General features: G+C 44.8%; 1 protein-coding gene across 6 annotated transcripts; it reads right to left on the reverse strand.

Annotated features, from left to right (window-relative positions):
* Positions 1-28,514: 28,514 nt before the first annotated feature.
* Positions 28,515-35,764, reverse strand: LOC127294496 (putative ribonuclease H protein At1g65750). Of its 6 annotated transcripts, none has more exons than XM_071818946.1 (4): positions 35,525-35,764; positions 32,915-34,143; positions 32,824-32,838; positions 28,515-32,171 (listed from the first exon to the last, which is right to left on the reverse strand). In XM_071818946.1, the coding sequence occupies exon 4, from the start codon at positions 30,637-30,639 to the stop codon at positions 28,888-28,890; it is 1,752 nt and encodes a 583-aa protein (XP_071675047.1). In that variant the 5' UTR covers positions 30,640-32,171; positions 32,824-32,838; positions 32,915-34,143; positions 35,525-35,764; the 3' UTR covers positions 28,515-28,887. The 6 variants fall into 6 exon arrangements, with proteins under 6 accessions (XP_071675047.1, XP_071675046.1, XP_071675045.1 ...); XM_071818945.1 differs by having other exon boundaries at positions 28,515-32,156; positions 32,783-32,838; XM_071818944.1 differs by having other exon boundaries at positions 32,783-32,838.
* Between the last annotated feature and the right edge of the window lie 36,325 nt (positions 35,765-72,089).

Genomic DNA, 72,089 nt, shown 5'->3' on the forward strand with positions numbered 1-72,089 from the left:
GCTCCCAAATCACATAGAGCAGTTCTAACATAGTTATTCTTAATAGAACAAGGAATAGTTGGTATACCTGGGTCGCCCAACTTCTTTGGAACTTTGCCATTGAAAGAGTAGTTAGCAAGCATAGTGGAAATCTCCTCATTAGGAATTTTCCTTTTGTTAGAGACAATATCTTTCATATACTTTGAATAAGGAGGCAATTTAATAGCATCAGTCAAAGGGATTTGCAAGAATAAAGGTTTCATCCAATCGCAAAATTTATTATAGTGTTCTTCTTCCTTTGATTTTAGTTTCTTAGCAGGAAAAGGCATTTTCTTTTGAACCCAAGGTTCCCTTTCATTACCATGTTTCTTAGCAATAAAATCTTCTTTAGTATACTTTTTATTTTTAGCATGCTTCTCAGGTTCATCTTCAACTTATTCTTTATCAGAAGCATCATTATTATCATTATCATTATCATGTTCATTACCACTTTTAGTTTCAACATCAGAAATAGAAATACTATTAGGATCATTAACAGGTTCAGAGGATTCTACAACATTTTTATGTTTCTTCTTCTTTTTCTTAGAAGGAGCACTAGTTTCAATTCGTTGAGAATCTTGTTCAACTCTTTTGGAGTGCCCTTCAGGATATAGAGGATCCTGGGTAGAAACACCGCCTCTAGTTGTTACTTCATAAGCATGTTTCTCTTTAGAATTATTTTTTAACAAGTCATTTTGCACTTTAGTGAGTTGATCAATTTGAGTTTGAACCATTTGAAAATGTTTAACAAGCATCTTAACATCATTGGAGGTTCTCTCCACAATATCATGCAAATTGCTAATAGCTTGAGAATTTTCCATTAGATGATTCTCTACTCTCATATTAAAATTTTCTTGATTAACAATATAATTATCAAACTCATCTAAGCATTGACCAGGGGGTTTTGAATATGGAATATCTTCCCTAGTAAAGCGTTGAAGAGAGTTTACCTCAATCATGGATGAAGGGGGAATTATCTTGCATAAATCTTCTATGGGAGGTAAATTCTTCACATCTTCAGATTTAATACCTTTCTCCTTAAGAGATTTCTTGGCTTCCCTCATATCTTCATCATTTAATTTAATTAAACCCCTCTTCTTCAATATCGGCGTCGGAGTTGGTTCAGGTGTAGTCCAATCATCATGATTCCGGCCTATTTTAGCCAATAATTCTTCAGCTTCGTCTGGAGTTCTTTTCCTGAAAACACAACCAGCACAACTATCCAAATATGCTCTAGACTCAACGGTTAGTCCACTATAAAATATATCAAGTAAATCATGCTTTTCCAAATCATGTCCAGGTCGAGCTCTGATAAGAGAGCAAAATCTTGCCCAAGCTTCAGGCAATTTCTCTCCATCTTCCTGGTCGAAGCTATAAATTTTCTGTAAAGCAGCATGTTGAGCACTAGCAGGAAAGTATTTCCGAAAGAAAACATCAAGCAAATCACCTGGACTATTAATAGAACCAGGAGGCAAACTATTATACCAAGTTTTAGCATCGTCCTTTAATGAGAAAGGAAAATTTTTAGCAACAAAATAAGTGCGCAACTTGACATCATCAGAAAACAAGCTACTCATAGAAGAAAGTTCATTCATGTGTTCTACAACACTTTCTTTTTCAGTACCACAAAAGGGTGTTTTCTCAACAATAGCTATATGAGATAGATCAAGAGAAAAATCATAATCTTTATCCTTAATGTTTATAGGAGATGTGGCAAATTTAGGATCAGGAGACAACTTATATCTAATAGTATGTTGTGTGAGAAACTTTTTAATTTTTCTTGCATCAGTAATAGCATTGCATTTATCAATAAAATCATCATCAAGCTCCACATAATCCTCATCAGGATCATCACTAGAGTATTCAAGCTCAGGTGAATTAACAGGTGTAGCAGCATCTTCATTAGGAGTTTCAGTATTTTCAATTTGTCTAGACCTAGCAATTGTAGCATCTAGATGTAGGATAACATTGCATAGAAAACAAAAAATTTCCTACCGCGAACACGCAATCCAAGCCAAGATGCAATCTAGAAGACGGTAGCAACGAGGGGTTTATTGAGTCTCACCCTTGAAGAGATTCCAAAGCCTACAAGATGAGGCTCTTGTTGCTGCGGTAGACGTTCACTTGCCGCTTGCAAAAGCGCGTAGAAGATCTTGATCACGATCCCTCCGGCGCCACGAACGGGCAACACCTCCGTACTCGGTCACACGTTCGGTTGTTGATGAAGACGACGTCCACCTCCCGTTCCAGCGGGCAGCGGAAGTAGTAGCTCCTCTTGAATCCGACAGCACGACGGCGTGGTGTCGGTGGCGGTGGAGAACTCCGGCGGAGCTTCGCTAAAGCTACGCGGGAGATACGGAGGAGAGGGGGGTGGCTAGGGTTTGGGAGGGGGTGGCCGGCCACTTCAATGGGGCGGCCAGCTTGTGGTCTTGGGGTGGCCGGCCCCCTCCCTTGGCCCCTCATTATATAGGTGGAACCCCAAGTGTTGGACTCCAAGTCTTCGAATAAGACCCGAACCCAAAACCTTCCATAGAATAGGGAAACCTACCCAAGCTATGACTCCCACTTGAGGTGGGAGTTCCACCTTCCATGGAGGGGGTGGCCGGCCCCCTATGGGGGAGTCCACTTGGGACTCCTCCCCCACTAGGGTTGGCCGGCCATGGTGGTGGAGTCCCACCGGGACTCCACCTTCCTTGGTGGTTTCTTCCAGACTTTTCTAGAACCTTCTAGAACCTTCCATAGAACCTTCTGCATCATTTTAATTCACATAAAATGACATCCTATATATGAATCTTATTCTCCGGACCATTCCGGAACTCCTCGTGATGTCCGGGATCTCATCCGGGACTCCGAACAAATATTCGAACTCCATTCCATATTCAAGTTCTACCATTTCAACATCCAACTTTAAGTGTGTCACCCTACGGTTCGTGAACTATGTGGACATGGTTGAGTACTCACTCCGACCAATAACCAATAGCGGGATCTGGAGATCCATAATGGCTCCCACATATTCAACGATGACTTTAGTGATCGAATGAACCATTCACATACGATACCAATTCCCTTTGTCACACGATATTTTACTTGTCTGAGGTTTGATCTTCGGTATCACTCTATACCTTGTTCAACCTCGTTTCCCGACAAGTACTCTTTACTCGTACCGTGGTATGTGGTCTCTTATGAACTCATTCATATGCTTGCAAGACATTAGACGACATTCCACCGAGAGGGCCTAGAGTATATCTATCCGTCATCGGGATGGACAAATCCCACTGTTGATCAATATGCCTCAACTCATACTTTCCGGATACTTAATCCCACCTTTATAACCACCCATTTACGCAGTGGCGTTTGGTGTAATCAAAGTACCTTTCCGGTATAAGTGATTTACATGATCTCATGGTCATAAGGACTAGGTAACTATGTATCGAAAGCTTATAGCAAATAACTTAATGACGAGATCTTATGCTACGCTTAATTGGGTGTGTCCATTACATCATTCATACAATGATATAACCTTGTTATTAATAACATCCAATGTTCATGATTATGAAACTAATCATCCATTAATCAACAAGCTAGTGAAGAGGCATACTAGGGACTTCTTTGTTTGTCTACATATCACACATGTACTAATGTTTCGGTTAATACAATTATAGCATGATATATAAACATTTATCATAAACATAAAGATATAAATAATAACCACTTTATTATTGCCTCTAGGGCATATCTCCTTCAGTCTCCCACTTGCACTAGAGTCAATAATCTAGATTACATTTGTAAAGATATAACACCTTGGCCTTCCGGTGCTTTATCATGTTTTGCTTACGGGAGAGGTTTTAGTCAACGGATCTGACATGCTTAGAACCGTATGTATTTTGTAATTCATTTGCGTCTCAACGCATCACTCATTTCCAAATGAGTCGGCATTAAATATGTTTGGTCTTCTGGTGGAACCTTAATTCCGCGGTCTGAAATATGTCACTAATATTGTCACACACAATATAGCTTCAAAGTTCTGACTCTGTCAGAACTACACCAAGTTCTAAAAGAACCTCTTGACTTAACATCCTTTGTCATTTTCAAAACAATGACATACTCTGCCTTCTTTTGTAGAATCCGTCACAATATTTAGAACTCTTCTAAATCTAGCATAGAAAACTTCTAGCTCATTGTGCTACCTTTTAAACAACACTTAGTCTAATTTGAAATTGAAATTTTATTTTCATATGTGACAAAACAAATATCGGTGCAACACTTTACAGCGATTTGTTTGTCATTTCTTCATACAAAAACTATATATATATTCTTGGTTCTTCTTAAGTACTCAAGAATATTCTTACTGTTTTTCAATGATCATCACATGAATCATTCTGGTATATGCTCCTAACCTTTTAGAGTACAAGATATCTGATTATGTACATATTATTCATGATCTAAAATCACTCACGTGTTTTTACTCATCGAGTGTCAGATACACTCAAATCTTGTTAAACCTTCACATGACAAGAACATTTTCTTAATATTTCTATATTGAACTACTTCAATATCCATTCTATGTACTTTGACTTAAACTTATTATGTGTTTCAATCTATCTTCATAGATCTTGACACTAAATTTGTTTCAGTCCATATCCTTTCATTGAAGTTAATTTCTCAATGAAACCTTTTTAATCAAGTATATAATTACATCATTTATAACCAACTATATGTCATCTACATAAAGTATTATAAATATGTCTCAGCGCTCCCACTTAATTTCTTGCAAATGCAAGCCTCTTCATCGTTTCTGATGAAATCAAAAACTCTTTGATTATTTCATCTGGTGAAGATTCCAACTCCGCGATACTCACTTCATCCAATTGAAGTTATGTATACCTATCTAGTATTCCAGGGACCAGCAAAACTCTTGGTTGTATCTTGTATACACCTTTAATACATACTTCTGATAAGTAATGTATTTTGCTATCCTACTAGCATATCTCATAAAAGAAATATGTAGTGATTACTAGAATAATCCACATAGACTATAAGCATTGCTACGTAAGATCTAATCTTATCGTAGTCAACTCTTTGAACTTTGTCGTAAACAACTTTTCGACAAGTCAAGCTTCTTCAATGATATTTCATCCAAGTCCATCAATTTTATAGATCCATTTTACTTTCAGAAAGTATTCATCTATCTTGGATTTTATGGCGTATAGCCATTTTAACGGAGTCAGGGCCCATCATAAGTTCTTTTGTTTGTAGTTGGTTTATCATTGTTCAAAATCAATCCTTTGTCCACAAATCATTTATTTGATCACAAAGTAAACCATACCTACAAGGTTCAATATGTACTTCGATCTCCATGGCTAAAACACTTTGTAGTCATGGGAGCCATGATCGTCTTGGCCGCTTCCGAAACCAATTCCGATGCTGCGCTATTCTGATCATTATGCTCAGGTTCATAAACCTTATCAAATTATATTGTCCTCCCACTCAAATACTTCACTAGAAACAATTTCTCGGAAATAAGAAACATTGACAAACACTTTTGTCTTTGTCTCGTGGGAAAAATTCCCAATTAAATCTCTGGGATAACCAACAAAGACATTCATCCGATTTTGGTTGTAAACTTTTAGACCAAAATTTAAAGAAAGGACTATTAGGGTTTATACCCATGCCATAACTCGTATGGTGTCATTTCTACGGATCTTGATGATGCTCTATTTAGTGTAAAAGCGATAGTCACTAAAACATAATCTACAAAAATATAATGGCGTCATAATATTTTATCTCATCATTAATCCAACAAGGTTTGGATACATCTCTCGGATACTATATCATCATTATGATACTCCAAGAAATGTGAGTTGTAGAACAATTTCATGACTCTCTTAGATGTTTGCTAAAACTCGTAATTCAAATATTTCCACCATGATCGAATCATAGATATTTGATTTTTCTATTACGATGATTTCCACTTCATATTGAAATTTATTTGAATCCATTCAAAAATTTCAAACTTCTTCCTTATCGAATATATCCACATATACTCAATTCATTGTAGAAAGTTTTCATGAAGTAGAAGAATCTCCCGCACACAACTATGTCTAGTGAACCACATACATCATCATGTATTTTTCCACTAAGTTAGTTGCCCGTTCAACTCTTGGCCTATGAACGGTATTTTAATCATTCTCTTTAGAAAAGATTTGCAAGCGCCAAATGATTCAAAAATCAAGTGACTCCAAAAATCCATTTACATGGAGTTTCTTCATGTGTTCCTTTCTAACATGACCTAAATAGCGGTTCCACAAATAAGTGGAATTCAAATCATTTGCCTTATGGCATTTTAGCGTCAATGTTATGTATGTGTGTTTCACCATTAAGATTTATAATAACTTATCCATCATACATGGAGTAATGTCATAATTTGAACAACTCATTGTTTTCATTTGACCAGAGCAAAATAACAATTATTAAGTTCTTTATTATAAATTCTAAGGGCTAGATAGAATTCTAACGACGAACATAATAACACTTTATTTTGTTCCAGACGTGCATTCCTATCATATTCCTTGTCAGTCACTTAGGCCATTGTATTCTTGTATTGCGTTGTTTTGTATGACACTTCATACCAACCAATATAGTACTAATACCCAAGAATTTCATAGTGTGACTTAACTAGGAATACAACCATAACATGTATATCATTTATATACACCTGAGCTAGACTTTCTAGTCTTTTCTTTTCTTTTTGCCAAAATATCTTTTGTAGTTTCTCTTTTAGCTTTCCTCATTATTCAGAAAAACACTTCAACATCAATATATTCTAGGTTTGTTGGTCAAATACCAATAACCTTGAGGTTCTTCCTTTGATCATCATATGACAAGTGTTCCGGATTTCACTATTAGTAACTTTGTAATATAATGAACAATTTCACTCATAATTATATCCATTGTATCATGATGACTTTCTGAGACCATGTCTGTACATGCTAGGCTCATAAAGTTTAATATTAGTATTCGCATGTGCAAATCTGGCTTGCACCCGTTGTATGCACACGTAGAATCTATAACACCCGATCATCACGTGATGCTTCGAAACGACGAGTCTTAGCAACGGTGCATACTAAGGATGATAACTTCATGGATATGCGAATATTATTAGTGCCCCAATAGTTGGAGGATTGTGACGCCTGGCGTCTTCAACCTTCATACATTCCCATAAAACTTATGAGTTTATGTATTCTCACCAAATTTATATTCTATCATCTTGCAATAAGGTCTTAGATATCACATATATCTCATACCTTGATTATTTCTGAAAACTAAATTTTCAGCTCCTTACTTTTCAAACAGATTTGAACTTCAAGTTTCACGGAGACAAGATAACTTTAGGTACTAATTGAAACCATAGCTCTTTGAATCAACAATGTGAGGTTTACTAAAAGTTTGCAATAGGACTTAATCAATTCTTGATTCTTTAACAGTACGGTACCAATCCGTAAAGTTTCTTATCAGATTTTAACAGAATTTCTATCTCAATTACAAGACTAGCGCATAGTAGTAAACGGATGCCAATACTACAAAATTAATTCAAAATACTACCCAGACTATGTTTATGATAATTAGTTCATATTTTAATCTAATTATTAATGAACTCCCACTTAATACAACATCCCTCATAGTTGTTAAGTGGTACACGATCCAAATCCACTACACCAAAAAAGATCATCACGTGAGATGATGTAGCTTCAATAGTGAACATCAACATGTTGATCATATCATCCATATGACTCGTGTTCAACCTTTCGGTTTCCGTTGTCCCGAGACCATGTCTGTACATGCTAGGCTCGTCAAGCAAACCCAAGTATTCCGCGTGTGCAACATGGCTTACACCCGTTGTATGTGAACGTTGAGTCTATTACATCCAATCATCACGAGATGCTTCGAAACGACGAACTGTACAACGGTGCATACGAGGGGAGAACACTTTATTATCTTGATATTAATGTGAGGGATCATCTTATAATGCTACCGTCGTGATCTAAGCAAAATAAGATGCATAAAAGGATTAACATCACATGCAAATCATATGTGATATGATATGGCCCTTTTGTCTTTTCGCCTTTGATCTTCATCTCCAAAGCACAGACATGATCTCCATCATCAACGGGCATGATCTCCATCATTGTCGGCGTAGCGTCAAGGTTCATGGCGCCGTCTTCATGGTTGTTCACCTCATGTAGCAACTATTACAACTACTTTGAAATACTACTCAACATGAAAATTAAAGACAACCATAAGGCTCCTGCCGGTTGCCACAATACAATAATGATCATCTCATACATATTCATCATCACATTATGGCCATATCACATCACCAAACCCTGCAAAAACAAGTTAGACGTCTCTAATTTGGTTTGCATATTTTACGTGGTTTAGGGTTTTCGAGAGAGATCTAATCTACCTACGAACATGAACCACAACGGTGATACTAGTGTTGTCAATAGAAGAGTAAATTGAATCTTCACTATAGTAGGAGAGACAGACACCCGCAAAGCCTCTTATGCAATACAAGTTGCATGTCGAACGAGGAACAAGTCTCATGAACGCGGTCATGTAAAGTTAGTCCGAGCCGCTTCATCCCACTATGCCACAAAGATGCAAAGTACTCAAACTAAAGACAACAAGAGCATCAACGCCCACAAAACCATTGTGTTCTACTCGTGCAACCATCTATGCATAGACACGGCTCTGATACCACTGTAGGATAACGTTGCATAGAAAACAAAAATTTTCCTACCGCGAACACGCAATCCAAGCCAAGATGCAATCTAGAAGACGGTAGCAACGAGGGGTTTATCGAGTCTCACCCTTGAAGAGATTCCAAAGCCTAAAAGATGAGGCTCTTGTTGCTGCGGTAGACGTTCACTTGCCGCTTGCAAAAGCGCGTAGAAGATCTTGATCATGATCCCTCCGGAGCCACGAACGGGCAGCACCTCCGTACTCGGTCACACGTTCGGTTGTTGATGAAGACGATGTCCACCTCCCGTTCCAGCGGGCAGCGGAAGTAGTAGCTCCTCTTGAATCCGACAACACGACGGCATGGTGTCGGTGGCGGTGGAGAACTCCGGCGGAGCTTCGCTAAAGCTACGCGGGAGATACGGAGGAGAGGGGGGCGGCTAGGGTTTGGGAGGGGGTGGCCGGCCACTTCAATGGGGCGGCCAGCTTGTGGTCTTGGGGTGGCCGGCCCCCTCCCTTGGCCCCTCATTATATAGGTGGAACCCCAAGTGTTGGACTCCAAGTCTTTGAATAAGACCCGAACCCAAAACCTTCCTTAGAATAGGGAAACCTACCCAAGCTATGACTCCCACTTGAGGTGGGAGTTCCACCTTCCATGGAGGGGGTGGCCGGCCCCCTATGGGGGAGTCCACTTGGGACTCCTCCCCCACTAGGGTTGGCCGGCCATGGTGGTGGAGTCCCACCGGGACTCCACCTTCCTTGGTGGTTTCTTCCGGACTTTTCTAGAACCTTCTAGAACCTTCCATAGAACCTTCCGCATCATTTTAATTCACATAAAATGACATCCTATATATGAATCTTATTCTCCGGACCATTCCGGAACTCCTCGTGATGTCCGGGATCTCATCCGGGACTCCGAACAAATATTCGAACTCCATTCCATATTCAAGTTCTACCATTTCAACATCCAACTTTAAGTGTGTCACCCTACGGTTCGTGAACTATGTGGACATGGTTGAGTACTCACTCCGACCAATAACCAATAGCGGGATCTGGAGATCCATAATGGCTCCCACATATTCAACGATGACTTTAGTGATCGAATGAACCATTACACAAATAGAGTACTATACATGGCCATTCTCTGTTCTTACAGCAAAAATGCAGAGTCAGGGGCACACTTTCATCACAAAAATCTGAATGAATATGTCAAACGAACACAAAAAGAAAGTTTAATCTCATATATATCATATCAAGATTTTCACTAGGAATAGTTCTCAACTTTTCATTTGCTTCGGAAGTTAGTGCATATTTGTCTATTTGACAAAGTCCCATTCAAATTGCCTGACAAAAAGTATCTTCGTTGCCAAAACAATTCAAGTTGCTTGACAAAAATAGCATTGTTCAATATTATCTGTGGATAGATGCATTACTTACATTGATATTGACATACTACTACATTTGGATGCAGAAAAGGGAGTAAGAGACCACGACAACGCACCTTAAAGTTGAAAGTAAACTCCAAATCAAAGAGGCCATCGCGTGTGGTGCCGTCAGCGGCGGCTCCACGCACGCAGATTTGAAGAAAGGGGTTTCAGCGGTGTCACACAACGTCAGCGAACGAGGCATCCGGTATGGAAGAGGCGGCGTCGCGCTCGTCGTCTAGCATCGACGGAGGCGACGTGCGCAGTGGATCTGGCGACGGAGTGCCCTGGCATGTGGGCGATGGTCGACGGAGGTGACGAGAGCGGTGGAGGCGGCGTGCTCTGGCGTGTGCCGAGTGGCGGCGTGTGAGGAGGATGCGGCAGTTTCGCTGCTGGAGGCGGCGGCGTGGATGGTGGATGTGGCGGCGGCGTGCTCGTGTTGTGTGGGTGCTTGCCGCGTGCAAGGTGAGGCGGCGGGCCAGCGGCGTGGTGAACTGCTTTTTCTTAGGGGACTGTGGTGAACTACTGGGCCTGTCGCGTTGATAACTGTTGGGCCTGATACTGTTTGTTTCAATATTTTCCCAATAATTACGTTTTTTGGGCCTTGCGGGCCTAATCTCTGCCGCTTGATCTCAGCCGTTCACTTAAATCATACCTCTCCCTATCCCAGAGGAGTAAAAGGTACTGTAAAACTTGCCTTATGTTTCGGTGGAGTAACACAACTTGGCTTTATTTGGCTTACAACAAAACAAAATCAGTGATCGTTAAAAGTTGAGCCACACAGCTTGCCAAACTTATATTTGTATTCAACCTTGCGAACGATAGAAGTGTGACCACTTCAGTAAGCTTCTCATATATATACTCATTCACTACTTGAAGATAAGAAAGGGCAAGGTATTTATTCTGCTGTAATCATATAGTGTTATAAAATGTATTTTGGCAAAATGTTTCTTATGTATTTTGTTGTCCAAGGCATAATTTCTGCATTTGTCCTGAAGATGTTTTAACTGTTTTCAGGAGTAAAAGGAATATTACTAGAAATTCCATGCTGAGAAAATAACCCATAGATGATGATGACAAAGTTAGAACGACACACATCTAAAAGTTAAGTACTGTAGAATCCTTAGCTCCATATATACCATTCAGTGAACTATAGAAAATATGGTTAACAATTCAAAATAGGCCTCCTAAAATAAGTTTTTATAGATGGAATAAAATCATTGTTGTTTTATAAACTATCTCATCGTTGAACGTGAATATGCTTGACAGGAGGTTATGGTAGCACAACCAAAAATTGCAAAATTTTAGAACTAAATAGTTTCATCATATCCATGTGTAGAAATAAACAGTGCAGCCCGTGCGACTAGTGAAGTTGAATTGTAACTCGGATGAGATGTTCCAAAAGGCAAATGTGTGCGTCTCGAAGAGACTAACGACTCCTTTGTTGATCCGTTTCCATATTTTTTTATAAATGGAATATATTAATATTAAAAAATACTAATTACATTCAGCTTCTGCAACAACGCATCACTCTAATGACACTACGGATGCACACAACCAAAAAATAGAAAAGAAAACTAAAAAACAAAAGTCCCGCTACAGTATCTCGAGCCTAACAACAGCAATACATCCACCACCAGGACAACACCTCAAATAATACTCTAAAAAAACGACGCCTTCAAGAAGGAAACAATGGTCTAACACCGTCATCGCCCGATCAAAGATCTTAGGTTTCACCCTGGAGAGATAGTCCCCGTTCTCAAAACAATGTCTCCAATAAGGACATTGACAGGAGTTAAGGCTAGACCTTGAGTTTTCACCCTGGAAGGTAGGACTCTGAACTTCACATGTGTTATCGCCCCCACTTTCATACCGCTGCTGTGAAGCCTGGAACACCAAGCAAGTACCTCAACAGAGCGGATACTTGAACTTCCTTTAGCTAGTCCTCCCATCCGGCCTTCATGAATTTGTCTTCTTCCGACTTTCATCATGGATCCATAGTCACTTGATGTCAACACAGAAAAAGAGCTTCGCGCCGCTCCCTTCAGAACCAAACGGTCGGAATAAAAGCATGGGTGTCCGACCGAATACCACCCAATCCAGCAAACTACATGCAAAAGATGCGCTGATGCATTTGCCGGTGGAGCCTTCCGGAACTCAACACTCCGACTAGATGAAAAGGATCAGCATCCGGTAGGTCTTCATCTTCGCGGAAGAAGAACCCTAGGACCACCACCTTCAAACCCGAAGCAGACAAACAAGCCCCCACACCGCCATCCGCTGACCAACGATGACAAAGGAGAATTCGGTGGCCGGCGGAAGCCGCAACCACACCATCCTCACCCTGCACATCGCCGCCCCCTTCCTCGTGCCACCAGCAGAAGCCGACGATGGATCTCAGCGGGCACAAAATCCAACAGCCGCCACTACCATCCATCGCCGGAGGCCGTGGAGTAGGAGCCACCGCCGCACATCCAGGGACGCCGCCCTAGACGCGGATCACGCCGAAGCCGGAGGTCGCCGCCAGCCGCCACCGTCGGTTGCCACCTCCAACAACCCCCGGGCACTTTGGCGCCGGGGCCCGCCACCACCGTGGCCAGCGCCGACGGCAGCGGCGGAGGGAGAGAAACGGAGGGAGGGAGCGGGGGAAGGAGGGAGATCGCCCCCCCCCCCCCCCCCGGCGGCGCCCTGGGGAGCGCCACGGGAGGGGTTACGGGAGGTTTTTTTTTTCCCAATCCACACACTCATCTTTAGCTTCAGCTTGGAATCCTTCAGGCAGTAGGATGGGCTACCCGAACCTTGTCATGAGTCTCGAGGTCACGCGCTAACTCGAATCAAGATGACTCCAAAAGCAGAGTTGTAGGCCGTGAATGCGAGCAACTTCCATGTTGAGCAATTTTCCATTTGAGATCGTCATAAGGGCGTTTTGGTGCAGGTCTTTGGATGCTTAGCTAACCTTACACAACTGGCTAACAAGCCCGATTATGGCACAACCCGGGCGCTAGGTATGCATAGCGTAGCGGCTAGCCGACTAGGATGATGGCTTGTCGAGTAAGATATACCGGGACCGGGTGACAGCCTAAGTTATAAGAGTTGGCTTGCCAAGTGGAATATGGCTACTTAGGGCTAGGGGTGGAAACGGATCGGATGCGGATCGGATAGTGCCCTTCCCATATCCGTTTCCATATTTCCAAAACGAATACGGATGCGGATACGGATGTTGTCGAATACGAATTCGGAGCGGATGTTACTCGAATACGAATACGGATCGGATGTTTTCTCAATTCGGAGCGGATACGAATATAAGAAAATAATAGATTCATGTCTTCTAATGAGACAACTATAGAATGATAGAGAGATAAATATATTGATATAGTGCATAGTAGTTTCAAATAAAATGACATAAAAGAACATTTGGCCCATTTGTTAGTTTCTCTAGGTTAGATAATTGGCATATTGGGGCCGAATTACTAAAATTGGCTGACATAATCTTTTTCGGATACGGATATATTCATTTCCATATCCACATTTGCTTCAAAATTCAATACCATATTTGTATTTGCTTTTTGTTAAACGGATCCGGATATTTACAATATCCATTTCTACAGACGTCCGGATTCGGATATTACCACTTCCATTTTTAATTTTGCGAATACGAATGTCGGATAATATGGACTATCCACTACCAGTTTCCACCCCTACTTAGGGCATCTCCACCGGGCACGATGCAAACGGACGCTGAGCGATCGTTTGTGTCCATCGTGACCGAAAATGTGTCTGTCACTACCTCCAGCGACGCGACGCATAGTGATCGGGCCATCCACGGAGACGCAAACCTGGTCCATATTTGGGCCAGGTTTGCGTCTCTACGGAGCGGACGCGCAAAGTATCCGCTCGGTCCTCGCACGGGCCTGCCTGGCAGGGACACAACTGATTCGTCTTCCGCGGCATTACTTGCGGGCGGCGCGCTGCAGCCTTTGCAGGGCCACGTTAATGGCGCGCCTCGGCTTCCGCGAGCGTGCGCAGCTAGGCGGCGTTGCAGTGGCAGGCCATTGAAGGCGAGATGGCGTCCGAGCCTCTTAAAGGGACGCTGCTGGCGGCCATTTTCCCGACCAAACCATTGCCACATCCCACACTATCCACCCCACCGACGCCATGGGGAAGAAATGCTGGCCGTTCGGCAAGACCAAGAACAACTACGAGTCTAGCGGCTCGCGGTCCGGCAAGAAGGCACGGGTCGGCCGGTACGTCCGCGTCGACTTCGTGTGACAACTATGGGAGGAAAACCGGCCGGTACAATGGCCGGACGCGAACTTGCCGGGAGGGGGCTGGTACCTCAACTCGAGGCGCGTGTCGGTCCCCCATGCCGCGCGAGGGCCGAGAGCGGCGGGACGAGGTGCGCCGCCGTCGAGCGATCTAGCCGCCGGATCTGCGGGAGGATCTGGCATACGCGCTGAACTCCTACAACTGGATTTCATTCGGGGCGTGGGAGTTCGATGCGCGCCGCCGCGCTGGCTACCTCGGCGACGTAGACTACTTTGAGCGTGAGATCGCCGCAGAAGAAGAAAAGAACGACCAGGAGGACGCGGACGCGGACGAGGACGAGGACGCGGGCGCGGACGAGGACGTGAACTTGGCACACTACGACCAGGACGACGGCGTGCCGGCGTGGGATCCGGAGACCCAGCCGCCGGACATTTCCGAGGTGGAGGCCATTGCCATGGCACTGGCCAACAACGAGCAGGACGAGCTCAACGACCTCGCTTTGTGGGATGGGCTCGCAATCCAGCTCCATGAGTCAGCGCTCGCGCAGGGGAGGCCGGCGACTCCTCCGGCCACGCCGACGCGTTCCAACGACCGCGCTCCGCCTGCTGCTCCGGCGTGGGATCCCTGGCCATAACCTCCTGCCCATGCGGCGGTACCTCCTCCACCGCCGGCGTACGAGCTTCCATGGCCGACGCCGGAGTTCATTGACCTCGTCAGCGACGACGCGCAGTAGGCAGCACCTACTTTTACCACGCCTTTATGGCTTCTTTATGTTTTTTTATTAATGTAAATTATGGCTTCATGAATGAATTTTTTTATGCGTCCCCGCTGGAGCCACCCCCGACGCAAACGGACGTCCGGACAATTTCGACCATTTAGGCCGACGCAAACGGACACGACACGTCCGTGTAGAATCTGATGTTTCCCTGCCGACTAAGTTGTGACAACCTAAGATGATAGACCAAGTAGAGTGTCAACATCTGCCTGCTCACTGAGCCATGGCGGCATGCTGAGGTATGGTTGACGTGGGCATTACCCTTCGGGTAACCGACATTGCCCTATCCTGTATTGATTAGTTGGAGGCCCATGAAGACACCTGGAGGCAAGATGGGCCACCTGGGCGGCGCACCAGAGGAATCCTTGGTGGGCAAGACAAGGAAGCGGCCGAACAAGAAAATATTAGATCTAAAGCTGTTGTAAACCTACTCGTACTTGGTTAGACCTCTTGAGACATGGCCTCCTATATAAAGGCCAGGAGAGGGGCTGCCGAGGGACAGAACCAATCGTAGCAACCTTAGCCACCAGAAAACCTAGAGCTAGGTCGCCGCAATACTTAGCCTCTCAACGAGAACTCAGCCGAACTATTCGGCACCCCATTGTAACCCATTATCATCATAATCAAGAATAGACAGACAGGACGTAAGGGTTTTACCTCATCGAGGGCCCCGAACCTGGGTAAATCGCTCTCCCCGCTTGTCTGTGAACCGATGTCTCGTGTCAGCTTGCAGGATTCCGCTAACCCTAAGCTCCAAACGGAGGGCATTGCCGAGGAGTACCCTCGACAATTGGCGCCGTCTGTGGGAACCCTGTCGGCACAAGATCGGACATCGGCGGAACCCGTCATGTCATCGACAGCTTCATCAACACCATCATCGCCTCATCTGGGAAGCCCGATTCGTTTCGGCTCCTACGAATTCACCCCGCACAGCGACTCGTCTCGCTCGACTTTCTCCGATCTACAAGGCAACATGGAGATGACCTTCGGGAGAGTCCACTACAACGTCAACTCCGAAGGAATCCTTCGGCTGCTGGAATCGCCCATCTCCAGATCAACAAGCCCAAGCGCGTCGTCATCACTCGACCTTTCGGCTGGCCTGACAAGCCCATCGAGTTCGCCCGCGCTTTCGACTCCCCTTTCGGCATCCTCCATGTCGGTCGGGTCCGACGATCCCGCGTCCTCGGAGCTAACCTCGTACTACTGCATGAACTGCGACACCAGGCACGGGCTGGGATCGAGCGACACGCCGTTCATCTGCAATGCCCACTATTCATCGGGAGAGGACAGCATCGACAGCATCACCCAAGGAGACACCCGAAGAGCGGCGCCCCTCCAAGTTTATGTTGATAACAGGGGAGACGGAGATGGCACCCCCCGTTCCAGCAGGCGAGCTAGTTTTGAGAACAGTGCCAGCAACAACAACAGCGACCACACCATCGCAGAGGAGGAGTGGGCAGCAGCCAAGGCAGCCGTGCTTAATAACACGCCACTTCCGGCAGGAACCACGGTTGGCACTCTCAATGCTTACCGCTCCATATTGGAGAAAAATCGGGAGCGACTATCCAAGGAACAAGCCACCCTCGAGAGACGCCTATCTGCGGCAGACCGATCCAGCGAGCGACGAAGGGGCTCGCAAGGAAGCGCCTCTCGAAGTACTCACGGGGGAGGCAAACATCGATCAAGAATGTCCAGGCTCTCGGAAGACGATGCTAGAGAAATAACATCAAATCTGACCAAGTCCTTCATGACCACAGACACCGCGGGCATGCCACGACCAAAGACCGTCGCGGGAGCAACCGCCAATCTCGCTGCATACCTCATCAATCAGCGCCTTGAAGGTTCCATGGCTCAAGCCCACCGAGGTGCCCTAGAAAGTCTCGCGATATTGGGAGACAATCTGGTCCCAAGAAAGGACAAGACCACGTTGCAAGCTAGTGGCTCAAAACACCATGCGAGAGATGCTCGAGATGAAATTACTCAGAGCAGGATCGACAAAGCAAGGCGGCGACGCGCTGCCAGAGAGGAACACGACAGTGATTCTTCGGATGAGAGCCAGGAGAACGACGGCGAGATTAGGGGAGCCGATTGTTTAAGCTACAAAATTTGGGAGGCGATGCCACCCAGGAAGTTCAAACCCACCCCTACCGACGCTGCCAAGTACGATGGGCAGCAGGAGCCGAGATCCTGGATAGAGGATTATCTACAGACAGTGATTCTGCAAAAAGGGAACCAGATAGCAGCAATGCAGTGCCTGCAGCTTTACCTAAAGGACTCAGCGCGAGCCTGGTTAAGAGGTCTGCCGAAGGGTTCCATCAAGTCATGGGACGACCTAGTAGAAGCCTTCGTCGCAAACTTCCAAGCAACGTACAAAAGGCCCGTCGGGATCGAAGAGTTACGGCATTGTCAGCAAAAGCAGAAGGAGTCGATGCACGCATACATCAGGAGATTCACCAAGCTCCTGAACGCTGCAGAAGACGTATCTGTCGACAGAGCAATCGACGCCTTCAGCGATGGAATCCGACGTGAAAGCTACATAGAAGAACTCGGACGCAAGAAGCCGAAAACCATAACCAAGTTAATGGAAATCGCCAACAGCTGGGCCGATCGCGAAGACAACGTTCGAAAGCCACGACAACGCAACGACGACGAAGATGATGACCAGCCGAAGCATGACTCGGGTGGTCGAAGGGATCGCAACAAGAGAAGGAAGAACCGCAACTATGATGACAACAACTTGGTAGCCGCCGGGTACTCTGATCGGCAGGACGATCGGTACGATGACAGGCGAGATGATCGACAGGATGGTAATCGGAACAACTCTGGGAACCGTGGCAACTATAAACCACGACAACAGAGAACCCCCGAACTACCCTACGCTGAGCAGATCAACGCCCCCTGCTACCTGCATTCGTATACCGACTCCAAGGATGGTAAAATAAAGACCAGCCACCTGCTCAGGGACTGTCGACAGTTTATTGATATGCATAAACTCATCCAGCAGGCAGGCCAGCAACACCTACCACCACCACCACCACCCCCACTGCAACACCATGTCCAGCAAGCTCAACCTCATCAACCCAACGAGGCATTTCCTCCACCACGCGGGCAGATGAGTATGATTCATAGGACAGGTGTTTCAAGGAGAGAAATGAAGAAGCTCACCAGAGAAATCAACCTGGCAGAAAGCATCATGGCGAACATCCCTGAGTATGTCAAGTGGTCGTCTCAGAACCTCACGTTCAGCCGAGCGGATCACCCGATGACTATACCAAAACCAGGACACGCTGCCCTAGTGGTCGAAGCGCAAATAGGAGGATTCAAGATGAGCTAAGTCTTCATGGATGGAGGAAGTGGACTCAATCTGATATTCCTTGACACAATCAAGAGTATGGGGATCACCATGAGAATGCTAGAAGAATCAGACACCCGCTTCCATGGAATCCTCCCTACTTCACCAGCGTACTCTCTTGGCAAAGCGTACCTGAACGTCGTCTTTGGCAAACCCGACAATTTCAGGAAGGAAAAGATCGAGTTCGAAGTCGTGAACTGGGAGTCGCAGTATCACGCTATACTCGGGAGACCAGCTTATGCCAAGTTCATGGCTGTACCGCACTACGCATACCTCAAGCTGAAAATGCCTGGGAACAACGGGACAAACATTACAGTCTATGGAAGTTTTTCACGCTCGGACAATTGTGATCGGGACTTTCAGAGGATTGCTGCTAAGTTTGGCCTGAGGTAGGAAATTGCTGACCTTCCGCCGAAGACTTCGTCACGCAGTATTAAGGAAGAAGAACGCGTTAGAGGAGCAAAGAAGAAGTCAGCCGACCTCTCCCTTGAAGATCCGGCAGCACAAACTTCGGCAGCCCAAGCTTCGACAGCAAAAGCTTCGGCAGTTGACGATGCAGAAGATATAGGAGGCAGCAAGACACTGACAATCGCTGCCCAGATCCCTGGCGAAGTCGACGACGCTTCAAAAAGCACCAACACGGTGACCACGCCAGAAGATGAGAAGAATCCCTTCAATACTTAAGCAATCTACTAGTGTTTAGTTTCATTTTCCTTTCTAAACAGGGCTTCCCCTTTTTTCGCCCTTTAGTCCGGCGTTTTTTATTAATAAGAACTTAAGTTTCGATTCCTTGAAAAGCTTTGCAGTTGACCGGAGCACCTAAACCGTATCTTTGTAAACCTTGGCAAACGATGGTCCAACACAGTACGCGGCAAAGGATCGTGCTCCGACAAATGCCTCTACGAGTGCTACAGGATGCAAAATAAACTTGGACATTAACCCTTCCCTCTGCTATAGATGCCTCTACGAGCGCCGTAAATAGCAAGAGTCCGGAAGTACTCATCAAAATAACCCACGTTCGATATTTTACTTACGGAAATATCAAGGAACAACGGGTTCACCGGCAGTCATTACACCCGAATAATTCGGGAATGGCTGTCGAAGCATACATCGGTTGAAGGCAAAGTTGCGCATACAACGGGATTAGCAAAACCCGCAACACGAGCTGATCGCTCAAAAGATTTGCCGACCAACGAAATACATACACGACTAAACGAGCAATTAAGATTTGCTCCTTCAAAATTTGCCAACGGCATCAACATGGTAAAAATACATATACATGTATCTACCAAATAATAAACGATCCTAACACTTGGATCAAGTAGTCAAAACATCTATACAAACAACCTTAATTCCTGAAATCACCCTTGCGGAGTGTCTTTTTCTTCAGGTGCCTTCGAATCCTTCTCCAGCTTGTCGACAATCATATTGGCAGGTAGCAAAACCTTCGGGTACAGCGTCTCCAAGTCACCAGTTGCATTGGCAATAGACAGTAAACTCGCTGAAGGATAACGCGCAAGTACAAGAGCAAGCGTAAACCTGGCCCCTGCAAAGACCTGAGCTCGCACCAAGTCCCGAATCTTCTTGGTATTCCCAAACTCCGACATCAGAGTTAATAGCGTGGGAGGAACTCTGTTCAAGGGAAACATTGTCCTCCAAATCACCCTCAGGGCTTTGTAGCATTTGTCGAAGAAATGGTGGACCTGCTGGACCCGATTCTGAAACTGTGCAATAGTCGAAGCCTTCGACTGCTCCCGCCAGAAAATTTCTTCGGCTGACGACAACTGGGTTAACGCGTGTACACGCTCGTGAATCCGTTTGTTCTCCTCCGCACGATTCAAAGATATGACTGACAGAGCGATCAACAAAAGATCAGGCAGTACATTTCTGGCGGAAGAGTAATGAATACAAGGGTCAGGGAACTTACAGTTTAAACTTTCGATGGCTTTATGAAGTTCAGTAAGGGCGTAGCGCTCTACATCAGCCGCAATCTCGCCCTTCTTCTTGATGATAGCAGCCAAGGCGTAGGTGCTACGCATATCCTTCTCTAACTGCGTGATCCGATCCTTCATACGTTGGATCCGATCATCCTCAGAAATAGCACCCGAAGAATCTTTGACAGATGCAGGCACGGGGAACACCTGCAAGAAACAGCGTCAAAAAGCATGACAGACCGATTCCTTGAAACATCGGAAGATACTCCCATCGGGAGAATGCAAGTGACAATACTATAACAAAGAGTGTGCTAGCAACATTGCTAGCACAGAGTTTATTACAACCGAAGGTTATCCAAGCAAGACAGTGTTTCACATCCAATTAAAGAAAAGTTTGCTACAAAAAATCAGAGCGCTTGAGTCTGGGTCGATAAACTAGGGCCTGCCGACGTCTTCCTTGATGAAACCAACTCAAGAAGCTGGCGTGCACATCTAACAGCTTATGCTTTGAAGGTGCTCAAATCGACCAACCGCCCATCCTCCTCCTTCGGCAGCTCCTTAGACATTTCTTCAATATCGGCCTTAAAGCCGTGACCCATCATAAGTTGGAAGGCAAGGACGGCTCCATAGGTACGCGAAGTGCGTTTGAATACCTCGATAACCTCCTTGGTGTCAATCGCGAAGGCGTCGATCAACTGCCCCAGAGTTTTATCTTGACTGATCTTGGGGAAGATCATCGAGTGTATCCGCGCCATGGCACCCTTTCCCTTCTCAAGAAGCTCCGTGTGAGCTGATGGGAAGCAAGAGTCATCGACAAGCCGTTGGACGGAGAGTTGTTTGGAATTTTGTCCAAGGCGTCGACAGGAATGTTGGCGGCTTCTGCAGGAGTAGAATGAGAAGAGATCATTGATAAAAGGCTGAGCCCATAAGTGCGATGATTGACAGTGGAGCACAAAAGAGATTACCAAGTAAAGCCAATGAAGATTGGCGAAGGAGTTCATCCTTTTCAGCCGCCCGAGCTTCGGCAGCTAGCCTGGTCGCCTCTTCCTCCCTCAACTTCTCTTTCAGCTTGCCCAGCTCCTCCTTCAAGGAGTCGACTTCTTGGCGGGCCTCGGCAGCTATCTTGACCGCACCATCTAACTTCGAGGAGGAAGATTTAACCTCCTTTTGGAGCCGAACTTTCTCTGCTTCCAGAGAAGTGAATTGGGAAGCGAAGGCCTCCAAAGAGGAGATAACTCCTCGCAGGTCCTAAAGGAAAAAAGGGGGATATTCGATGAAAAATCATTAAGCAAGATATACACCAGAGAGGTTCGTGTTGCAATCAAGAGGGACTTACAGAAGGAGGAGTCCTGGTAGCGGCAGTTGAAGGCGCATCTTTCCCTTTAGAAAGGGAGGAAGCGGTTGATATTTGAGCTGCGGGGGCTGCTTTAGGAACCGACGCTTCAGAAGCAGCGACGTCCGGCGGAGTGGCTCCGGGTTTGGCCTTCTTGGCCGGCGGCTCGACGAAACCTTCGCCGCTGTGAAGGGAATTGATCGACAAAAAGCTATGAATGGAATGCAAGAAGTAAAAGGATGAAGTACGGCTTCAGGGAAGAAGATACTTACATATCGAAGAGGTCGTCTTCGTCGGCAAAGCCGCCAGTTGATCTCTTCGCGGGTGAAGACCTGGCCTCCTCCACAGCTGCATCAATAAAGGCATCATGATCAGTGTCATCATCGCGCACTGATCCTTCTGTGTTGCAAGCATCCTCGGATGAGGAAGGAAGGTTCTCATGGGAAGCTTCCGAATCTATCGGGTTGTCATATTCATCCTCTGGATCTACATGTTCGGCAGTACGAAAATCAACACGGACTGAGGAACCTCTTCCTTCATAATTGTCATTTGGTGAATCTTGCAAGTTTCTAGAAACTATGGGAACCTGCTGAAGAATGGAGTGAATAAGAACAATGGAAATATGTCGACTAAGCAAAAACTGTCGACTAAGCGAAAGCAGCATAATAAGGGTATAAGAAAGAAAGTTACCTCTGACAGCGGATGGTTGGCGTCGAGAGGAGCATAGGAAGACATCAATGGGATCGAGTCCTCCTGACTAAAGAGAGTAAGGCGACGGACTTCATCAAGCAGCTCCTTTTCCGACAGTTCAGCGACATTGATTCTGGTTTCATCTTTTGGACCCGTATACATCCACATTGGACGAACCCTCGCCATGACTGGCTGAACCCGAAGCCTCAAGAACACCGCTGCTACCTCTGTGCCAATCATGGTTTGTCCATCGGCTTCTTTGATCCGAAGGAATTTGGTGAATAACTCGTCGGCTGCTGCCTTTTCGTCAGAAGAAAGAATGTTCTTCCAGGAATCTTTCGGCTTAGCCTCAAGAACGTCGACAAAGCAAGGGAGCTGGGACTCGGTTGTCACAGAATCTTTGACATAAAACCATTTCAGTCTCCATCCTTGCACGGATTCTCTCATCGGGAAACTAAAATAGTTAACCTCTGAGCGAGCCACGAACCCCACACCTCCAATGACGAAGGATCCATTGCTACTGCTGTACCTCTTAACGTAGAAGATTTTCTTCCACAATCCAAAATGAGGCTCGATGCCCAAAAATGTCTCACAGAGGGTGATAAACACATCAACGTGAAGGATTGAGTTGGGAGTAAGTTGCCACAGTTGGATTTCATAAGTCCGAAGAAGGCGAAGGAGGAATTCATGGGCAGGAAGCGAAAGACCCCGATATAGGAATGATAAGAACACCACGGTAAAACCAGCAGGGAGATTGGGCCGAGAAATCGCACCAGGAAGTATCACGTTCCCCTCGTCGGGGGAGACTAACCCAAGGCTTCGAGCCCTCTTCTCATCACGTTTCGTGATGGAGGATGCCAGCCAATCTCCTGGCTTGGCTAATGAGCCTGGCGGCGCCGGCGACGCCGGAGCTGCGGGAGGAGCATCAGAAGGACTCTTCCTTGAGAGAGTGGAGGAAGATTTGGCGGCGGCACCACCAGTCGTAGAGCTGCCGGCGGCAGTAACGATCTTCTTCTTCACCATTGTCTAGATCTGGGAAAGATTGGAGAAGCGGTGGCGGCGGCGCAGCGGCTGCGGAAAGAAGAAGAAGAAGAAGAAAGGCAAAGGTAGATGTGGGAAAAGATTAGGGATTTCCCGCCCTTTGGAGATCTTAAGAGGAGAAGAGTTGCGTGGGCACGTGTCGTTGATGCCAGTCTATCAAACGGGCCTATTTCCGATTGATGGTTGCGGGAATCGAGGAGACACCTTGGTAACTGTGCGCGGAGACCGGAAATTGCTTGAAAACAGGACCAGACAGAGAGAGAATGGGCCCAGCGGGTCACGTCTTGTCAGTCAAAATCAAGATATCGATAAAACGTCATCAATGACGTCATAAAGGTTGCCTGAAACACTTGAAGGAATAAAAAAAACTATCGGATGGTGAACTTGAATCTAAGCACAGATTACGAAGCATCTGCGCTTAGACTCGGGGGCTACTCCCATCGGGAGCGCTGACGCGCACCCGATATGTTGAAGAAAAAAGTGATGAAGAAAAAGAGGGTTGTTTAGCTCGAGTCTGCACCCAGTTGCAAGCACCTGTGCCCAGACTCGGGGGCTACTCCCATCGGGAGCGCCGGAAGCGCACCCGATAAATTTTTTTGCACTCCAGGATCATGCTCGGGGACTTGATTCTGTGTAGAGTAACATTGTTTTGCCATCGGTAGTTAACCAACAAAAGTTGGGCATGTTACTCATTATCCCTTGCAAGTGGAAAATATATCGGATGACCTATGAAGACCTGCAGAAAACTTCGGCAGAGAAGAATGCTCGAGTAGTACAACTTGAGTATACGCACGGATTGCAAGCATCCGTACCTAGATTCGGGGGCTACTCCCATCGGGAGCGCTGACGCGCACCCGATAAAAAGGACAATGCTGATTCAAGGCAAACAAGGACAATCAAGGAGAAGAATATCAACAGAAAACATGCTTCAGTCTCTACCCGAACAATGTTCGGCTAGACACTCGGGGGCTACTGACGTGGGCATTACCCTTCGGGTAACCGACATTGCCCTATCCTGTATTGATTAGTTGGAGGCCCATGAAGACACCTGGAGGCAAGATGGGCCACCTGGGCGGCGCACCAGAGGAATCCTTGGCGGGCAAGACAAGGAAGCGGCCGAACAAGGAAATATTAGATCTAAAGCTGTTGTAAACCTAGTCGTACTTGGTTAGACCTCTTGAGACCTGGCCTCCTATATAAAGGCCAGGAGAGGGGCTGCCGAGGGACAGAACCAATCGTAGCAACCTTAGCCACCATAAAACCTAGAGCTAGGTCGCCGCAATACTTAGCCTCTCAACGAGAACTCAGCCGAACTATTCGACACCCCATTGTAACCCATTATCATCATAATCAAGAACAGACAGGCAGGACGTAAGGGTTTTACCTCATCGAGGGCCCCGAACCTGGGTAAATCGCTCTCCCCGCTTGTCTGTGAACCGATGTCTCGTGTCAGCTTGCAGGATTCCGCTAACCCTAAGCCCCAAACGGAGGGCATTGCCGAGGAGTACCCTCGACAATGGTGCCCATTGAGTACTCCACTCGTCTCCCCGAATAGGCTCTCGGCTAGCTATTTTTTCATCCGGACCGCAAAAAATGGCCCAGCCACGTCCCCGGTTTCTTCTTTTCCCTGGATTTTGGCCTTCATCCATCCGGCAAGCCCACGCCAACCCCGGCCTACCGGGGCGCGCTCGGGGAGTCCGGACGAAGCGAAAGCGCGCGAAACGCCGAGAAATCTCTCACGCGCTTTCGCTTCGGCTTCGCCGCAGAGGTGGACCCGGCCGGTCAGCGGCACACGCATCGTCTTCCCCGTGCAGTAAAGGCTGCCGCCGGTCAGCTCGCCGCGGACGCATAGCATCCACGCGACATTAAATCACCGGGTCCAGCCCCGCCTAAATAATCCCCGCTCGCCGCGGCGCCACCACCCCGACAACTACACGGCGTGGAACTCCTATTTCCTGCGGCGGTGGGAGCAGGAGCTCGCCTCCTACGACGGCCCGCCGCCTCCGCCTCCGCGCAACAACGCCGCGGGACACAAGCGTTGGTGGAGCGTGTCGGGCCGGACGCTCGACGCCGTCATCGAGCACATCGAGGGCGGCAATGCGCCCGTTCTGACGACGCCCCCGCCGTCGAGGGCATCGGCCCGACGGCAGCTGGCAGCCACGGCGCATGGCTGCCAGCTCCTCGTCGTCCGGTTCGGCGTCGAGGTCGACGCCGATCTCCAGGTCGGCGCCATCATTGGCGCCGGTGAAACCGGAGCCGCTTTCCCCGACGCGCAACCGTAATCGAAGTGGCGGCGGGATCGCCATCCGCGAGCCCTCGACGCCACGCGGCCACCTCCGCCTGGTTCGCCCCAAGCGTGAACCAGGCACCTCCGGCGAGCGGAAGCGCAAGCCGGTGAAGGTGGAGGAGGTCCACGACGCCGAGGACGCCGCAATCCTCGAGGCCGTCATGGCGAGGTCCCTCCAGGACCTCGTCCCCGCCGACAATGCCATGCCCCTCGACTAGGCTTGCGTCTGGTCGAGGGAGCAATGGGAGAAGGAGGAGGCGGAGCGGCAGACTCGGCTCCTCGAGGAGGCCGCTCGAGTAAACCGAAACGGAGGTAGTAATGACATGCCAATAAATTTCTTAAACTACGTGCGCGTCTGTTAATCTGAGACGGAGGGAGTACTACCCACTATATGAAAGTAATAACCTAGACTAGTAACATGACATATGTTACTAGTATAAATTACTCCCCACTATAACCAGCTGAGAAGAATGATATGCGCAGATATTGGCAGGAGTAGGCGTTGAACCGGAGGATACTTATATCAATTGATCCATTGATGGCAGAAAAAGGATCCAATTGATTAATTGATTCCATGGATCATATCAATAGTTTTCTAATATGATTAGGCTTCCGTTCGCATGATATTACTGATCGATTAGGCTTCTGTTCCATGTGTGATTGCTCGTTTTGAAACGTGAACCTAGCATACGGGGCCGCTGAATCTGGGTTTTGTACCGACGGACCCGATAACCGAATTGTACCGTATCGTATCTCATCCACGAACCTCGATTCGGTACGGCGATTCCGGTTCAGGAAAGTTCATACCGTTTCCATGTTTCCATGTACTATGGGAGAACATGTAGTAATGGCGCCATGCGCTCGTCTGATCATATTAGTATGATCATATATATGCAGATGGTGGGCTACATGGAAAGAAAGGAATGCGCGCAAGCATGGCGAAGGGGGTCGTACTATGACTGGTTCAGTCCAGTGGGTCTTGCAAACCACCCTCGATCGCTCAAATCGGTCGAGAAAGGAAGAAAAAGATTCAAACGCAGAAGGTACGTTGAAAACCTCCCGAGCCGGATACTATAAAGATCAATACAGATGCAAGTTTCTTTGATGATACCATGTCTAGAGGCACCGGCCTGGTCGTTCGTGACCACCAGGGAACCTGATCAGATTGCAAGCTCTCTGGCATGAACATGTGGCAAATGCAATGACTATGGAGGCGATGGCAATCCGAAAGGGAATTAGACTATGGAGGCGATGGCAATCCAAGAGGGAATTAGACTCGCGGTGGAGAAAGGCTATAACCAAGTGATCATAGAAAGTGACTCTCAGGTGAACCTATGTAATGCGGATGATGATAACCACTCAGAAATTAGATCAATTTGCCAGAAAATTAGGGAGATTAGTAGAGCTTTAACTAGTGTTAGCATTGTTTTTGCTGGGCGTGAAGCAAACATGGCTGCCCATCTATGTGCTAAACAAGCTAGCATTGATAGGAAGAGATGTCTGTGGATTAACTATAACCCATGTTTTCCCATTGATACTCTTCGGAGTGATTGTAATCCCATCAGTTAATCACTATCAATTAATCAGTAAAACTCTATGAATTTGCAAAAAAAAATCAGAATAGTTGAGAAAATCCTTTTCTTTCCTTTACTAAGCTCCTTGTTTTCCTCTACTGATCTCTTATAGACTTTTTTTTAAACTGCTCTCCCATACAATTGAAGCATACTTATTATGGATCAGGTGGAGTAGTAGAGTTTTCTTGCGGTGCCCAGTTTTTCAAGTTTAAAATAAAATGCAGGAAGTCTTGGAATCTTTGATCAGGTAACTTGATTCCCGGACGCGATCCTTTCTTCCCTCCTCTCCTCTCGCAGAGTCGCAGGTGGTTATAACAAAAAAAACGGTAGCTAGATCCTTGATTCTCTAACTGCAAGGAACGCCTATATATAGTTAACGCCATCCTTAATGCAGTTCGCACACTGATTTAGAAGAATTGCCCACCGTAAAGAGTGTGAGAGAAAGCCTGCTAGGCTAGCAGAAGCAGATTAAGCTGGCTGGTAGGCATCGATCATGGACATGAGGCGTGCCGCTCTCTGCTTTCTCCTAGTGCTCGTGATCTTGGACGCAAACCCTACATCTGTTGCGGCGGGCGACGACGGTTCGTGTTCACTGCCGGATCCTGTTTAGCTGTGTTCTCTTCTCTACTTAATTCTTCCTTCTTGTATGTTGTTGTGTTCATTATTCAGATCGGCCAGAGGTGTGCAAGTACAGGGTACCTAACATACCCTTCTGCAAAGGGTGGAGCTGCAAGGCGGAGTGCTGGATGGAGGCAAAGGTATTCCTCGCCCGTGTACAGGAACACAGGTGCATCAGGGGCGGCTGGAAGGGCAAGTGCTACTGCCTCTTCTGCGGGAAGCACTTGGCGAGCCGGACCAATTTGCTATCCGGGAGGATACCATAATTCGTCATCTTAAAAATTAAGCGATTAGATTCATAATTATGGTATCCGGGAGGATACCTATTGTTTTTTTTTTAAAATATAGCTAGTCTCAGCTTGAAGATTAGATTCCATCTCTGCTTCAGTTTTTGAGAGAAAGCCACCACGGCAACTTTATTTATATTTAGATAACAAAATTACATCGTCCATCAGTTTGCTCACAATACAGCTAGGAGGCTCATCGTCATAATTGCACGAATTTTTAGAATTATAACAAAAGCTAACTAGTCTCAGCTTGGAGATTAGATTTGTCTCAGTGTGTAATTTCCTGCTTCTGTCAGTACTACAGCCTTCTAAAAATAAATTACATTATCATATCTGTCGAATCGAGGATGGAGTGAAGCATATCTGCGCGCAAATGTATGCACCTGGCTAGTCGGAAGCCTCCTGATTGATGCAAACGGTTTTTTTTTTTTTGAGAGTACGCGAAAGCGTACCATACTTTTATAGAAGGCAGAAAAACATTTACAAGAATACCTTACATGGAACCATGCAAGGATTTAGACTCCCCAAAACTAAACAAGACTACTCTCTCTAACCATTGTCTAACACTCCTACTCCCTGATCATGCGTTACTCGATACATCCTGAACTCCTCTAGTATGCGTGTGACCAAAACCTCCACCGGGTACTGGCTATGGACATTGCCAAAGCACCACGCATTCCTTAGCTTCCATAGCGCGTGGCCAACAGTGCAGACCAAACCATCAAACCATCTTTTCTCCTTAGCCCTAAACCTACCCCTCTCCTTGGTCCACCACTCCGTCAGGGAGCTGTTCTCCTCTGGAGTTTGGAAGTGCATCCCTAGTCTCTGACCACACCCCCACCAAACCTCCCTGGCATAAACACACCTGACGAGGATATGCTCAGCCGTGTCCTCCTCCTGCAAACAGACATAGCAAAGTGATGGCGCATCCTGCAAGCCGTGCCTCGCACGTCGATCGGACGTCCATATACGGTGCTGTGCCGCCAGCCAGACGAAAAGCTTGCTCTTGGGCGTTGCATGGCTCCTCCAAATTGCGTCAGCCAATTCAAATCTGACACCACCCTGGGTCATCATCTCATACGCCGAACTCACCGTATACATACCTGAGCTGCTCCACGGCCATCTGTATACATCGTCGGCAGTAGGATCGCGCCGAGTAGAGGATATCGCCAGCCAGAGCCTGACACACTCTCTTGCCCCAAGCGTTGCCACACAGCCTTGTATATCCAACATCCAGGCATTCCCGCGCATCGCTTGCTCCACCGTTCTAGAGTTCCTAACCCTCGTCTTGACATGTTGCGTAATCCCCGGTGCAAAGTCCTCCGCCGCGCATCCATGAATCCATCTGTCTCTCCAGAAGAGAACCGATCTTCCGGAGCCCGTGTCAATCCTGACCAAACTGTCAAAAGCCTCTCTTGCTTTGTCATCTTTGAGCATCGGCAACCCCTGCCATGGCCTAGTATGGTCAGTTCTCCGGAGCCACTCCCATCTCATCCTTAACGCCAACCCTTGGAGGCGAAGATTCCTTATGCCAAGCCCTCCAAGCTCCCTGGGTCTGCAGATTTGGTCCCAAGCAACAAGGCATTGTCCGCCATTAGCCTTATCCTTGGCAGCCCACAAAAAGCCTCTCAGCCCCTTCTCAATTTCCTCCAGAACCCACACCGGAGCTTCTGCAACCAGCAGGTGGTGTATGGGCCTCGCTGTCATCACTGCTTGAACCAAGACGACCCTACCCGCCTTGGTGATCAGACCTCTCTGCCACGGTGGGACAATCTTCACCGCCGCGTCAATCATGGGTTGCCATTGCGCCCTAGTTAGGGGTTTTAATGCCAGTTGGAGCCCAAGATATCTGATGGGGAAATCGGCTATCTGGCAAGTTAGAATTGTGGACACCCTCTCCCTCTCCAGCTCAGCACCCCTGATCATAGTCGCTGCCGTCTTTCTGTAGTTTACACGCAAGCCAGAGGCATCGCCAAAGATCCTTAACAGTTCTCTTACTGTCACAAGATCCCGCAATGTAGGTTTCACAAAAACCACCACATCATCCGCAAAGATCGAGAGTCTTTGCACCTGGGAACATCTGCCAATTGGGGATAAGAGCTCCCGAGCCGCAGCTTGGCAGAACATCAGCGTCACCACCTCCATGGCCAAAACAAAGAGTTGGGGAGATAGTGGGTCACCTTGCCTAACCCCCCTGGCATGCCGAATTTTTCTGCCCGGGACACCATTGACCAGAAGCTTTGTGCTTGCCGTACGCAGAGCAATCTGAATCCATTGCAGCCAACAGTCCGGGAATCCCATCCTCGCAAGAATCTCCAGCAGAAATGGCCAGGACAGGGAGTCAAAGGCTCTAGAAATGTCAAGTTTCAGCAGCACCCTTGCTCTTTGGAGGTGTGGATTTTCCTCGCTAACTGACGAACTAGAAGGAAGTTGTCATGGAGATTCCTGCCCTTTATGAATGCTGACTGGTTGCAGCTTACTAGCTTCTCCATCTTTGGCCTTAGCCTATTCGCAAGCAGCTTAGAGAAAAGTTTGGCAAAACTATGAACCAAACTGATAGGTCGATAGTCGCCAACTTCCTCAGTGTCCGATTTCTTTGGCACCAAAGTTATGTAGGCGCAATTTATCTTGCCAAAATTTCGGCCATCACCCACATATAGCTTCAACACTGCATCCATGATCTCATGCTTGATAATCCCCCAAGCACGGTGGTAGAAAGCACCGACAAACCCATCCGGACCTGGTGCACGATCAGCTGGCAGTTCCTTGACAACCTTCCAGACCTCCTCCTCGGTGAAAATCGCACCCAAGTCTTGAAGTAGCTCCCTTTGAGTTGGCAGCCCCAGCTCCTCCAAATCAAGACCAGCCTCCCTAGTGTGAATCTGACCCAACATCTGCTGATATACATCGAAGAACACCTCCTCCTTTCTGCTTTGGTCAGTAATGACTTCTCCATTGTGTTTAATGTAGGGAATAAAATTTCTAGTCCTTCGTCCATTCGCCACAGCATGGAAAAGCTTAGTGTTGGCGTCTCCTTCTTTCATCCAGCGCATCCTCGACCTCTGCCTTGCCATCGTTCGCTCCAGAGATGATAACCCAAGCACCGTATGCTTCAGCGTTTTCCTTAGCCACCATTCCTCATCCGTCAAAGCTCTCCTATCACACAAGACCACAACAGCACGAGATACAGATGGCGTCCGAATTTAGATGAATCTCCAACATCCTTTTCGGGATGGAGTATTTTGCTTCGCCTCTCTGACTGTTCAGGTATATGCAACTTTGACAAACTATTTGTGCTTATCAAACACTGCATGAATCCATAAAGAGGCTGGGGCATAGCCTCCATTTCAAAAAAAAAAAAATGCTTAGTACTGCAGCTTTTTTCCCTCGTCAGTTTGTGCTCAAAAATGTTTCAGAGATGCTTGAACTCAAAATATATCAGTCCATATTTCCTTCCAAACAAGCAGCCAGTTCATCCCCACGGGAATGGGATCGAGCAGAAAAACATTGCCTAGCCCAGAGGATTTTTCTACCTTACGTAAAAATATCTTCAGTCCAGACATGTCCTAGTTCAGAATTCAGAGCTTGTTTCTAGCTCATATCTCCAGAGCTCTGACCATAATCACTACTAGTATTCAGTTAAACCACAGACGAGAGTTGTCTGATGCCATCTTGACAACAAACTTACCACAAAATAAATGAATTGTGATCAAGTGCAGTGTAGACCTCCTCTGTCAACTCTTATAGACCGCAGTCGGAGAAGTCGTAGCTAGCTGCGCGATGGAGATCCTGCTGCAGAGGTCACTCTCGGATTCAACCTGCGAGTTGTTTGCCTGTTAAGTGACAAGTGAGCACACCAATCATTAGAATGTTTCGAGGTCAAATCAGATCCCATAGTTGCTATTTTACTCATTGAACTTACACATTCACAGTGCTGGAAGTCCAGTTTATCTAAGCACAGAGCATAAATGTTTGTTATATTACAAAATCAGTTCATACCTTATCACTCTTCTAGCTACATGGATGAATGGAAGCTGAGAAGCCACAACCAGCTTGTGTGTCACTAGTGAATGAAAGCATGCGCATGGTTTCTTTGTTGCCCAGATTACCAATCCAGAATCAACAAAAGAAGAATTTTTTTCACGAAATACCAACTGTTGGTGACAGATGCAGTGATCCTAGAAGTAAAGGGTGCTGATAGTTCATCCTTATGTGCTATGTTTATGTTCTCTGCACCCATTTAACAAAAGGACTGATGCAGTGATGCTAGAAGTAAAGGGTAGAGAATAAACGTGCTAATCATACTGTTTGCTTACTTAGTCAATTCATAATTATGTATTCACAGTTAAAAATGCTCGTCATTTCACGCATGGCCTACTCAACCGAGAGAATGGTAAGTGGAAAAAACCTATACTAGAAACAAGGTAAAGAGTTGTTTACTCACTGTGCTTTCAGCATATCGTTCTGAAAAAGAAAAACTCTGACCTTTTGCTCTCCAGTCTGGAAATATGCAAACACTTATGAGTAAAAATAAAACTGGTTTACCTCACAAGTACATAATTAACACATTTCATACCTCAACAGAAGTGTTAACATAATCATTGGTGTTCTGCCTTTTCTGAGATCCCCCTCCAATCACTGAGTGAGAGTTTCTTCTTTTGGATGGTTCTACCATCTTGGCCTGACATGCGGGTGCTGGTGGTGCTGGCATCATTTTATGGTCAGAATTATTACCACTCAACAAACTTGTTATGTGCATAGAGCAGAGATCTTCCCCACATGTGCCTGCGCTACATCCTAGATACTTGCGTCTGCCGCCACCATGTTCCAGACAATAATCCCTTGGCCCTTGTGCATGCTTCTTGCATCCTTGAAACTTGCATCGCCTTCCCCCGCCATGCGCAATGCAATAATCTGTCTTCCCTTTGGCACCTTTCCCACAACGATCATACTTACACCTCTTGCCGCCCCCATGCTTAATACAACGGTCTGTGCGGCCTTGACTGCCCTTACGCGCTACCTTGGTGCACTCAATGACTGCACAGCATCTTATGTGCGGCCTTGAATTATGGATTATGCATAGATGTGTGCCTCCATGTTCACTATTTGTACAGCCTTGAATTGTGCATCCATTTGAACCACTGTTGCAAACCTTGTCATTCATTGTAGTATTTCCTTGGGATGCTGAAGCAGTAGTGTCTTGTTCTGAAATTGGCGAGGATGTTGCAGCTTCACCTAGATTTTCAGACTGAGGAACATTACCATCATCTTCTGCATAATCAAGTGCTGCAGCAAACACCTGATTCCCAGACAGAATGGACTTGTCTATCTTTAATGACGATATGATGGCACCTTGTTTTGTCAATAACAAGGACGTGGCAGCAGCTTGTTCTGTCATTGGCGAGAATATGCCAGCTTCATGTTCAGACTGCATAGCTTTGCCCACACAATCGCCTGCTATAAGCTCGTGATTCCCAGAATGCGTAGCTTCTTTTGAGACATCACTTGTTGCAAGAAAATCCTGATTTTCAGGCTGCATAGACTTATCTGTCATTAAGGAGGACATGGCAGAACCATGATCTACCAGTGATAAGGATGCTGTAGCAGCAACACCTTGTTCTGAAATTGGCGAGGATGTTGCAGCTTCAGCTAGATTTTCAGACCGAGGAACATTATCATCGTCATCTTCTTCTTCAAAATTGCCATATTTTTTAACACTATCTTCATCAGTGCTCAAATCAATAACATCTACTTTGACATACCACTCATCATATTCCAAGTCAATAACATCCACTAATGTCATTACTGAAATTAAAACACCAAAGAAGTGTGAGCAATAGGCAAGGACAAATGCAGAAAAGCAAGATGTGCGCCCCATTAGCAATTTATCAAACTGATAAAACTAAAGGTGATAGGAAAACAAAGGGGAGTGATATATAAGTATTGAGCTGGTTGTGATGGTGGCTCCACCTTAGAGAATCCTGTCAAATGTTGATGGATATGTGCATACATATGTACCAAGTTTGATACAATTATATGTGCTATAAGTGATTAAATGCGAATTTTCCATGCAAAATTTCAGAAACATATAATTATCTATGTACTGTAAATAGGTTGGTCCATACTGCATTTTCTAACTGATTATATTACCATTATGGACTTCGTGTGGTTTCTTCAAGGTATATGTCTTAAGCAAATAATAAATAAAGAAAAGTAACAACGAAACTAACTTTCTTCAAAAGGCTTTCATGTTTGTGGAATGGATAATGCTGAAACAGCCACAATTTGGGGGAGCATTGCAGAAAAGCTGTAAGAAATTTGCATAGATGCTATCCTAACATAACTAAAGAGGTACAATCACCGATGAACCTTCCCATTTCGATACAGTTCACACGAATGATCAAAAAGGTTTGCCACCTTATCCTACACATTGCCATGATTTCTGATGGGTTTCGACTCTGCACCAACATTTACCACTACCTGCGGCTCATTTTCTCTCTCGAACAACAATGTGCAGAGTCATCTTTCAGAAAGGTTTGGAAGAACTAAAAAGATGTTAAGGCAATAGCAGTTATTGGTGTTCTCTGTGATATGCGCTTCCCAAGAAACTGTTGAGCATCACATGATACTAAAATACTAATTCATTTGGTTGGACAAAAAATTGAAGCTTTGGCAGCACAAAGCAAAACCAGTTCAGACAAAAATATAAGGCACTTCTTCGTCTTGGACTTTTGCCTGGCGAAATAGTGCCCTTGCCTTCTAAGAAAACTTTAATCTCCTTTTTGTTTACGGCCGGCGCCTGTTTCCGTTCTCAGCTACCTGCGAAATAGGTTTTCTCTTCTCCCAATCTCTGCAAATACTCTATCTTCCTACCCCTATAAAAAGTTCCCAGGCGCATTCCGTTTCCCAAAAAATGGGAAAAAAAATCGTGGGTATAAAATGGAGTTGATTCGCACTCAACGCAGTGGGGAAGAAAAGAAAATAACAGAGGAAAAAAGCTCAATTTCATGAAAAAATCTCCAAGTTTGGGGCCGGGTAGCAAGAACCGCCGGGTTGATTATATATCTTCTATTTAATTAATTAGCATTGCTTCCAATTGATTGATCCTCCAAAAACAAACAGTACAGCCAAGTGAAAGAAAAAAGCTCATGAGAACGATCCAAGAAAAATAGGATGGGTTCCTCACCGAGAAGAACAAATCTGTGGGAGTGCGCGAATGGATCTTTACTGACTTCACGCCCCAGCCTAGTAGGGTGGAGCCGTGGAGGGGAGGAGTGTGGATGTCCAAGTGCCCTGCTTATGCTTTGGAGGGTGGAGAACTGAGGCGAGCTCGCCGGAGAGCGGAGAGGGTTTTCTTGGTGTGAGAAGGTTCGAGACACCCCGTGTAGGAACTAGGAACCAAGGTTGGGGTGGGTGCTTGAGTGGACATGTGAGACCCGCTGAACATGAGAAGAGTAAGAGCAATAGCAACTCTGAAAAGTGGTCAAACCCTTAAAATTTCAAACTTTTAAGATTTTCCTTGAAAAAATCGTCCATATTCGGTAAAACTGGTCAAACCCTTAGAATATTTAAGGACACCGAGAATCCAGCCGAGAACGTTATTTGTCCAGTTTTAAAGCCAAAATTCCCAATGCCCTATAAACCGATCAACGATTGGCGAAAGGGAAGTTTCAAGCCACGCTGGTGCCCTTCTGATGTGGGACTCGACGGAATTGTGCCAAATCCGGTCAACTTTGGCCACACCGGCCCAAATTCCACCGCTTCTTCTTATCAAGTTGTCCCTGGGTATCTTGTCAGCGTAGAGCGTTGGATGCTCTTGTGCGCGTTGATGACTTCGAAAAGGTGCTTGGTGGGGGCGTGGTCGACGACGTGGCCTGACTGACGCCAGATGTGAAGCTGCACTTGCGGAGGTGGCCGTAGGCTTCCAGCAGGAACGCGCGGAAGACAGTGTCCTAGGGCCTAGCTCCGACGCAGAACGATCCAGAGTGGATCGCAGTCGGCCTTGCTCAGCAGCTGCCGCAGCTTGTCCGCCTTCTCCTCCGCACCCCCATTTGTCATCGTGTTATTCACTTCTTGCGGAGGTGGGGGCGGTGTTGGGAGGTGGATGGGTGGTGGTCACATATGTGGTATCCCGGTGTGGAAGAAGGAGAAGAGAGGGAAAATAATTTTAAAAACTGATAGGTGGGTCCATTAGTGAAATATTTTGTTTTAAGGTTTCTATTTGAGCGATCTATTCCGGGGAGCCCGCGAGGCCCCTTATACGCTTTTTTTTGCATCCCTTAGAGCATCTCCACCGCTGATCCCCAAGTACCAGCCGACAACACACATGTCTACTATGTATTGGGGTCGGTGACAACAAACGCCGGATAAAAAATTAGAATCTCGACACCGGTTAACCCCCATAACATGTGCCAGCAGCAAATGGCAGAGGAGAGAGAGTGCTTGGTAGGTGGAGTATTAAAGAGGAGAGAGAGGGGTAGGTGGGGGAGCGAGAGGCTGATGCGTGGGCCGATGAGAATCTTCCTAGGTGGAGTTTTCCTACTTGTGTCGTCAACGCCCCCGATAGCCTCCATGCGCGCAGGGTTTGCTTGAGGGTCTCCGGCGCTTCTATTAGGCTCGTGATGATGTGGATTTCGTATGGGGAGGCCGGTGTGAGCATTTTTTGGTTTGAGCCCCAACAGCCTTTTTGGGGGGCGCTATTGAGGTCGTCGGTGGAGATGCTCTTATATGCATTGTTAAGGAGGTGTTTTACGTGATTTGTTAGAGTTAATCTAAGAGCATTTCCACCGGTAGTCTCTATATTGTGACTAGCAAGATCTATAGGGGCCGCTGTACACATTTACTCCATATAGGGAGCACCAGCCCACACCGTCGACACCAATAAAATCCCCCAAAAAATAAACATTGATTTTTAGTGAAATTTAATTTTTTACATAGATCAATAATTAAAACTCTAGCATTTGTCATCGGAGTCACGGCTCATCGCCCGAGAACCTAATATTCGCCGTCGTCGCAGGAAATGCCTAGAGGACCCTCGTTCCTTCGAGAATAGGACCCACCGCCTCTACGGGCGTAGCCGGCGGCAAGAGAGGCGGGCAGGGGAACGGCCTAGGGGGTGGCACTAGGGTTTCGGCCCCCGGGCCACCACAGAGGGGCTACACTGGGGTGGTTATTTTTTGGCATTCCTTCTGACTAGCTTTACAATTTCAAATGTATCAAGCCATGCTTGGTACCTTCTTTCAAGCTATGAATTGTATTCATGTTTTTCCTCTAGATCCATAAACTTCTATTGTTCTGCGAGTGTTCTCTTTTGCTAGTACTGTGTTTGGCTCTTGGTTTTCCATTCTTATTTTGTTCAGAGCTTGTTAGTTTTCTTTAGTAAGGTATGATTAGCTCTCTGGTCTTTATTGATTATTAGCTATGAGAGTTGTTTCAAATAAGTTGATTGGTGTTGGAGACGAGTAAAATGTTTCATGTTTATAGTGATGCAAAAGGAAGCTTGTTTAGAACTGTGGCATAGACTTTGTCATGTCATGTTGGATGTTATTCTTATCATATGCTTAGTAGTTATTGTTGTAGCATGACATGTCTCAAATAGCCGAGAGTGCTTAAAGTGCCATTGAAAGGACCATGTTTTGTTTCCATCATAAAAAGCATAATATTGTGGTATTCTCCTTTGATGCTTTATTGGGTTGATTTGGCACATGTTTACATCATGTTATGACTACAAACCAGTCACCTAAACCCTCTATGATCATTTAGTTTTTGACTTTTAATATCACTTTATGCTTTGATTAATAATGTTTTGTCGCTATGCATGATTATGGCCATTATTGTTCTCTTAGTTGGTCGCTCCCAGTCTTTTGCTAGCATTCGCCTTGAGTATGAACTCTACTCGTGCATCCAACTACCAAAAACCAAAGTTCCCAATTGTGTCCACCATACCTACCTATATGTGGTATTTCACCGCCACTCCAAAGTGAATTGCGTATGTGCTACCTTTACCTTCAAACATTACTACATGTTTTGTGTTTTGTTTTAGCTCATAAGGAAGTATTGAATGGTTTATTGTATTTTCATGACTTCATTTCATGACTAGCACGAATAATGTGCTGGTCCTTCAAAAGAGCAAGGAAACTGGGTGCCCAGCCCACACAAAATATAAAATAAACAAATAAACAAATAAAGCTCCGCATATGTACTAGAGAGATCCTAAATAATGGTGTGCAAATGGAGAACTACATGGGATCCGCTCTTGAGGTCACTATATGAAAGGATGATAGATCATTTGATGCCATTTGTTGACATAGACATACATACCTCTCAAAATATATTTTCAACTCCTCTATTGCATTCAAAATAAAAAGCTCTAGCGCATGAGTAATCTTGCTTCCCTCCGCGTAGGACCTTTCTTTTACGTTCATGTTGAGTCTTCATCTTCTTGCTTAATGCACCAATTAAGAGAGCATAGTTGTCATTATTAGTATAATTTGCATAATCCCAAAATTTATTATTGATTGAGTCATGATTATGATATTGCTTGTTCTCAAATTACTTGTATCTAGTCACCCTTTAAACTTTAAAGGTGTCCTGGCATTTATGTTTTGCTACTTCACAAAGGACAAGCTGAGTACCACTTTGCTATGTTTTCTCTATGCTAAAAAACAAACACTTTCAGTGCACAATTATTCATGGTCTTTTGTTGGGGGGGGGGGGGGGGTGAGTAGGCGTTTTGAAAACTCTTACGGATTTGTCTTGTAAGAATGCGGAATTAAACTAATGTTTATTTACAAGTACAAACGCTGAATATGCTAGGCTCAACTAAGTGCAACAACAACAACTAGAGCTAAGCAAGATAGGCACAATATATATATATATAAACAACAAGTGATAGCAAGATATAATAAATACTTCAAGCTTGATGGCTATCACAAGGGTAAACTCGGGTATAGAAATAACCGAGGCATGTGGAGACGGAGATGTATTCCTGTGTTCCCTTCCTTTGCAAGAAGGTACGTCACGTTTGGAGAGGTGGGAATCCCACGAAGGATTTCCCAACACCACAAAGGCTCACCTTCTTCTCCGAGCCTATCCCACGAAGGAATAGCCCCTTTCCTTATGGTTAGCTTTTCCTCCACTCCGGAGATGGCACGCTCCACAACCACTTCACAAGCTCCACGAAGGAGAAGCCCGAGCCCCTTCACAACCTTCCACGAAGGAAGTCACCAGGACACCGACCAAGCCAAGTAGGAGGCCACCCTTCAAGAGTAACAAGCTCACGGTCTCTCACTCGAACTAATCGTGGTGGAGAGCTCAATACTATGCAATGATGCAAAGCAAGAACACCACATGTGTTCAAATCCTTCACACCAAAGCAACACATGCTAGGATGAGATTAGAGAGGAAGAACAAAGGAGGAAATCAACAAATGACTCCAAGATCTAGATCCAAAGAGTTCCCCTCACTTAGAGGAGAAATGGATTGGTGAGGATTATAGATCTAGATCTCCTCTGTTAGATTCCTCAAGAATAAACAAGAATCACGGGGGGAAACAAGAGATAGGGCAAGTTCTTCAAAGTCCACAATGGAGGAGAGAGAGTGAAAGAACTTACTTTTCGCAAGGTGGAAGATGGCCTATTTATAGTCTAGGGAAAATAGAGCCATTTGGGGAGGAAAAGGACAGAAAAAACGGGCAGAAAATGGCCCACCCGGCCGACGGACCTGCCGCAAAACAGGCCAGCGCATAGGCTGGCCGCGTTGGGGAGCAGGCCGGGCAAGGCGAGTGGGCCGGGAGCAGAGGAGAAGGCCCAAACGGAGGGTGTCCAGCAGCGCCGGGGCACAGGTCGGAGCACGCCAAGCGGCCCAGCCGGTCGACCGGGCCTTGGGCCGGCAGCAGCCGAACGCGGGTCGAGGGACCCCTGGAGCGGCCCCGGTGTGCATGATCCCAGCAGCCGGTTCCCACCGGGCAGGCCGGTGGGGGGCTCGACGGGGCCAGGCGGTGGGCCGGATTTCGCAGGACCCGTGGAAGTCTTTTCTTTTTCTTTTAAATAGAAAATGCTCCCGAACTCCGATTGACATGAAACCAATTTTGTTGGAAAGATAACGACAAGTAGACTCCTCACAGATTTTTTTAAGATGATTTTAGACAGGGAGTCTCCCAACGTCAAGAAATGGTAAAGACGTCCAAACTCGAAAATGTAATTGAAGATGCATGTTGATTCTGTTTTCGATGAACTTGGGCTTGTTGAAAAGCTAGCAACAAGCTCAAGAATCTCACACAGAGAAATACCAAGAAGCAATAGGGATATGCAAAGTATGCAAATGATTGAGCTCCCTAAGATGATGTGATCAAGTTGCCCAACCGAAAGCCCCTCTTGATAGTGCGTCTATCTGTCCTATAACCCGGTCTCCCAACAACCACCTTGAGACCGGTAAAAGGAAAACCTAGCAAGGTCATACCTTTGCCTTGCGCAACCTGCTTGATCTTGATGATAACGCTTCAAGTTCCATCAATCCGGAGTGCGTCACTTAATCATTGTTGTTTCGTGAAGACTCATGATTTCCTCCCTCATACGCCATTATGGGATAGCTTCATTATGCACATCTTCACATGTCCATCATCACTAAATGGATGGCAAGCTTCAAGCATGTGAACCTATTTATATGCTCAACTTGAACTTGCCCAACTCAACCTTGATGATGATCACCACTTGATGTCATCCTCTCATGGTCTATATGAGATCTCACTTTTGATGCATGCCCATGGAAAGATACCTAACCCACATTGACAACACAAGAGCACATATATGATGGGTTAGTTCATAAAGCATAATTGATAAGGCTTACCATACCACATGACTTCACGTGGCACATTCTTCATGCTTCATGTGTTGACCAAACTTGAATCTATTCTTCACTCTTTGTATTGGTCAACCTTATATCTTCTCATGCTCTATCATACTATATTGAGATGTATAAAGAATTCTTCATTTGTTTGCATGCTCTAAATCTTAGTGAATCCAAGCTCAACTTATGAGTCTATCATGACACCGACTTAGAGCCATATCTTGAATTCTTCACTTGGAATCAAACACTCAAGATCCTGATCATCGATTGCTTAACACATAAGCTAGAGCATAACTAATATTGAGTTCCACATAAGAACTCCATCTTCATTTCTTCTTCTTGATCGTATCAAATATATGTCTTCAAATTGATGATCTTGATGCCAATACTCAAGGTGTATCTTTATCTTCATGGCATCCATACTTGAATCCAACACATGGACTACAAGTAGTACCTATGGAATATTCCTTCATATAAACTCAAAGAAAACATTAGTCCATAGGGGTTGTCATTAATTACCAAAACCACACATAGGGGCAATGTACCCTTACACCTATGTTTAGAGTACCTTGATCCCAACTCACAATGCTTTTACAATAACTTGATCAAGATTGTGTTAGATTCATGTCACCTCAAAAATTAGTTTTGTTATCACTTACCAACTCGAGGACGAGCAGGAGTTAAGCTTGGGGATGCTAATACGTTGCAAACGTATCTATAATTTTTGATGCTCCATGCTTGTTTTACACCAATTTATATATGTTTTTCTTACACTTCGTTGCACTTTTATACATTTTCCGGCACTAACATATTGACAAGATGCCACAGTGCCAGTTCCCTCTTTTCTAGTGTTTTGTATTTCAGAAAAGTTGTACAGGTAATAATCTCGAAATTGGACAAAACAAAAGCCGAATTTCCTATTTTACCGTAACGAAGACGGGGTCCAGAGGAGAGACGGAGAAGCGCCACTAGGCGGCCACACAAGGCCATGGCGCGGCCCAGGCCCTGGCCGTGCCATGGGATGGTGTGGGCCCCCTAGGCACACACCGACCTTGCACTTCCACCTATTTATTCACGATCTCGGGAAAAACCTAAACACTCGAGCCTCCATCCACGAAAAGTTCTGTCGCAGCTGCCATCGCCGACCCTAGCTCGGGAGGGTTCTGAAGCTCTTCCCGGCAACCTGCAGGAGAGGGAGATCATCACTGTCAACACCCGGATTTTTAAGTCCAGATGCCTATTATGTCATTCATCGCAATCCCATGAATATTGTTGTTCCGAGGCATAATAGTTGAATATCATAGTCATCATTCATTACAAACCATATTGTCTTACAACTTGAATCACATGATCCATATTACACAAATAGTTGATCTATTGATCAACGAACAAACATAAGTTCATAGCGGAAGCGTAAAGATAAATGGACTCTCTAGTCCACAGGCCAACGCTTGACGTCGGAAGACTCCTAGTTGTCGTAGGCGTCCTGCTGGTCATCTCCTTGGTAGTTCGGTTCATCTTCATACTCTGGCCATTTGAATAGCCAGGGACAAAGCCATGAGTACTTTAAGTACTTGCTGGCGCACAGTTGACGTGGGAGTTAGAAATCTCTGTTATGTAATTTTCCTTCACTTCCCCGGCAACGGCGCCAGAAATTTAGCTTGACACGCGTACAACACGCGACCGTTGGGAACCCCAAGTGGAAGGTGTGATGCGTACAGCAGTAAGTTTCCCTCAGTAAGAAACCAAGGTTTATTGAACCAGTAGGAGTCAAGAAGCACGTTGAAGGTTGATGGCGGCGGAGTGTAGTGCGGTGCAACACCAGGGATTCCGGCGCCAACGTGGAATCTGCACAACACAACCGAAGTACTTTGCCCCAACGTAACAGTGAGGTTGTCAATCTCACCGGCTTGCTGTAACAAAGGATTAGATGTATAGTGTGGATGATGATGTTTGCAGAAAACAGTAGAACGAGTATTGCAGTAGATTGTATTCGATGTAAAAGAATGGACCGGGGTCCACAGTTCACTAGTGGTGTCTCTCCCATAAGAAATAGCATGTTGGGTGAACAAATTACAGTTGGGCAATTGACAAATAAAGATGGCATGACAATGCACATACATGTTATGATGAGTAGTGTGAAATTTGATTGGGCATTACGATAAAGTACATAGACCGCTATCCAGCATGCATCTATGCCTAAAAAGTCCACCTTCAGGTTATCATCCGAACCCCCTCCAGTATTAAGTTGCAAACAACAGACAATTGCGTTAAGTATGGTGTGTAATGTAATCAACAAATACATCCTTAGACATAGCATTGATGTTTTATCCCTAGTGGCAACAACACATCCACAACCTTAGAACTTTATGTCACTATCCCAGATTTAATGGAGGCATGAACCCACTATCGAGCATAAATACTCCCTCTTGGAGTTACAAGTAACGACTTGGCCAGAGCCTCTACTAATAACGGAGAGCATGCAAGATCATAAACAACACATAGATGATAGATTGATAATAAACATAACATAGCATTCAATATTCATTGGATCCCAACAAACGCAACATGTAGCATTACAGATAGATGATCTTGATCATGTTAGGCAGCTCACAAGATCCAACAATGATAGCACAATTAGGAGAAGACGACCATCTAGCTACTGCTATGGACCCATAGTCCAGGGGTGAACTACTCACACATCACTCCGGAGGCGACCATGGCGGTGAAGAGTCCTCCGGGAGGTGATTCCCCTCTCCGGCAGGGTGCCGGAGGCGATCTCCTGAATCCCCCGAGATGGGATTGGCGGCGGCGGCGTCTCTGGAAGGTTTTCCGTATCGTGGCTCTCGGTACTGGAACTATTATCGACGAAGGCTTCTTATAGGTGAAGAGGTAGGTTTAGGGGCGACGCGAGGGACCCACACAGTAGGGCCGCGCGGCCAGGGCCTGGGCCGCGCCGCCCTAGTGTGGCATCGCCTCGTCGCCCCACTTCGTATCTCCCCCGGTGTTCTGGAAGCTTCGTGGAAAAATAAGATCCTGGGCATTGATTTCATCCAATTCCGAGAATATTTCCTTACTAGGATTTCTGAAACCAAAAACAGCAGAAAACAGCAACTGGCTCTTCGGCATCTTGTTAATAGGTTAGTGCCGAAAAATGCATAAATATGACATAAAGTATGTATAAAACATGTAGGTATTGTCATAAAACAAGCATGGAACATAAGAAATTATCGATACGTTGGAGACGTATCAGCATCCCAAGCTTAGTTCCTACTCGTCCCGAGTAGGTAAACGATAACAAAGATAATTTCTGAGGTGACATGCCATCATAATCTTGATCAATACTATTGTAAGCACACGTAATGAATGCAACGATCCAAAGCAATAGTAAAGACAGTGAGTAAACAACTGAATCATATAGCAAAGACTTTTCATGAATAGTACTTTCAAGACAAGCATCAATAAGTCTTGCATAAGAGTTAACTCATAAAGCAATAAAGTCAAAGTAAAGGCATTGAAGCAACACAAAGGAAGATTAAGTTTCAGCGGTTGCTTTCAACTTGTAACATGTATATCTCATGGATAGTTGTCAATACAGAGTAATATGATGAATGAAAATATGCGAGTATGTAAGAATCAATGCACAGTTAACACAAGTGTTTGCTTCTTGAGATGGAAGGAAATAGGTAAACCGACTCAACATAAAAGTAGAAGAAAGGCCCTTCGAAGAGGGAAGCATCGATTGATATATTTGTGCTAGAGCTTTTATTTTGAAAACAAGAAACAATTTTGTCAACGGTAGTAATACAGCATATGTATTATGTAAATTATATCCTACAAGTTGCAAGCCTCATGCATAGATTACCAATAGTGCCCGCACCTTGTCCTAATTAGCTCGGATTACCTGGATTATCACTGCAATACATATGTTTTAACCAAGTATCACAAAGGGGTACCTCTATGCCGCCTGTACAAAGGTCTAAGAAGAAAGCTCGCATTGGATTTCTCGCTTTTGATTATTCTCAACTTAGACATCCATACCGGGACAACATATACAACAGATAATGGACTCCTCTTTAATGCATAAGCATTCAACAATAGATAATATTCTCATAAGAGATTGAGGATTGTTATCCAAAACTGAAACTTCCACCATGGATCATGGCTTCGGTTAGCGGCCCAATGTTCTTCTCTAACAATATGCATGCTCAAACCATGCAACTCATGGTAAATCGCCCTTACTTCAGACAAGACGAACATGCATAGCAACTCACATGATATTCAACAAAGATAGTTGATGGCGTCCCCAGGAACATGGTTATCGCACAACAAGCAACTTAATAAGAAATAAGATACATAAGTACATATTCAATACCACAATAGTTTTTAGGCTATTTGTCCCATGAGCTATATATTGAAAAGACTAAGGATAGAAATTTAAAGGTAGCACTCAAGCAATTTACTTTGGAATGGCAGAGAAATACCATGTAGTAGGTAGGTATGGTGGACATAAGTGGCATAGTTATTGGCTCAAGGATTTGGATGCACGAGAAGTATTCCCTCTCAATACAAGGCTTAGGCTAGCAAGGTTATTTGAAGCAAACACAAGTATGAACCGGTACAGCAAAACTCACATAAAAACATTTTGCAAGCATTATAAGACTCTACACTGTCTTCCTTGTTGTTCAAACCCTTACTAGAAAATATCTAGACCTTAGAGAGACCAATCATGCAAACCAAATTTTAGCAAGCTCTATGTATTTCTTCACTAATAGGTGCAAAGTATATGATGCAAGAGCTTAAACATGATCCTTATGAGCACAACAATTTCCAAGTATCAAATTATTCAAGACATTATACCAATTACTACATGTAGCATTTCCTGTTTCCAACCATATAACAATTAACGAAGCAGTTTCAACCTTCGCCATGAACATTATGAGTAAAGAAAAGGACATATTTGTCCATATGCAATAGCGGAGCGTGTCTCTCTCCCACACAATGAATGCTAGGATCCAATTTTATTCAAACAAAACAAAAACAAAAACAAACAGATGCTCCAAGTAAAGCACATAAGATGTGATGGAATAAAAATATAGTTTCACTAGAGGAACCTGATAATGTTGTCGATGAAGAAGGGGATGCCTTGGGCATCCCCAAGCTTAGATGCTTGAGTCTTCTTGAAATATGCAGGGATGAACCACCGGGGCATCCCCACGCTTAGAGCTTTCACTCTCCTTGATCATATTGTATCATCTTCCTCTCTTGATCTTTGAAAACTTCCTCCACACCAAACTCAAAACAACTCATTAGAGGGTTAGTGCAGAATCAAAATTCACATGTTCAGAGGTGACATAATCATTCTTAACACTTCTGGGCATTGCACAAAGCTACTGAAAGTTAATGGAATAAAGAAATCCATCAAACATAGCAAAACATGCAATGCGAAATAAAAGGCAGAATCTGTCAAAACAAAACAGTCCGTAAAGACGAATTTTTAAGAGGCACCAGACTTGCTCAAATGAAAATGCTAAAATTGAATGAAAGTTACGTACATATCTGAGGATCACTCACGTAAATTGGCATATTTTTCTGAGTTACCTACAGAGAATTCAACCCAAATTCGTGACAGCAAGAAATCTGTTTCTGCGCAGTAATCCAAATCTAGTATGAACCTTACTATCAAAGACTTTACTTGGCACAACAATGCAACAAAATTAAGATAAGGAGAGGTTGCTACAGTAGTAACAACTTCCAAGACTCAAATATAAAACAAAAGTGCTGTAGTAAAATCATGGGTTGTCTCCCATAAGCGCTTTTCTTTAACGCCTTTCAGCTAGGCGCAGAAAGTGTGTATCAAGTATTACCAAGAGATGATGCATCAACAGCGGGGTTTGGAGTTTTCTCAACTATGCATTGTATCTTATCTATGTAAGTTTCAGAGGTTCCCTTTTCATTAGTCTTAGGCTTCCTATTCTCATCAAACAAATTTTCGGGAACAAGCCAAGCATAGTTATTTTCTAGTGCCTCGCACATCCCTAAGAGCTTGCAAGGTATTGATGTTTTAATATCCCCCTTGATACGTCTCCGACGTATCGATAATTTCTTATGTTCCATGCCACAATATTGATGATATCTACATGTTTTATGCACACTTTATGTCATATTCGTGCATTTTCTGGAACTAACCTATTAACAAGATGCCGAAGTGCCGATTCTTTGTTTCTGCTGTTTTTGGTTTCAGAAATCCTAGTAAGGAAATATTCTCGGAATTGGATGAAATCAATGCCCAGGGTCCTATTTTGCCACGAAGCTTCCAGAAGACCGAAGAGTCAACGAAGTGGGGCCACGAGGTGGCCAGGAGGGCAGGCGGCGCGGCCCCACCCTTGGCCGCGCCGCCCTGTCTCCTGGGCCCCTCACGTCGCCCCCTGACCTACCCTTCCGCCTACTTAAAGCCTTCGTCGCGAAACCCCCGATGCGAGAGCCACGATACGGAAAACCTTCCAGAGACGCCGCCGCCGCCAATCCCATCTCGCGGGATTCAGGAGATCGCCTCCGGCACCCTGCCGGAGAGGGGATTCATCTCCCGGAGGACTCTACACCACCATGGTCGCCTCCGGAGTGATGTGTGAGTAGTCTACCCCTGGACTATGGGTCCATAGCAGTAGCTAGATGGATGTCTTCTCCTCATTGTGCTTAATTGTCGGGTCTTGTGAGCTGCCGAACATGATCAAGATCATCTATCTGTAATTCTATATGTTGTGTTTGTTGGGATCCGATGAATAGAGAATACCATGTTATGTTGATTATCAATTTATATCTATGTGTTGTTTATGATCTTGCATGCTCTCCGTTATTAGTAGAGGCTCTGGCCAAGTTTTTACTCTTAACTCCAAGAGGGGATATTTATGCTCGATAGTGGGTTCATGTCTCCGTGAATCTGGGGAAGTGACAGAAATCTCTAAGATTATGGATGTGCTGTTGCCACTAGGGATAAAACATTGATGCTATGTCCGAGGATGTAGTTATTAATTACATTACGCGCAATACTTAATGCAATTGTCTGTTGTTAGCAACTTAATACTGGAAGGGGTTCGGATGATAACCTGAAGGTGGACTTTTTAGGCATAGATGCATGCTGGATAGCGGTCTATGTACTTTGTCGTAATGCCCAATTAAATCTCACTATACTCATCATAATATGTATGTGCATGGCCATGCCCTCTTTATTTGTCAATTGCCCAACTGTAATTTGTTCACCCAACATGCTGTTTATCTTATGGGAGAGACACCTCTAGTGAACTGTGGACCCCGGTCCAATTCTCTATACTGAAATACAATCATCGCAATACTTGTTCTACTGTTTTCTGCAAACAATCATCATCCACACTATACATCTAATCCTTTGTTACAGCAAGCCGGTGAGATTGACAACCTCACTGTTTCGTTGGGGCAAAGTACTTGGTTTGTGTTGTGCAGGTTCCACGTTGGCGCCGGAATCCCTGGTGTTACGCCGCACTACATCTCGTCGCCATCAACCTTCAACGTGCTTCTTGGCTCCTACTGGTTCGATTAAACCTTGGTTTCATACTGAGGGAAAACTTGCCGCTGTACGCATCACACCTTCCTCTTGGGGTTCCCAACGGTCGCGTGCTGTACGCGTATCAAGACTGTTTTCTGGCACCGTTGCCGGGGAGATCAAGACACGCTGCAAGGGGAGTCTCCACATCCCAGTCTCTTTACTTTGTTTTTGTCTTGCTTAGTTTTATTTACTACTTTGTTTGCTGCACTAAATCAAAATACAAAAAAAATTAGTTGCTAGTTTTACTTTATTTGCTATCTTGTTTGCTATATCAAAAACACAAAAAAATTAGTTACTTGCATTTACTTTACTTATTTCATTATGTTTCCTTTTAATTTTACCGTAAAAAACATGCCGGTAGGGCGCGGGTCTATAATCGGGAGAAATAATATAGAAGAATTTTTCAACCATGTTAGTACCATTGATGATTTTGAAGATAGACACTTGGTAGACCTTGCTCCTACTTATGAAGTTGCCGCTGCTGCTCTAGTTCGTATGATGGAAACTAATTTTTTTAATCTCAATCCTATAATCCAACACATGTTTCTTACACTCGGTGATATGGAAGAAGGGGAAAAGAAAGATTTTGTTTTAGAAACCCTTCTTAGAGAATTTGGTGGTATAGCAAGAGAGGCTAGAAAGGTCTTTGCTAAATATAATATGCTTGGTTCTTATACCAATTTTGTTAGTCTCCTTGAAAAGATGGACATGTAGATAATAAGGTACACTAATAATATTAATGATGGTGGGGAGATCAAAGCACCAATACCATGCAAGCTCCTAGCAATGCATGATGCACTAGAAAATAACTATGCTTGGCTTGTTCCTGAAAATTTGTTTGATGAGAGTAGCAAGCCCAAGACTAATGAAAAGAGAGACGCTAAAACTTATGTATCCAATATACTATGCATGGTTGAGAAAACTCCACACCCCGTGGTAGATGCACCATCTCTCGATAATACTTGATACACACTTTCTGCGCCTAGCTGAAAGGCGTTAAAGAAAAGCGCTTATGGGAGACAACCCATGTTTTTACTACAGTATTTTGTTTTATATTTGAGTCTTGGAAGTTGTTTACTACTGTAGCAACCTCTCCTTATCTTAGTTTAGTGTTTTGTTGTGCCAAGTAAAGTCGTTGATAGTAAGGTTCATACTAGATTTGGATTACTGCACAGAAATAGATTTCTTTGCTGTCACGAATCTGGGCAAAATTCTCTGTAGGTAACTCAGAAAATTATGCCAATTTACGTGAGTGATCCTCAGATATGTACGCAACTTTCATTAAATTTGAGCATTTTCATTTGAGCAAGTCTGGTGCCTCAATAAAATTCGTCATTACGAACTGTTCTGTTTTTGACAGATTCTGCCTTTTATTTCGCATTGCCTGTTTTGTTATGTTCGATGGATATTTCGATTCCATTGACTTTCAGTAGCTTTGTGCAATGTCCAGAAGTGTTAAGAATGATTATGTCACCTCTGAACATGTATATTTTGATTGTGCACTAACTCTCTAATGAGTTGTTTTGAGTTTGGTGTGGACGAAGTTTTCAAGGATCAAGAGAGGGAGATGATACAACATGATCAAGGAGAGTGAAAGCTCTAAGCTTGGGGATGCCCCGGAGGTTCACCCCTGCATATATCAAGAAGACTCAAGCATCTAAGCTTGGGGATGCCCAAGGCATCCCCTTCTTCATCGACAACATTATCAGGTTCCTCCCCTGAAACTATATTTTTATTCCATCACATCTTATGTGCTTTGCTTGGAGCGTCGGTTTGTTTTTGTTTTTGTTTTGTTTGAATAAAATGGATCCTAGCATTCTTTGTGTGGGAGAGAGACACGCTCCGCTGTTGCATATGGACAAGTATGTCCTTAGGCTTTACTCATAATATTCATGGCGAAGTTTCTTCTTCGTTAAATTGTTATATGGTTGGAATTGGAAAATGATACATGTAGTAATTTGCTAAAATGTCTTGGGTAATGTGATACTTGGCAATTGTTGTGCTCATGTTTAAGCTCTTGCATCATATACTTTGCACCCATTAATGAAGAAATACATAGAGCATGCTAAAATTTGGTTTGCATATTTGGTCTCTCTAAGGTCTAGATAATTTCTAGTATTGAGTTTGAACAACAAGGAAGACGGTGTAGAGTCTTATAATGTTTACAATATGTCTTTTATGTGAGTTTTGCTGCGCCGCTTCATCCTTGTGTTTGTTTCAAATAACCTTGCTAGCCTAAACCTTGTATCGAGAGGGAATACTTCTCATGCACCCAAAATACTTGAGCCAACCACTATGCCATTTGTGTCCACCATACCTACCTACTACATGGTATTTCTCCGCCATTCCAGAGTAAATTGCTTGAGTGCTACCTTTAAACAATTCAAAATTTATTACCTCTGATTTGTGTCAATGTTTTATAGCTCATGAGGAAGTATGTGGTGTTTATCTTTCAATCTTGTTGGGCAACTTTCACCAATGGACTAGTGGCTTCATCCGCTTATCCAATAATTTTGCAAAAAGAGCCGGCAATGGGATTCCCAGTCCCAAATTAATTAATAAAAATAGACACTCCTCCATGGTATGTGATTGTTGGACGGCACCCGAAGGATTCGGTTAGCCATGGCTTGAGAAAGCAAAGGTGGGGAGGAGTGTCATCATAATAAAACTAAAATAAAAAGGCACTCCTTCATGGTATGAGATTGTTGGCAGGCACCCGAAGGATTCGGTTAGCCATGGTTTGTGAAAGAAAGGTTGGAAGGAGTGCCACACAAAAATAAAATAAAATGGGAGCCGCTCTTTGAAGGTTTGTCTGGCAAGGGGGTTAGAGTGCCCACTACCATTCGTTGACAACAACAAACACCTCTCAAAATTTTACTTTTATTGCTCTCTATATGTTTTCAAAATCAAAGCTCTAGCACAAATATAGCAATCGATGCTTTCCTCTTTGAAGGACCTTTCTTCTACTTTTATTGTTGAGTCAGTTCACCTATTTCTCTCCATCTCAAGAAGCAAACACTTGTGTGAACTGTGCATTGATTCCTACATACTTGCATATTGCACTTGTTATATTACTCTATGTTGACAATATCCATGAGATATACATGTTATAAGTTGAAAGCAACCGCTGAAACTTCATCTTCCTTTGTGTTGCTTCAATAACTTTACTATAAATTATTGCTTTATGAGTTAACTCTTATGCAAGACTTATTGATGCTTGTCTTGAAGTACTATTCATGAAAAGTCTTTGCTATATGATTCACTTGTTTACTCATGTCATATACATTGTTTTGATCGCTGCATTCATTACATATGCTTTACAATAGTATGATCAAGGTTATGATGGCATGTCACTCCAGAAATTATCTTTGTTTATCGTTTACCTGCTCGGGACGAGCAGAAACTAAGCTTGGGGATGCTGATACGTCTCCGACGTATCGATAATTTCTTATGTTCCATGCCACATTATTGATGATATCTACATGTTTTATGCACACTTTATGTCATATTCGTGCATTTTCTGGAACTAACCTATTAACAAGATGCCGAAGTGCCGATTCTTTGTTTCTGCTGTTTTTGGTATCAGAAATCCTAGTAAGGAAATATTCTCGGAATTGGACGAAATCAACGCCCAGGGTCCTATTTTGCCACGAAGCTTCCAGAAGACCGAAGAGTCAACGAAGTGGGGCCACGAGGTGGCCAGGAGGGCAGGCGGCGCGGCCCCACCCTTGGCCGCACCGCCCTGTCTCCTGGGCCCCTCGCGTCGCCCCCTGACCTACCCTTCCGCCTACTTAAAGCCTTCGTCGTGAAACCCCCAGTACCGAGAGCCACGATACGGAAAACCTTCCAGAGACGCCGCCGCCGCCAATCCCATCTCGGGGGATTCAGGAGATAGCCTCCGGCACCCTGCCGGAGAGGGGAATCATCTCCCGGAGGACTCTACACCGCCATGGTCACCTCCGGAGTGATGTGTGAGTAGTCTACCCCTAGACTATGGGTCCATAGCAGTAGCTAGATGGATGTCTTCTCCTCATTGTGCTTAATTGTCGGGTCTTGTGAGCTGCCGAACATGATCAAGATCATCTATCTGTAATTCTATATGTTGTGTTTGTTGGGATCCGATGAATAGAGAATACCATGTTATGTTGATTATCAATTTATATCTATGTGTTGTTTATGATCTTGCATGCTCTCCGTTATTAGTAGAGGCTCTGGCCAAGTTTTTACTCTTAACTCCAAGAGGGGGTATTTATGCTCGATAGTGGGTTCATGTCTCCGTGAATCTGGGGAAGTGACAGAAATCTCTAAGATTATGGATGTGCTGTTGCCACTAGGGATAAAACATTGATGCTATGTCCGAGGATGTAGTTATTAATTACATTACGCGCAATACTTAATGCAATTGTCTGTTGTTAGCAACTTAATACTGGAAGGGGTTCGGATGATAACCTGAAGGTGGACTTTTTAGGCATAGATGCATGCTGGATAGCGGTCTATGTACTTTGTCGTAATGCCCAATTAAATCTCACTATACTCATCATAATATGTATGTGCATGGTCATGCCCTCTTTATTTGTCAATTGCCCAACTGTAATTTGTTCACCCAACATGCTGTTTATCTTATGGGAGAGACACCTCTAGTGAATTGTGGACCCCGGTCCAATTCTCTATACTGAAATACAATCATCGCAATCTTGTTCTACTATTTTCTGCAAACAATCATCATCCACACTATACATCTAATCCTTTGTTACAGCAAGCCGGTGAGATTGACAACCTCACTGTTTCGTTGGGGCAAAGTACTTGGTTTGTGTTGTGCAGGTTCCACGTTGGCGCCGGAATCCCTGGTGTTGCGCCGCACTACATCTCGTCGCCATCAACCTTCAACGTGCTTCTTGGCTCCTACTGGTTCGATTAAACCTTGGTTTCATACTGAGGGAAAACTTGCCGCTGTACGCATCACACCTTCCTCTTGGGGTTCCCAACGATCGCGTGCTGTACGCGTATCACCCCTCATAATTAACTTGATTAGTGTAATTTTGTCTATCTTTTTCCATCTTTTCAAGGATACTAGCGAAGTTGGTATAAGAGCCAAGCATATTATATTTAGTAAAAACTTTTCTAGCTTCTCTTGCTATACCCCCAAATTCTTTAAGAAGGGTTTCTAATACAAAATCTTTCTTTTCTCCTTCTTCCATATCACTGAGTGTAAGAAACGTATGTTGAATCATGGGATTGAGATTAACAAATCTAGCTTCTAACGCGTGTACTAAAGAAGCAACAACAATTTCATAAGTAGGAGCAAGTTCTACCAAGTGTCTATCTTCAAAATCTTCAACCGTACTAATATGAGTGAAAAAATCTTATATATTATCTTTCCCAAGGATAGACCCTCGGCCTACCGGTACATCTTTTAGAGTGAACTTAGGAGGAAACATGACGAAATAAACAAAAAGCAAATAAAGTAAATGCAAGTAACTAATTTTTTGTGTGTTTTTAATATGGCAAACAAGATAGTAAATAAAATAAAGCTAGCAACTATTTTTTTTTGTATTTTGATATAATGCAGCAAACAAAGTAGTAAATAAAATAAAGCAAGACAAAAACAAAGTAAAGAGATTGGAAGTGGAGACTCCCCTTGCAGCGTGTCTTGATCTCCCCGGCAACGGCGCCAGAAATTTAGGTGCTGGCGTACAGTTGATGTGGGAGTTAGAAATCTCTGTTATGTAATTTTCCTTCACTTCCCCGGCAACGGCGCCATAAATTTAGCTTGACACGCGTACAGCACGCGACCGTTGGGAACCCCAAGTGGAAGGTGTGATGCGTACAGCAGTAAGTTTCCCTCAGTAAGAAACCAAGGTTTATCGAACCAGTAGGAGTCAAGAAGCACGTTGAAGGTTGATGGCGGCGGAGTGTAGTGCGACGCAACACCAGGGATTCCGGCGCCAACGTGGAACCTGCACAACACAACCAAAGTACTTTGCCCCAACGTAACAGTGAGGTTTTCAATCTCACCGGCTTGCTGTAACAAAGGATTAGATGTATAGTGTGGATGATGATGTTTGCAGAAAACAGTAGAACGAGTATTGCAGTAGATTGTATTCGATGTAAAAGAATGGACCGGGGTCCACAGTTCACTAGTGGTGTCTCTCCCATATGAAATAGCATGTTGGGTGAACAAATTACAGTTGGGAAATTGACAAATAAAGATGGTATGACAATGCACATACATGTTATGATGAGTAGTGTGAAATTTAATTGGGCATTACGACAAAGTACATAGACCGCTATCCAGCATGCATCTATGCCTAAAAAGTCCACCTTCAGGTTATCATCTGAACCCCCTCCAGTATTAAGTTGCAAACAACAGACAATAGCATTAAGTATGGTGCATAATGTAATCAACAAATACATCCTTAGACATAGCATTGATGTTTTATCCCTAGTGGAAACAACACATCCACAACCTTAGAACTTTCTGTCACTGTCCCAGATTTAATGGAGGCATGAACCCACTATCGAGCATAAATACTCCCTCTTGGAGTTAGAAGTAACGACTTGGCCAAAGCCTCTACTAATAACGGAAAGCATGCAAGATCATAAACAACACATAGATGATAGATTGATAATCAACATGTTGACTGCCAAAACCCACCGGCGGGCAGCGGCTTGTCAACACTGTAGAGCCGGGAAGAGCCTAGAGCTGCGGCTGGCTGAGACCCCTCCGAGCGACGGCCCGCAATGCTCTTCTGGTCACACGCGGCGATGCGAAGTGCAAGGGCGTGCCACCTGACCTATACCTGGTCAGGAAGGTGATGGGGATGCCTCGCTTAATTTCCTGCATGGCATACACGTAAACATTAAATACGAGCCTCGATCGGCTCTCAGGTTATCCTGTGAATCGGCTCAAAGAGCCGATCCACCCATGATTCGTACGGGGTGCACGAATATATGGTGATCCTGCTTGATCAAGATAAAGCTAATGAGATCTACGACGATTTAGGGTTTTCACCGCATAATCGGATCATCCTACTCCAGGTTGGGCCTCGCGGCCACGCACGGTGATCGTAAGCCGATCCTAAACAAGGCCTAAAAACCAACATGAAGTTGATCCTCGGAACATCCTGTTTAGGACTTGCGAACGCCACCCTACGTGCCGCTGGATCCTCCCCCCCTTTGTAAGGCCTAACTATTGCAGATATTAAACTAATCCTTGCAGAACAAGGAGCAATCGTAACGGATCAGATCTACTAAATAATGATCAAGCGGGGTGCCGCCCCCACACCTGAGATAGATGTGAGGGCGGCTAGATATGCAAGGGTTGCGCTACGTAAGCATGTTATACGAAGAACAATGCTAACCCTAACACATCTATGATAACTACGTTGCTCGCCATCAAAGACGCTTCAGTACGAGCAACGCATGAACAACGTGGAGCTTGTGCTGCCTAGATCGCAAGATGCGATCTAGGCAGCATGTCGCTTACCTGGTAGAAACCCTCGAGACGAAGGAGTTGGCGATGCGCCGAGATTGGTTTGTTTTGGGTTGAACGTGAGTTGTTGTTTATTCCATAAACCCTAGATACATATTTATAGTCCAGCGGACTTTCTAACGTGGGAATAATCCCCACCGTGTACGATACCAACTCTAACTTCTGATCTAAGATACAATCTACCATAATTAAAGATACACGGGCAATCGAGCCCAAACTCCTCGTGCAAGGCCGCTTCAGAGATCTTCTACGTGTAATCTTCCAAGCCCATCGCTCTTACGGCCCACCTCCTGATTTGGCCAAAATCTGGTGATAACACATGCCCCCCTGGTTTTGGCAATGATAATTCCAAAACCACTCTGTTTTTCCTCTGAAGGGTCATGTCGTGGCAGAGCAGAGCCGTTGCAGTATCCGCTATCATTATGCCCTGCCTTCTCAGCTTCTCTGCAAAATTCGATAACTCTGGCATCACCTCCTCGGACACTGCAAGGGCATTAATTCCCACCAGGCTTCTCATTATTTAACCGTGCCGACTGATTAACTCTCTGTATCCCCTTCCTCTGTTCCAGCCGTCGGCACCCAAAAACTCTCTTCTCCCTCAGCCATGTCGTCTTCCTCCTCGTCTTCCGTCTCTCTCCAATCCTCTTCCTCAAGCGAGTTGGTCCCAGAGCACGACAAGATGGAGGCGTACAACCGCCGGGCTCCCAAACATTGGGACAAGCAGGAGTGGGACTTCGACTTCGTGCCGGAGGGTGAGGACCTCGTCTGGTCAGATGGGGCCATGCCCCTAACAGACGGGGAAGATGACCTACGGTACCTGGTTGACGGAGCACTGGAGAGCGGCGACGATGACCCTCCCTTTCGGGGTAAATTCACATCTGTCACCAAAAGAGAAGAAGAGGATGTCGAAGACGAAGACATCTCCTCCGACATGAAGAAGGGACAGGAGGACGACACCTCCTCCGACGAACCGCCGGCGAAACACATCCGGGGCTGGGCTTGGTCAGACGAGGACGATGATGATGACGAGGAAGAAGCCTCCGCTGAAGGTTACAGTAGCAGCACCGAGGGATTCGTCGACAGCAGCAATGAAGGCAGCTACCTCAGCGACGGCGAAGACGGCAACAGTCCTTAGAATAGGGACCTACTAGCATAAGATTAGCAGTAGCAATCTGTCCCCTTTGCTGAACAATCGGCTCCTCTTTATAAGAAATCTCATTAAAAAATTTCTTTTGATTTTGCCAATGTTCTTTATGTCGACTCAGCCGATTTTCCTCATCTGACCTTGATGGTTGCTAACCAATGCCTAATGACCAGCGAGACAAGCTAATTCAATCATCCTTCCAAGTTAACTTCCAAGTTAGCTAGCCCTGCCGATGACAATAGCTCTGGGTGCAGCCGAATTAGCTTGTCAATTCGGTCAATGCTCGATGAGCCGATGGCAACGCATCGGTCTCTCACAATAAATTTCAAGATAGATCCATCCGGACTCAAACTCCCGGTCAAACAGGGCCAAGCCATAACCATGTTAAACTTAGCGGCAAAACTCCTGAAATAATGCCCAGCCTCCTCATTAACCATAAATTTCAGACATTCTTCCGCCGCATCCTTCTCTTCCAGATCCTCTTTGCCTTCAGGAGAGTCCTAGGACTATTGCTGGATCAATTCAAACGCCGAAGCTGCCACTTCTGCAGAACAGGCATTACTTGTCCACAAATTCCCTCGTGATGGTATGCAGTGACGTTTTACAATCCTGCTCTGTTTTCTTACAGCAACCATCTCTCGAAGTCAAATCGAGATGCAGAGCTAACCGATTTCAGCAAAATCGGCTTCTTATAGCAAAGGACCTTTCGGGGCAAGCTGCCCCCCGAGCCTCGGTCGGGGCGAGAATAGCAGTGAGCCGACCAAGTCGGTCATCCTCGGTCTCCAACTCGTGATGCAGTATCCGCCGATTCCAACAAAATCGGTTCTTCAGAGTGAAGCAATTTCCATGCGAGCTGCCCCCCGAGCTTCTTCCAGCTTACATCTTGTGCCTGGCTGATCAGATCGGCTCGTCATCTTTGGCAGGCCGAAGTAACTTCTGGCGAGGATGCCTTTGAATTTCTGATGCCCTCCAAAACTCCGGACGTAACAACCCCTGGAAGTGACAGCTACCAAGTCACAGCCTTGGCCAAGCCTTAGGCAAAAAACGTTACAGCCGATTGCTTCGTCATCGGCTGTTCTCCTGGTCCTAGAAGAGATATGCTCCCTTCGTTAGGCTCATCCTTACCCTGACTTGCTCTCGTCGTTGGTCAGGGTCATGACCCTCAAACTGCCCCGGCCGATACTGCAGGCACGAATACTCGCAAAGAGAACCCGGAGATCCTTTGAAGAGAAGATCCACTTCCTGCTCCATTGATCCTCTAATTATCACAGTCATACTTCTTGAGTCGATGGCCATGCATCGGCTTTTCGGTAAAAAAAAATTTTACCGGCCGATTTTCCTCTAATCGGCCCCTAGTGTTTCATTGTACACATGTTTGCTGCACATGCTCATCTGACTATATGCCCCCCGAGCCGAATCTGCCAGGTGACTGCAGATGTCGGCTTTATGATTAGCTAGGGCACTGCACTTGCACGTCGGCTCCGCAAGGATTCGTGCTGGCTTTCACCCGCCGATGTAGCCGCTGCCCAGTAGATCGATGTTGAGCACAAGCAGAACATGTGGTAAAGATAATTCTGGCCGATTGCTGGAATCGGCCTCCATATCGATTGAAGCGCTGACTGAAGGTTCTGTAACGTCCCTTCATAGACTTTTGGGGCCGATCACAAGGATCAGCCTCATCGCGTTTGCTCATCGCTTTGCCTTAGCTACATGGTCAGGCCAGTGGATAAAACCAGCTTAACTCTTCCCTTCGTCACGTCGATGCGCTCGCAGTCGTCCAAATTGATACCTGAGAGGGGTTCTTGGCCTGCTGCTTCCCATGCGTTCATGCCAGCCGTTGAAATTTCGGCTGAGTCATCGGCCTGGACGACCTCTACCTCATCTCCATCCCACTGTATTATGCATTGGTGCATCGTGGAGGGAATGCAGCAGTTGGCGTGGATCCAATCTCTCCCTAGCAGAACAGCATAAGTGCTCGTGCTATCGACGATGAAGAACGTTGTAGGGATAGTTTTCCTTCCTACGGTCAGATCCACGTTCAGAACACCTTGTGCGTCAGATGCTTGGCCGTTGAAATCGCTCAATGTCACATTGGTCTTGATTAGATCTGAGCTAGAGCGTCCCAGCCGATGTAGCATAGAGTATGGCATGATGTTGACTGCCGCTCCGGTGTCCACCAGCATCTTACTTACAGGCCTCCCATCGATGTAACCTCGCAAGTACAGGGCCTTCAGATGTCTGTAGCTTCTTTCTCGTGGCTTTTCAAAGATGACCGGCCGTGGGCCGCAGTCCAGTTGTGCCACAGGTGCTTCATATAACCTTGGAGCACTAAACTCCGTTGGAAGGATGAAGACCATGTTTGTGTCAGCCGATGTATCTTCATCGGCTTTCTTTTGCTTGGGGCGCCACTCTTTTCTTTGCGGCCGACCTTCTTCGTCCAGGGTTCGCTCAATCCTGGCGGCCAGATCAGGTCGTGCCTTCCTCAACGTGTGCAGGTACAATCTTTCGGCTTCCTCCAGGCCGCGCAACCGCTGAACCCTGCGTTTTTGTGAACGGCTGAATCCGTCAGGGCACCACCTTGGACGGTGGTACCTGTCTTCTTCTTCTGGTCCCTCGTCTTCGGAATCCTCAAGATCTGCCCACCGAGGGGACTCAGCACGTTTGCTTTGTGGCGGGAGAGGCCCTAAGTGCTCGAACACAGACACATTGGCTGCCTGCTTCTTCTTCTTGCTGCATTCTGGGCAATTGCCGATTGTGGGCAATCGGCTCATTCCTGAATCCCAGCAGTGTCTGAAGAAAGGGCAGTCCCAGTGCCAATCCATGTCATCTTGCCCCTTTGACCTTCCTCCAGCGTGACGATTGTACCCGTCGTGGTTTCTATCATGCTGACGGTACCTCCTGTCCTCTGCATCAGACCGACAATTTCTCTCATCATCTACGTCGTAGCGCCGACGTCGGTCGTACCGTTGCTCATATTTGTCGAGGAGATGCTCGGAAAGTGGATGTTGATACCGCACGCTTCTCACTTCCTCCTCTGTCAGGTACCGTCTGTCATCATCTCGGGGCCGGTCGCGCGGATCGGCCTCCTCTTTATCCTTGCCACGGGAGTGGCTGCTTTCTGCTTCATCTTTGCCATGGCGGCTTGCAAGCCCTGCCATGTTGACACCAAAGGGGAACTCTGGCTTGCATATGGAGTGGCTGAGATCCACCATGTTGTCGCCAGGCAACGGACGTGTGTTTTCATTGAGCTCGATACCGTGCGCACAGGTCTTCTCAAAGGAGCCGATGAGTTCGGCTTCGAGGGCTGCCTTGATCTCGTCATGTTTCTTCTTGAGCTCGTCAGGCAGCTCCTCGTAGGTGACTGGCGTGCCGTCCGCCATCTCAGATGTAGATGGCGATGTGGTTGATGTAGATGATGGTCCCACCGGGCGTGCCAGAATGTGTTGACTGCCAAAACCCACCGGCGGGCAGCGGCTTGTCAACACTGTAGAGCCGGGAAGAGCCTAGAGCTGCGGCTGGCTGAGACCCCTCCGAGCGACGGCCCGCAATGCTCTTCTGGTCACACGCGGCGATGCGAAGTGCAAGGGCGTGCCACCTGACCTATACCTGGTCAGGAAGGTGATGGGGATGCCTCGCTTAATTTCCTGCATGGCATACACGTAAACATTAAATACGAGCCTCGATCGGCTCTCAGGTTATCCTGTGAATCGGCTCAAAGAGCCGATCCACCCATGATTCGTACGGGGTGCACGAATATATGGTGATCCTGCTTGATCAAGATAAAGCTAATGAGATCTACGACGATTTAGGGTTTTCACCGCATAATCGGATCATCCTACTCCAGGTTGGGCCTCGCGGCCACGCACGGTGATCGTAAGCCGATCCTAAACAAGGCCTAAAAACCAACATGAAGTTGATCCTCGGAACATCCTGTTTAGGACTTGCGAACGCCACCCTACGTGCCGCTGGATCCTCCCCCCCTTTGTAAGGCCTAACTATTGCAGATATTAAACTAATCCTTGCAGAACAAGGAGCAATCGTAACGGATCAGATCTACTAAATAATGATCAAGCGGGGTGCCGCCCCCACACCTGAGATAGATGTGAGGGCGGCTAGATATGCAAGGGTTGCGCTACGTAAGCATGTTATACGAAGAACAATGCTAACCCTAACACATCTATGATAACTACGTTGCTCGCCATCAAAGACGCTTCAGTACGAGCAACGCATGAACAACGTGGAGCTTGTGCTGCCTAGATCGCAAGATGTGATCTAGGCAGCATGTCGCTTACCTGGTAGAAACCCTCGAGATGAAGGAGTTGGCGATGCGCCGAGATTGGTTTGTTTTGGGTTGAACGTGAGTTGTTGTTTATTCCATAAACCCTAGATACATATTTATAGTCCAGCGGACTTTCTAACGTGGGAATAATCCCCACCGTGTACGATACCAACTCTAACTTCTGATCTAAGATACAATCTACCATAATTAAAGATACACGGGCAATCGAGCCCAAACTCCTCGTGCAAGGCCGCTTCAGAGATCTTCTACGTGTAATCTTCCAAGCCCATCTCTCTTACGGCCCACCTCCTGATTTGGCCAAAATCTGGTGATAACACAACATAACATAACATTCAATATTCATCGGATCCCAACAAATGCAACATGTAGCATTACAGATAGATGATCTTGATCATGTTAGGCAGCTCACAAGATCCAACAATGATAGCACAATTAGGAGAAGACGACCATCTAGCTACTGCTATGGACCCATATTCCAGGGGTGAACTACTCACACATCACTCCGGAGGCGACCATGGCGGTGAAGAGTCCTCCGGGAGGTGATTCCCCTCTCCGGCAGGGTGCCGGAGGCGATCTCCTGAATCCCCCGAGATGGGATTGGCGGCGGCGGCGTCTCTGGAAGGTTTTCCGTATCGTGGCTCTCGGTACTGGAACTATTATCAACGAAGGCTTCTTATAGGCGAAGAGGTAGGTTTAGGGGCGACGCGAGGGACCCACACAGTAGGGCCGCGCGGCCAGGGCTTGGGCCGCGCCGCCCTAGTGTGGCGTCGCCTCGTCGCCCCACTTCGTATCTCCCCCGGTGTTCTGGAAGCTTCGTGGAAAAATAAGATCCTGGGCGTTGATTTCGTCCAATTCCGAGAATATTTCCTTACTAGGATTTCTGAAACCAAAAACAGTAGAAAACAACAACTGGCTCTTCGGCATCTTGTTAATAGGTTAGTGCCGGAAAATGCATAAATATGACATAAAGTATGTATAAAACATGTAGGTATTGTCATAAAACAAGCATGGAACATAAGAAATTATCGATACGTTGGAGACGTATCAGTACTCGCAAACTAATACTATTGTAAGTGCTAACAATTCTAGTAAGGGTGCTAAGCTCTAGTTTATTTGCATAAAGCCAATTTTAGTTCACAAGTATTTGAGAAAAGACTTATTCAAGTGCTAACTAACTCAAGTGGGAACATTAGTGTCATTCCCACAACTCAAGTTGTGATTCACAACAAGTCACCATTCACCATTCATTTCACCAACATTTTCAAGAATTTGACACCGGAAACTGTATGGCCTTTCCAACCGTCCGTAACCGTGGACACGGCTATTCGAATAGTTTTACACTCCGCAGAGGTTGCACACTTGTGCCACAACATTTGATTTCATCCGTCGGGATTACCCCGAATCATCGTAACACAGTACGAGGATCATCAACCATAACCTTCCAATTACAAACCCTAGTATGAGCACCTCTCCCCATGAGCTTGGCCTCCCAGTGAAGACCAACTGTCAACCTGGGAACTGCACAGGGCTTGGCCGTACAATTCACCTCAATTCACATCATTTCTCAACAACGGAGGCAGCCTCGGCATAACCCCTATGATGTGTGTTCAAAGGGAACCCATACTAAGATGCATAAATTTCCAGTTAAGCCCTACTCATAATCAGGTATTGTGGGGGTACTCAAAAATTGGAAAGGTATCGCATCCAAACCAATATCAGTTTTAGCAAAAATCACCATCTTCTCCAAGTCATATTCACCTTCAAAACTCATTCAATGGAATGACTCATCATTCCAAGGTTTCAAAATTCAGTTCAAGTCATATGTTCCCATCTAGAGTAGTCAAGTTTTAATATTTAGCACTAGCACTAATCATGAGGGGTGCTATCTTGCTTGGCTAGCTTGAGACTAACTTTGCTACTCTAGTAACCTTCTTTAACTTAGACCAAAGTTAACTATAAAAGTAACTTTTTAAATAAACAAGTAAAAACTTGTAAGGTAGAAACTTGGGATAGGCTTGTGGTAAGAAAGGTAAGAATAATGGTGCCTTGCCCCAAAAGGGGCTTTGCACTTTACAAGAATATTAGCTTGCCTTGGTAGTGGTCAAAGTTCTCCTCTTCCTCCTCTTGGTAGCAACCTTCCTCTTCCGGGTATTCTCCGGTGCTAGCGTCTAAATTTGCATACGAGGTATAATCACACAACAAATTCAATAGCTATTCTAAGCATCACATGCAATCACACAAACTATTCTAGTCACACAATTAATACCATTAGGTGCATTGGTTTTCTTTACTTAGGAAAAATAATTTCCTCTCATTACATATGTAAATGATAGTTTCCATTTAGTTGGTGAGGAATAATTTCCTCTCATTGAATCTTCTTAAGATTTAATTTCTCAAGCAATCCTACATGAAATCATGTTGACCTAAGTCAACCATTCATCATCATCATTTGAGAAAATGATTTAAATGAGGTAGAGTACCTCATACTATTTAATAATTCTAAATATGATTTAAAATCACCAAGTATTTCATGTGAGAGTATTTGACCAGTGGTCCAAACTTCATATGAAAGTACTTGGGACAAGATTTAAATGAAGTAAAATACTTCATATGATTTGCATAATAGTTTTGGACAATATCACTTAATTAAACTATCCATGTAGTCCTTTCGTTCCACTAGGGCATGATCATTCAAAGTGACCACACCATATTTTTGCAGAAACAATTAGTGTAAGTGAAATGTGAGATATTAGAGTTGGAATTAACTAAATACCATTTTTGGTTGATTTTTAAGATTTATTTGAATGGGCAAAAGTCCCTGACTTAATCTTTTTGTCACATTATTTCTACAACAGATCTCACAGTGAGACCAGTGGCAAGTTGTAGATCTTTTCAGTAGCTTTCTAACAACATCAAGTTTGCTAAATTTGTCCAAGCCAAACATATTCTATTGAATTTCAAAGTCGGGACCAGTATTGAAATTTAAATGGATTTGGAAAATTCAGATTTGAAATAAAGGGCCGGCGGGAAACTGAGTTGGGCCGAATCGGTTAAAAATAGTGAAACTTGGCCCAGCAACGCATCCAGTGCGTGTGGGCCGTCTGACAAGGTGGGGGCCACCCATCAGTCTCTATTTGAAACCCGAATCGGTACGGGGGCTAAGAGACGTTGGATTAGATGATGATCGTGCGGCGCACGATCATCGTCTTCTCCGGCGAGAACCGCATCTCTGGCGGCGAACCTAGGGGGTCGGAGGGCTAACCAGGGCTCCGGTGGTCGGCGGCGAGGTTCAGGGCGAGGTTGTCGATGACGCTGAGGCAGCCTGTAGCAGTGGCAGAGCTTGGGGAGGCGCGAATCGACGGCGATGTTCGCAGAGCTTCCGTGTAATATCCCAGGATTTGGGGTTACAAAAATAGAGGAAACAGATGTGTGGATTGCATTCATGCATAGAAAATCTGGGAAATTTTCACGCTTTTGTTTAAAACTGTCAAAGTGATCGAGGTTTCTCTTGCATCGATAGAATGGAGTTAGTCATCGATGTAAGTGCGACAAATTTTGACATGACCCTTGTGCATTCATGTATTTTGGGAGAACAAGTTTGAATTTAAATCAAATATGAATAACATGAACTCAAATAAGATATTGAATTGAATTTGAAATTCCAAACTATAATATGAAATACAATATGTAAAATTTAACACATTTGATAATTCAAAATAGATAGATAATCTAAGCCTTATTACAAATATCATAATTCAATTATTTACAACTCCATAAAAAGAAACCAAATTACAAAGAATAGAAAATGGAAATAAAAGAATTCCTAAATTTAATCTTCTCAATCCTCTAATTCTGCTTTTCCTGCAAAATAAACAATGAAGACAAAGAAATGTTGTGTTAAGGTTAAAATGTCTGTCTCCGCATTTTGGGAGACATTTTAATATTGGAAACTAGCTATTAGGAATTAAGAACTTGTCTTAATTCCCTAATGATGATTAGAGGGAGTAAATCCAAATTAGGCAACAAGAGACATTTTGAGAAGGTTGATCACAATTCCATCCGAGGCATCAACGAGGCGTTGTCATAGACAGTCACTAATCATCTCTTAAGCAACAAGGGACAAGCAGGCAACAACTGAATCATTCAGTTTATTTTTAGGCAACAATTTTAATCTCCCTCTAATCTAGCTAGAAAGCATAAAGCCCACAAAAGAATTTATCTAGATCATGTTTGACATTGAAAAGTCAAAACGATCATAACATTTAATAGTATTTGTTAATTAAGAAGAAGCTTGATTAACATGAAAGTCACACTTGAGATGTTTAGCTCACAGAATTATATTAGTCAGGAAGGTCCATATGTAGCAGTTCCATACGACTAGCTGCTTTCATTTAGTCTACACAAAGGAAAGGCCAACACAGGATAAAAGAAAACAGTCATTGCTTGCACAAGGAGAAAGAGAAAGCAAGATTGTCTTCTTGCACTAGTTAAAGGAATCATACACACAGGCAGCACACACACTACATGCAAACCGTGAGCTGTCTCAGCCACAACCTGCTCTATGTAGAAAAGTTACACTAGCAACCACTTGCACTAGTTTAACCAGCTAGAACACCAAGATGAGCAAGATCACCAGGAAGAATATGAAGAAGCAAGGAGGAGCAGGCTGTTAAACAGAAGGAGGTTTATTTCCAAGTCAAGAGGCCAAGCTACCAGGAGCAACAGGCAAAACAAAGGAGAGAATAGAAAGCATCAGATCATTCCACCCTTCAACAGGGTTTTCACCTAGGAGGATTAGAAGGATTTTTCTCTCAGCCTTGCATAGAGGTCCTATGCAAAATCATCCTGGAGAATAAATAAATAAAGAAGGTACAAGTAGTATCTGTTCCTATCCAAGATTTTTGCCTCAGCCTTTGCATCATAGACAGGGCCAAGAAAAATCAAACATATATCTGTTCTTATCAGTTGAACTATCAAACAAGGGACAGCCAGATCCACCAATAAAAACCAACCTTGCAAAAACAAATCATCTCTAGTTGCTACTATGCAACTAGATCATATACTAGAAACTCAAAGCTCACTTTGTGTTTTCCCACAACACTACTGTCCAAGATCATATATGCACAGGCTTTAATCATCACCATAAGCCACCAGTAATAATCCACAGGTTACAAGGAACTACTTAGGGTCCAGGACATTCATCCCAGGCCAACCAAATAGTACCATAACAGCTATTTATAGGTATGCATACAAGCTGACCAACAAGCCACTAGATCTAGAGTGCTGCTGATGATGATTCATCCAACTAGAGACACATTATATGCACAACAGCAACTAGAGTAACAGCCAACAATTTCTAGAGGATTGTTCTGAGTCTAGAAAATACTCCAGGCCAACAAGTAAATTAAATAGTACTGCAATTATCAGCATGTTTAAGCTTAACTAAGAATAAGCCGCAGAAAAGCCACCATATAAGCTCACAATCAAATTACCAGGCCAATCATCAAGTAAATTGTCCCTTTCGTAGCAACAATACTTGTATCTTATTGTCCACACTCATATATGAGGACATGGTTCATTCCGCACTAGAGTATTAAGCAATAACGTCATAGGCTTACAGCACATGCTCACATCAAGATAGGCCATAGACAGAGAGGAGAGGGGTTAACTCACATTGCAGTATTAGCAGTACAAGAGGCGTAGTTACAGCCGTCGACGCGCCAGGGTTGCGTCGACGACACCGTCCAGGCGGCGAGGTTACCACACTCGTAGCATCATCACCAGTACATCACCACCAGTACACGGACGCCGGGGTTGTGGTCGTAGACGCCGTCCGGCCGGCATCGTGGATGCAGTAGTCACCACCAACACCACACCGCTCCAACAGTACAACAACACCGCAGCACTACACCACCAATTCACCGTCATCGCAGCAGTCTGCCGCGGCGGCGACGGAAACACGCCGGCGACCGAGCCACCCGTGGGCTAGGGTTGCCGTGAAGCACTCGTGCGGGAAAGGGGCGGCGCTGAGGCAGTGTTAGATGGCAGAGAGGTCCGTGGAGAGGCCACGCCGGGAAATAGCGTCGGAGGAGGAGGCCGGCGATGGCCAAATCGGCCAGCAGTAGCTAGGGTTTTCAAATTGGGGGCAAACGGGAGAGGCCACGAGAATCAAATCGACCAGGGTGAGGGGTAGAGAAAGGCGAGGCGGAGCAAATCAATACCAGGCCAGCACCAGAGGTGGCCGGAACCGGCCAGAACAAAGTGGCGGCATGGCGGGGCTGGGATCCTCGCGGGCACGCGCATGTTGGCAACCGGGCGTCTTGGTGAAGGGAAACCAGGGGAAGGGAGGATGGCGGAGCTTCGCCGACTGGAGGCAACGCCAAAGGTGGCCGGCGAGCGGCGAAGCAGCGAGCAGAGCAGCAGCAGCAACGTCATCGCGCGAACAGAGGGGAATTGAGGAGGCGGTCGCGTTCGTGCGTGAGCACGAGCGAGAGGATGAGAGAGGGGGGTGGAGTCTGGAGTGGGTCGGGTTTGAACCCGACCAAGCTAGGCCCTAGTGGGCTGATCCACTAGGCCAGATCTGGTTAAAACCAAATGGGCTTAAACCATTTTAATTAGTTAACTTTTTTAGATTATTACTTTCTAGAAAATTCCTATAAATGAATAATAAAGACATAAGAAAAATAAAAACAGAAATAATTTGGTACATAAAAAATAATCTACAATAGAAGTAAAATAACAAGGAATAGTTCACAACCCCCAAATAATAATTCATTTCAAATTTAAAGAACTAATACTTAAATCTTAAATTATAAAAATCTCAAGTATATTCTTCTCTTAATATTAAAGGGCGATTATATCCTATTATAAATTATGTTTAGATCCTCATAAAGCTAAGTCATGCATGTTCATACCGACACCTGAATCTTACAAATCTAAAAACAAATGGAGTTATAATGTCATGTGAAACCCTCATTTAATTGCACCTCTAAAATCCTAGGAACTTATGAAATATGATCGTATAGACTTAATACTTATTCATAGAACCATATGGTAAATAGCAAACCCTATTTCAATATAGAATGATATTACAACCCTATCAGTTCATGTGATTCCTAAAACCCTAAATTCCATTAGGAAACCTAGCCCCACTATTTTATGTGTGAACCCTAAATGGTTCTAACCTAAACCCTAGGTTAGAACGTGTGATCATGATACTTTTCTTTCAAATCATAGAACCATAGTAGCAAATAAATACTTGTCTTGGCCACATAAAATGTAGAAGACCTATTACTAATATATGGGTATCCCTTGTGTTCATCCTCATCAGACCTAACTAATCAAGTAGGGTCAACCAAGTGAAAACCCTAGATCCTATTACCAAAGCCATCATCCTTATTTATCCCTAATTAGCATCACATCATTGTGATGAACCCTAATAGCAACCATACCTACTATTTTACATTACAGAACCTTGTTCCATTATACCCTACTAATGTGAGATACTTATGAACCATCCTAATTAGGAACCAACCATTCTCTACTTAGAGATCCAATAGCTAATACAAGACAACCTCAACCTTAATTTTTATACTTCTTATTATTTAAGAAGTATGTTCTTCAAAAGTTATTCTTTTGAAGTAAATAGGAAGTAGTCATCAACCTTGCCTAACAGGACCTATCAACCCTAGCTATCTATTACCACTAAGATATATCACCATAATAGCAACCATCAATTGCTTAAGATACTTATGCTTCACTAAAACCATACAAGTCCTAATTATTAATGAATCCAACTTTGTTGAGATCCATCTAAACCTTACTCCAGAAATTAGTTGAAACCATAGTAAACCATAGAACTCCACAACCCTACTTATCATACTTGTTCTTTATCAAAGAACATGTTCTTCAAAAGTTATTCTTTTGAAGTATATGATAATTAATCATTAACCATGCCATATAGTGCTAAAACCAACCACTATTCAGTACATGTTAGAATTATACCAAATGTTATTGTTGTGTGCTATTAATGTTATTGTTATGATATGTTGGAACACCTGTTTATGATACCATGTAACCACACCTGAATAAGAACCTTGTTTGTGAATTACTCTGAAAGTGCAACACACTCTAAACCAATCATATCAACTCACTAATCCTAAATCATCGGGGTTAGGTCACGTTTAGAGCGATTGCATCTCATACTTATGCATTATTGCATCCTTGGCAATCTTTTAAACATTGTCCTTACCGGACGATGATGCTATTTCAGAATTTGGAGTTATTGCGTATCGAAGACCTTGCATGCATAATCTTGCAGTCAAGAAAGGCAAGTTCATCGCTTGCTCATGTCATTTGAGTATTTTTAACAAATTACTTGCAAAGTACTATGTTTATCACTATTGCATAAAAACCAAAACCACTATTTTCATAACTATGAATATGACTATGTGGTGGGCAATGGAACCATGGATTGTGTTGATATGGTGGAGGTTCCATTGCAAGGGTTTATATCCATCTAGGATTAAACAACAAATGTCGTCCAGTGATTCTTGTGCCGTAATACCCGTGTTAACCATAAGATCTGGAGTGGGACGGAATAGTCAATTGTATTTCCACCTCTTGTACATCAACGGACGTGCTTTACCGTAGCACACTTGTCATCTGTCGGGGCAAGAGGTAGGCTGTGGAAGCCAAAAAAAAGTCCCCACGGCTTTGTCCGTAGTACACTTGTCACCGAAGTGCAATCGGTAGGTTGGGGAAGCCATAATGTTCCCCACGGTATTGCGGTCTATGAGGGGTTGCAGCTACCGGCGAAGGAGTTTATGGTATGAGCCCAGAACTGTTGTCATGGTCGGTGTCCACCCTAATATGGGAATAATGGGACCGGCGAGGACCCAGGGTCGGGGCCTGCAACAAAGGGTGGGTGTGCGAGGTAGCGGAGGAATATGATTGGCTATGACCTTATACCGGGCCTCACACCAAAGGAAGTGTGGACGAGCTCGCGGCTCGGTTGGCACCAAGGTTAAGATCTCTTATGGGTAAAGCAACACACCTCTGCAGAGTGTAATGAATCGTGACCTGTCACTCCCTGTTCCGGGATATGGAACTGCGAACGCTGCCGGAAAGGAACTCCATGAAGTTCTAGTAAACCGGTGAAGGCTGACGGACATAGTTCTTCTGAATAAAATCAACCTTTTGAAGAAATGGTTATGAAAACCTGCATTGGTATTAGACTTTCTGGTCTAAAACTGTAGCTAGTGCATTAAACACCTCTTTCCTATAATGAACTTGTTGAGTACGCTCGTACTCATCCCACTCTTAAGTCCCCTGCATAGATATGGAGGCATCGAAAGAGGATCTATAGTGCAATTCAAAGGCCGAGGAGTCAACAACTACTTCAAGAGATAGGACCCTGTCAGAGGAGTCAGATACCACATCCAACAAGGAGAAAACCTAGTTTAGCCATAGAAGGGAACTAGCTTCCTAAACCTAGCTCCTATTTAGCTAGAATCTATTCTTAGCCTCTATAGCTAGTTAAATACTCTACAAATAGAGTTCGTGATAAGTCTAGACTACGAGTCGTTCTTCTGGAGTTTATTTGCAGTTTTACCTCATTGTAAAGTAGGAGGCTGTGATGATCTTATGTAACAGAGTCTGTGTGTAATTCTATAGACATGCCTTGGACCCGCATATGTTTATGTTGTACCACTCTGAGCGATATAATACTAGTGGAACGGTGTTTCATTGGTGTTATATCAGACTTGCATACTACACCATGCAGTGGTATGTCGGGTCACCACAGTTGGTATCAGAGCAAATGCTTTGACCCTAGGATTAAAACCCTTTAAAAGAGACCTATAGGATTGGTAGTGTCTATAGGAAGTTGTCCTAGGTAAACCAAATACTTCTTATGACTTGAGATGGATATTCACTTGAGAATAATCCTGACACACTTGAGTCACACCTTCTAACCTATATTTCCTAAGGGAAATTAGTTAGTTAATCCCAAACATGTAGCATACCATTAAGTCCTTAGAACAATAGATGAGTAGGTCACAGTTGGTATACAATACATGGTAGTCCAAAGAGAGGATACAACCATAAGGAAGATATCCTATTGAAAGATGTGTACCAACACCTGTCATGAATAAATAAGAGATTTCCAGACCTGCCATAGGAATACTATCAAGTGATAAAGATAACTAAAATAGCCTATTAGAAGGTGTAAACCAATACAAGTAATGGGTAAGTAAATTATCCAAACGCGTAAAAACAACTAATAGTAAGAAATGAATATAAGTTATATAAGGTAGAATAAACCATGATGAGTCAATCATGGGAGTAAAGGAAGAGGGATAGGAATAATATATGTCTACTTCCATGG

This window comes from Lolium perenne, chromosome 4, assembly GCF_019359855.2.
Source record: "Lolium perenne isolate Kyuss_39 chromosome 4, Kyuss_2.0, whole genome shotgun sequence".
NCBI lineage: Eukaryota > Viridiplantae > Streptophyta > Magnoliopsida > Poales > Poaceae > Lolium > Lolium perenne.

Coding starts and splice junctions, on each gene's coding strand:
- LOC127294496 (XM_071818946.1), bottom strand. CDS start 30,639: ATGGGATTCCCGGACTGTTGGCTGCAATGGATTCAGATTGCTCTGCGT.